This window comes from Vicia villosa, linkage group LG7, assembly GCF_029867415.1.
Source record: "Vicia villosa cultivar HV-30 ecotype Madison, WI linkage group LG7, Vvil1.0, whole genome shotgun sequence".
Classification (NCBI taxonomy): Eukaryota; Viridiplantae; Streptophyta; class Magnoliopsida; order Fabales; family Fabaceae; genus Vicia; species Vicia villosa.
Genome location: NC_081186.1, coordinates 54248039 through 54313418, shown reverse-complemented (window position 1 = coordinate 54313418; position 65380 = coordinate 54248039). Strand labels below are relative to the sequence as shown.

The 65380-nt window shown below is 36.5% G+C and overlaps 1 protein-coding gene across 1 annotated transcript; it reads left to right on the top strand.

Annotated features, from left to right (window-relative positions):
- Window positions 1-12107: 12107 nt before the first annotated feature.
- Window positions 12108-13403, top strand: LOC131619074 (uncharacterized). Its single transcript, XM_058890216.1, has one exon. It carries the CDS (start codon window positions 12108-12110, stop codon window positions 13401-13403), a length of 1296 nt encoding a protein of 431 aa, XP_058746199.1.
- The last annotated feature ends 51977 nt before the right edge of the window (window positions 13404-65380 follow it).

Sequence of the window (65380 nt, the reverse complement as noted above, 5' to 3'; positions counted from 1 at the left end):
GATACTTGCCTCGGATTCCATCTCTTCTGACTGAAATAAACAGCGAGGAGATGAGAAATCCGTCATGAGAACCTGTTATGAAATGTGTATGACTGGATGCCATGTGTATGCAATGTATGAAATGCAAATGTATATGAATGCAATGTATGAAATGTATATGCAATGCATGAAGTGAAATGTGTGTGCAATGTTTCAAGGATCTTAGAGTTTAGATTTGTTAAAGAAGAAACAAACGTTAGTTAATCAATTCATTTCTTTTTTTTTTTGCTTCTTTTTTTCTTTTTTCTTTGCCTCATTTGGGCTTACAAGACAGAAATAAAATAAATGATCCTTCAGGTCTCCCGTGGACGCTTTCTCGTTGCCCCCAGGAATGTGTTGATCTGCTGTTCTTCTTGAAGCTGTCCAGTGAGCTCCAATATCCTTCTCTCATAGTCCTGAAAGTATGATTTGAAGGTGTCTCTTTCCTCTTTGAGTTGAACCCAAGATTTTTGCAACTCTTCTAGGTCAGTTGGCATTTCCGGGTGTAGAATAACTTGAGGTTCATATCCTTCGATCTCTGGTTCAATAGTCACAGGTAGTACAGCGGGATATGGCATAAGGAGTTTCTGAGCATGAGTGCGGACCCATCTGAGGTAGGGTTCCATAGGGATAGAATTCCATTGCCCCAGAGTTTTGCTTTCTATTCTATAGACACTGCCCCATGCCTGTATGAACCTTCGTCGGTGTCTATGAGAATCATTCTCGTAATCAAACACAATGCCATGGATAATCATGTCATGAGGACCGTTGCTCCTTGCATATCCGAATTGGCGTAGAGCTAAAGAGGGATTGTAAGTGATGCCTCCTTTAATTCCAAGGAGTGGCACATTAGGGTATTCTCCACAATGATCAATGATAGTAATGTCTCTTTGAAAGAAGTTGTTCCACCGGATATCTGAATGAGACAAAGACATAATCCTGTGAGACCAATGCATTCTTTGTTCATTTCTCAATACTGATCGGGGAAGATGAAATGTAAACCACCTAGCCAGTAGTGGTATACAGCACATGAGAGTTCCTCGTTTCTTCATGGTACGAGTGTGTAGAGAATGTAGAATGTCTCCCAGCAATGTTGGTACCGGGTTACGGATTAGGAAAAGGTTGATGATGTGTACACTTATGAACTGGTCGGGATTTGGGAATAAAACCAACCCATAGATCAAAAGTGCCATAACTTCCTAAAAAGCTGGATAACTTTTGTTTTCTAGCAGTAGTCGAGCCTTTTCCAATAAGAATTTGGCAAGTAAACCCTTAACTCCACTCTTTGTTTCCCAATTGGACTCGATTTCTGATTTCCGCAGATGTAAAGCAGCAGCAATGACTCCAGGTTTTGGAATCCTTTCTAAACCAGTGAAAGGTAATTGATTTCGAACAGGCAATCCAATTAGTTCAGAGAATTCTTCCAAAGTGGGTACCAACTGGTAATCAGGAAAGGTAAAGCAATGATGTTCAGGGTCAAAGAACTGGAACAGGACCCGTATCATGTCTTCTTCAAATTTTGAGGTAACCAAATGGAGTAGGTGACCATGTCTTTCAGTGAATTGAACATTCCTGGGGAATTCTGACACCAAGTCTTTTAGCTCAGACGGTACCGTTGAGATGTTGATTCGGATGTAATCTTTGGTGGCGGGAGCCATTACCTGCAAAAACAAAGGTAAACTCTTTGATCCTTGAAGTGTTTGGTGCAAAAAATGATATGCTTATGATGCAAACATGTGGCACACAAAGACAAATCAAACAATAGCCTTAGGTTTAAAGGCTTGCATGGAGCTGATAGGTGATACCTTCCCCACTGAAGTTGAGTTGGTTAAAACCTGTCCTAGAATAGTATTCGGGTTCTACGATCCTTGGAAGTAACATCTCAATGCGGCGCTCGAGCGGCCGATCAAAATATTCCTCGAGGATAACTAACTTCGATCTATTTCAAAGCTAGCCACTTAAAAGGCCACAAGTCAAGTTCAACTAAAAGGGTTCTAAGACAAATTAGTGTTTAATGACACTTCGGAAGCCTAATATACTCCTTGATCGTTTTCAAGGGACATCAGTATGAACCAAAGTATCGCACTAATGATGACTACCAGATCAACCGTATCGGTACATGCCGTACAGTTTCCTTGGTCTATTGTCATATACTTAAGGTATCTCGAGATTCGGGTTAGAATCTTTCACACAAGCAAAATACCCAAGCAAGCCTTTGAAAAATAGAGCAATCAAATCAATCAATTGAAAACATCGAAGTGATCTATTCTCTTAAGGTAACCCCTTTTGAAAACATTTTGTTTTTGAAAGTATCTCCCCAGCAGAGTCGCCAGTTCTGTGGACCTCCGATTTTTTTTAATACCGGGCCATACCTCTGTTCTGTAGAGATACGTGAACTGACTCTTTTTTGTCGCTTAATGCTTTCGCATTTTTGAAAATATCACAGAGTCGCCACCGACCTTTTATTTTATCCAATTAAGGAAAGGTTTATAAAAGAAACAGAAAAAAGACCTTTAAGAAATTCTGGGTAAGGGGGTAGGTTATACAAAGGGAAGGTGTTAGCACCCTTTGTATCCATGGTTATCCATGGGCTCTTAAGTTTGCTTAGCTCACTTGTTTTTCGATCACTTTTCGATTGCTCTGAAATTGCTCATATGTGGTTTCAAATACCTTTGTAAATTGAATTTTGTAATGATCCGTGGGTGGATGTATACAAAATGCTTGTTTATCTTTCGAAAGATGTTTTTGAAAAGAACGTTAACTTTGTAATAACCCGTGTTTGGATGTATACAAAGTATTGTCTTTTGGAAGTTTTGTTTTGAAAAACAACAGTGTATGAGAATTTTGTTTGTTTTGATTTGAGCAAGCAAACTAGGAGGTCTACCCTGAGTTGTAAGGTCTTTATCCTATTTCCTTTAAAAATCTATCCTTTCATCGGATATAAAAGCAAGGTTCGATTTTGTACTCAAAACAGTAGAATTTGACTTTGATTTTGAAAGATTGTAAAAGGGATTACCTGAAGAGGTGCAAGTGTGATTGTGATTGGATTCAGATATTTATCTTTGAAGTTAGTGATCTAACGATTCAATTTTATCTTTGACATACACGCAGTTTATATGTGCTGGAAATTAAAATGCGGAAATGTAAAGTGCGGAAAGTAAATCTACGCTATTACATCGATTGTGCAGGAAATGTAAACTAGCCTATTTACATGAATTTGACATCCTATACACTTATCTAGGAATTTAAATTGCAAGAAAAATAAAAGGCATGTTTTTGGACTTTTTATGATTTATTTTAATTATAATTAATGCATGATTAATTAAATTAAAATGAAGAAAAAAGATGAAAATAGATTTAAACCTAGAAATTAAGTTTAAAATATGTACAAAATATTTGTCAATTAATTTTAAAACAAAACTAATTTTTTTGGAATTTTTGGAAATTGATTTGAAATTGATTTAAGTTAATTAAAACATAATTATGCAAATAATTATACAAATAATTAAAACTTAAAAAGAAAATTATTCAAAATATGTACAAAATTAGTTTATAATATATAAACAATATTTAATATAAAGAACAATTTTTTTTAGGATTTTTTGATTGGTTAGAATAATTAAAAAGCAAATATATAAATATATACTAATTAATTATGCAAAATATTGAAATTTTGAAGAAAAATAAGATATTTTTATTTCAGAAAATAATATATTATTTTAGAAGTCTAAAAATATTTTTTGTGTATTTTTTGGATTTTTAAAACTATTTTTAATTAATTTAACAAAGAAATTAAAATAAAAATAGAAAATAAAATAGAAATAAAGGATACTGATCCTGTGTGGTTGTTTGTGAGGGAGCATGGTGTGCATGCGTGATCTGGAGCGTTGGATGAGTTGATGGATGGATCAGAAGGCCCAGATGGTGAGGGACCATGACACGTGGAACACCTGCAAAACACTGAATTCCAAGTCAGTTTAAAAAACACGCGCGCGCCTCCCAGCGAATCAGAGGGCGCCACGCATCATCTTCAACCTTCAGATAGGTTTTTACACCGTTCATTTGCAGGTGGTGTAAAAAAACCTAATCTTTTACACCTGGTAATAATAGCGAATACAAGCAAACGTGAGTCTAAATTTGTCGCGATGGTATGGTTGAGTTCGTATTGTTCATGCGAACTCAATGGTGCTATTCAGAACCTGTAATTTTGCCTAATTTGGAAAACCCTAATTTTGGGATAAAGAACCCTAAAATGGTGGTTTCGTGTATACGCATCTAAAACTTAATTAAAGCTCCAGAAATGATCTACACCTCAAACCAAACTCAATAGTATGTCTACATCTTGTTAAATATGTGTGAATAGCCAGATACGAATTGATTTTAGTTTGAATAATTTTTGACCTGTGTAGCTCGATTCAGTGAGCTTCAAGGCTTGTAATTGATTGAGATAGTTTCAGTGATGTTCAAGGAAGGTATATGAATGCTTAGTTTGTATTGAAATGGACTGAAATTACAAATTCGAATTTGAGTTTTTCTTTGAATTTTTTGAAGTGATTACAAGTGTTATATGCTATGCTATGCTTCTGAATTCGTCTCCTCTTCTTTGCTGAACTAAGATAGCTTATTTATAAGCTATGTGTGCTTAGAAATGAAGCTAAGATGTGTCTTAGTTGCCTTTGTTGAAACTTTGCATTTTTTAATATAAAAAAGCTTGAATTCTTGACCAAGTCATCTTGCCTTCAATGCACCTGCCTTGCCCTTCAATTCTCTGCAGAAAGATGAAGATTCTTTGAGGTGAGTCATGCTTGATTTGTAAGCTAACCTTTATCCATGCATTTTCCTTTTAATTTTAATCTTAAAGTAAGATAAAATCATGCAAAAATGGATAAAAAAAGGTATGGGCTTAGTCTTGGTCGTGGGAGGCCCATAGTAACATGGAAATGATGTTTGAATGCTGAAAACTTGGCCCCATTTGGAAAAAATACATTTTTGAGCAATGTTGATTTCATGCATTTTACCAAAATTTAGCCAACTTCAACAAGGTGTAAATCCTTCAATTTTTGTCATATGAAGGAGATCTTGCACTTTTTGGAAACCTCAAAGAGTCCTCTAACCAATGTCTTTGGTCTCATGTCAAAATGATTTTTGAAGCTCCTTGTGTGTCCTTTTGAAAAAAGTGTCTTTTTGTTGACTTTGAAAATGACCTGTAATGTCTTTGGTCATATTTTTCAAATGGTGAATCCAATGATCATGGGATCAATGGCATTTGAAAGATAATTGAATTTCCTTCAAAACAAGCTTTGGTTTGAATTTTTTGGATGAAGGATGAGAGAGTTATGATCAGTCAAAGTTGAGTTGACTTTTCAGGCAAAAACCCTAATTTTGAATCTTAGGGTTTTGTTGATTTTTGATCTTTCCTTGATGAATTATGATCATCCAATGATCAAATGATGAATCCTTTGACAAAATATGGATTTTGACAAAAAAATTTCATTTTTGACTGTCTGTTGACTTTTTTGGTCAAACGGGTCGTCTGTTGACTGTTTGAGCTGCTGACGGTGCGTCTGAGTGAATTGAAGTTTGAAAATTTGTATGATGGTACTTTGAGATATATGGATGTATATGAAATCCATTTGAGCTCTCAAAAACTTGTTGCCCCTGTAAAAACAAGAAAAACCCTGATTAGGGACTGTTTGTGTAGGAGACAGTTAAGCGTACCTGATTTTTGTGCAGTGTTGAGTCTCTGCTAATCATGTGATATTCAGAAGACTTCTTTGAACAAAAATCTTGGAATTTTGAATTGTGAAAGATTGATTTGATTGATGGCACAAAACACTGAGAATTGTACTGCCAGCAGTTTGGCTGTCGACTGACTGTTCAGGTATTGACGTAGTAGTTAGAGTGAAAAATCAACAGTCAAAGTTAATTTTATTTTTTGTTGTTTTTGTTTTTGTTTTATGTGAAAAATGAAAGTTTATTTACATGACTTGTTAGAAAAACACAGACATAATAAATAACTAATATTTACGGTATGCGGGCAAAATTACCGATAATAACCCTGAAAATCAATTAATGCACAGAAATAGGAATATTTGACTGGCAGAAAACACACAAAATATTATCTTAGTAGCTAAGCAATATTATGACAAATAGTACAACATTTAATACTGACAGTACAAATATCACATACTATATTGAACAGTACGACGAATAAACGGTACATTTGAGAAATAAGAAATACGGCAAATTTTAAGAATGACGATTAATGACCCATGCTATGAACAATAACATGTAGATGATTGGGAGTGCAACTATTGCAGGTCCACACTCCTCAGGACTATGCAGGCAGAAGAAAGTCATGATCACCGTAGCAATGGTGATGACTGTAAGAAACAGTGTCTCTATCCACTTTACCATTCTTGTTAGGGAAGAAGAGAAAATAGATATGAGATAGGAATTTGAAAGATGAATTGGAATTTGATGTGAGATTTTATGGAAGAAAATGAGAGGTATTTATAGAATGGAAAGAAGGAAAGAGACGTTGGGGAATGATGTGATTCCGTACAAAAGGAAAATTTGAGTGGAAGTAAGATTTGAAAGAAAGTGTATGATAGTGTTGGAAAAAGGAGAGATTTGATTTTTGAAAAAGAGATTTGAAAAGATTTTTGCAAATATTGGAATATAGTACAAAAATTAGTGGGAAACAAAAGATAATAATAATCTATTTGTTACCAATACAGTCTGAGCTTCCTGATTCTGCGCCTGCAAAAAGGTTTAACTCTGTACCAATTGTGTCAGTACTATTTATCTGTAAATAAATAAATAGCATGTGTGAAGTAATAAACAGTATTTGGCGTTTGCGTAAGAATAAATTCAACTGCAGGCCAAATTACCGTATACGAAAAATTCTAAAAACTAAGTGTTTCATATGTTAGGACATTTGTTGAAATAAAAATCCATGATTATATGAGACCCTTAATTTTCAGATTGGAGTTTTCTTGAAAAATATGTGGGCAAATTTTGGGGTATAACACACATCCAAAAGGATGAAAGTATGAAATGTTGGGCTTTCTGTTCTTCCACAATTCATAAGGAGTCTTATTTAGAATAGGTCTTATAGAGATTCTATTCTGAATATAACATGCAGTGTTTATTGCTTTTGCCCAGAAGTGCTTAGCCATATTGGTTTCATTGGTCATGGTTCTGGCCATTTCTTGTAGAGTCCTATTCTTTCGCTCTACAACTCCATTTTGCTGTGGAGTTCTAGGGCAAGAGAAATCATGGGCAATACCATTTTCTTTGAAGAACTCCTCAAAGAATCTGTTCTCAAATTCACCACCATGATCACTTCTGACCTTTATGATTTTGCACTCCTTCTCAGATTGAATCTGAGTGCAGAATTCAAAGAACACTGAATGAGACTCATCCTTGTGTTTTAAGAACTTTACCCATGTCCAGCGGCTATAATCATCTACGATGACTAATCCATATTTCTTCCCTCTGACAGATGCTGTTTTGACTGGTCCAAACAGATCAATGTGCAGAAGTTCTAACGGCCTTGAGGAAGAGACAACATTCTTAGATTTGAATGCAGGTCTGGAGAACTTGCCCTTCTGACATGCTTCACAAAGAGCATCTGATTTGTATTTCAGATTTGGGAGTCCTCTGACCAGATTTAGTTTGTTAATCTGAGAAATCTTTCTCAAACTAGCATGTCCTAATCTTCTGTGCCAGACCCATTCCTCTTCAGAAACAGACATAAGGCAAGTCACCTTCTGCTTCTCAAGATCTGAAAGATCAATCTTATAAATGTTGTTCTTTCTCTTGCCTGTAAATAGGATTGAGCCATCCTTCTGACTTACAGCCTTGCAAGACTTTTGATTGAAGATTATGTCATAACCATTGTCACTTAATTGACTTATGGATAATAAGTTATGCGCTAATACTTCTATAAGAAGTACATTAGTTATGGAAGGAGAGTTACCAATACTTATGGTTCCAGAGCCAATAATCTTGCTCTTCTGATCTCCTCCAAACTTGACTTCTCCACCAGATTTAAGCACCAGGTCTTGGAACATAAACCTTCTTCCCGTCATGTGTCGCGAGCACCCAGAGTCCAGGTACCATGACATTTTGTGCTTTGTCTTCTTTGCTGCTAAGGATATCTACAACAGAAATTATCTTCTCCTTAGGTACCCACAATTTCTTGGGTCCTTTCTTGTTAGTTTTCCTCAAGTTCTAATTGAACTTGGGTTTAGCATTATAAGTAACAGGAGGAACAACATGATATTCTTTAGGTTTGGCAGCATGATATCTTTTAGGTTGTATCACATGCTTCTTGGTGTGTGTAGTGTGAAAACTCTGTGCATGTGAAGTGAGCCTAATATCATGTGAGTGGTCATATTTGAACTGATCATACAATGGCTTGTATGTGATTTTCAAATCATCAACAGGTTCAAATTTATGTGAGGTATCACCCTCATAGCCAAAACCAAACCTTTTGTTTCCAGAAACACCATATATCATAGAAGCAATATGACTTCTGCCAATACTTCTAGATAGGAACTTTCTGAAGCTCGAGTCATATTCTTTCAAAATATGATTGAGACTAGGAATGGATTTTTATGATTCAGAAGGAGATCCAATATCTTTGGATAATTTTAAAACTTTTTCCTTCAGTTCAGAATTTTCCACTTCCAGCTTCTTAGTTTCAAATTCAAATTGCTTTTTCAGCTTTTTGTATTTGATACTAAGATGAGCCTTGAGTTCCAAAAGTTCTGTTAAACTGGAAACTAACTCTTCTCTAGATAGTTCAGAAAATACCTCTTCAGAATCTGATTCTGATGTAGATTCTGATCCATCATCCACTGTGGCCATTAGTGCAAGGTTTGCTTGCTCTCCTTCAGAGTATGATTCTGATTCTGATTCAGAATCATCCCATGTTGCCATAAGACCTTTCTTCTTATGAAACTTCTTCTTGGGATTCTCCTTCTGAAGTTTTGGACATTTATTCTTGAAGTGTCCAGGTCCATTGCACTCATAGCAGATGACCTTCTTCTTGTCAGATCTTCTGCCTCCAGAAGATTCTCCTCTTTCAGGCTTCTTTGAACTTCTGAAGCTCTTGAACTTCCTTTGATTGCTCTTCCAGAGATGGTTTACCCTTCTGGAGATCATGGACAGTTCATCTTCTTCTTCTGATTCTGATTCTTCAGAATCTACTTCTTCAGCCTGAAAAGGGTTAGTGCATTTTTTATAATTAGATTTTAATGCAATAGACTTACCTTTCTTCTGAGGCTCATTTGCATCCAGCTCTATCTCATGGCTTCTCAAGGCACTAATTAGCTCTTCCAAAGAAACCTCATTCAGATTCTTTGCAATCTTGAATGCAGTCACCATTGGACCCCATCTTCTGGGCAAGCTTCTGATGATCTTCTTTACATGATCAGCCTTGGTGTAGCCTTTGTCCAGAACTCTTAATCAAGCAGTTAGCGTTTGAAATCTTGAAAACATCTTCTCAATATTTTCATCGTCCTCCATCTTGAAGGCTTCCTATTTCTGGATTAGAGCAAGAGCTTTGGTCTCCTTGACTTGAGCATTTCCTTCATGGGTCATTTTCAATGACTCATATATATCATAGGCAGTTTCCCTGTTAGATATCTTCTCATACTCAGCATGAGAGATAGCATTCATCAAAACAGTCCTACATTTATGATGATTTTTGAAAAGCTTCTTTTGATCATCATTCATTTCTTGTCTTGTAAGCCTTACGCCAGTAGCGTTCACTGGATGTTTGTAACCATCCATCAGAAGATCCCATAAGTCACCATCTAGACCAAGGAAGTAACTTTCAAGTTTATCTTTCCAGTATTCAAAGTTTTCACCATCAAATACTGGCGGTCTAGTATAACCATTGTTACGATTTCCATTGTATTGCTCAACTGAGCGAGATGTAGATGTAGGTGGTGGAGTCTCAACCATCTTGACTTAGTGTTTTTATCTTCCTATATCTTTTCTAAACACGGTTAAGTGCTTGCACCTTAGAACCGGCGCTCTGATGCCAATTGAAGGATAGAAAAACACTTAGAAAGGGGGGTTTGAATAAGTGTAGCTTTAAAACTTGTAAGATAAAAACAATTTGCACAATGATTTTTATCCTGGTTCGTTGTTAACTAAACTACTCCAGTCCACCCCCTTGGAGTGATTTACCTCACCTGAGGATTTAATCCACTAATCACACAAGATTACAATGGTTTTCCACTTAGACAACTTCTAAGTCTTCTAGAGTATACTGATCACAACCTGATCACTCTAGGAACAATCTGCTTAGATACCCTCTAAGACTTTCTAGAGTATACTGATCAACAACCTGATCACACTAGTTCTTTCAACTTAATGTAAACAAATTATTTTAAGAGTTACAATGCTTCTTATAAAGCTATTATCATAACTGTGATTTTCTCTTAAGTTTAAGCTTAATCTCACTAAAGTATTACAGCAACAATGTAGTGAGGTTGATGATGAAGTTTGAGAGCTTTTTGAATTTGACAGCGTTTCTGTATATTTTCGCAAGTGTACTTTTTCAGCTTCTCATCAGAACTTCATATTTATAGGCGTTTGAGAAGATGACCGTTGGGAGCATTTAATGCTTTGCGTATTCCGTACAACATTGCATTTAATGTTTCATTCTTTTGTCAACTACCTCGAGCCTTGCTTTCGCTGTGTCTACTGAAATTGCCTTTCATAGATTTCAACGTTCCTTTTGTCAGTCAGCGTAGCCTGCCAGCTAGTACTTGCTTCTGATCTGATGTTTGTGTGAACAACGTTTGAATATCATCAGAGTCAAACAGCTTGGTGCAGAGCATCTTCTTGTCTTCTGACCTTGAAGTGCTTCTGAGCGTGATACCATGAGAACTTCAGTGCTCCTGCTTCTGATCTCAAGTCCTTCTGATGCTTCCATAGACCCATGTTCTGATTCTGCTTGACCATCTTCTGATGTCTTGCCAGACCATGTTCTGATGTCGCATGCTGAACCTTCTAAGTCAGTGCTTCTTGCGCTGATTTTGTGCATACTCTTTATATAATTCCTGAAATGAAAATTGCATAGTATTAGAGTACCACATTATCTTATACAAAATTCATATACATTGTTATCATCAAAACTAAGAATATTGATCAGAACAAATCTTGTTCTAACATAGTCCACCTTATATAATCAGGTGTTGCTAGACTTTCTTTTAAACAAAATAAATAGGAGTGTTGACTTCAAACTCAATATTCAGTATAGCATATTTTTGTTACTAGTTGTTTGTGGGTCCAAACATATACTTATCTCTTTTGAAGAGTTGTTCAATTGCTATCTATCTTCTCTTCTGGTCAGCATGACTAGTGACCGACCAAGCCCTCTATATGTGTTCCTTGTAGCCTCCAAATATTAATGATTTGTAGCCAACTAACCATTATGATACACACTAAGAAGAGAATTATTGGTGGCTGGCTATATATCGGTATTGAACAGCATTATAGATATGAAGAGATTAGTATACAAGCTTGTGTAATATATTTGACTCTGTTTTTAATTTCTTCCAATTTTAGAGATTAGTATGTAGTTTTTTAAATTGCTTTCATGTACAAATTGTTTTAGTTACGTGCTGTATTCATTTCTGACGCAGAGAGCATTCCCTGGATTTAATCTTTCGTACTTTGAGAAATAGATAAACTTATGTTTGTTTTTAATGTAAAAAATGGATCGAAGTTGGATGTATGATAGATTTAACTCCGATAGGTATGGTTTGAAAGATGGATTTGTTAGTGGAGTAGAAGATTTTGTCACTAAAGCCATGAATCGACCACAATTTTTAAACGAGGGGGGGATAAGGTGTCCTTGTGTAAAATGCAGTTGCATTCTCTTGAGAACGCCTAATGAGGTCAAACATCACTTGTACAAATATGGTTTTTTGCCCAACTATTATACATGGATTGATCATGGAGAAGCGAATCAAAATGTGGACCTTGATGGTCATATTAGTAGCGGTGGGAATGCTGGTGGAGATAATACAGGTGATGAAGAATAATTTCATGCAATGAATGAAATGGTCTCTTATGTTTTCAGACCATTTGTTAATGCCCCAAATGTGAATGCTGATATGGAAAACAAAATAGTTAGTGAGGGTGAGGTACCAAATGAAAAAGCTCAACGATTTTATGATGAATTGATTTCTGCAAACCATCCGATTTATGAGGGAGCTTCTGAATCCAGACTATCTATTTCAGTTAAGATGTTGGCTGCCATGTCTAATTGGCATGTTCCTCAAAAGGCCATGAATTTTTTCTCCCAAATGCTAATCGATGTTTGTCCAACTAAAGGATGCTTACCTGAAAACTATTACAAAGTGAAGAAGTTGGTGTCTAAGTTAGGATTAGAGGTTGAGAAAATTGATTGTTGTGTGAATGGATGCTTATTATATTTTAAAGAAGATAGCACTTTAACTCAATGTAGAGTTTGTGGAGCTGCTAGGTATGTTCCTCGAAAGTGTGGAATGGGAAAATACAAAGATGTGGCAGTGAAGAGAATGTTCTATTTTCCAATCATTCCTAGGTTACAACGACTTTTTGCTTCAAAGGAATCTGCATCTCAAATGAGATGGCATCGTGAGAACCCCAGTGATCCAAATGTTTTACGTCACCCATCTGATGGAAAAGCATGGAAACACTTCGATGAAGTTTATCCCGATTATGCTAGTGACCCGAGAAATGTAAGATTGGGTTTATGTACAGACGGGTTTACCCCTTACATTCAAGCCTCTAGTACTCCATATTCATGTTGGCTGGTAATAGTCACACCCTACAATCTCCCACCCGAAATGTGCATGACCAAACCATACATGTTTTTGACTTGTCTTGTACCTGGACCGTACAATCCGAAAGCTAAAATAGATGTCTACTTGCAACCTTTGATTGATGATTTGCAGCGCTTGTGGAGAGATGGCATTGTGACATATGATATCTCTATGCAACAAAATTTTGTAATGAGAGCGCATTTAATGTGGACAATCAATGATTTTCCAGCATATGGTATGTTGTCTGGATGGGGGACACAAGGTAGATTAGCATGCCCTTATTGCATGGACAGTACAGATGCTTTCACCTTAGGATATGGTGGAAAAAGTTGTTGGTTTGATTGTCATCGTAGGTTTTTACCAATGGATCATCCGTTTAGGAAAAGTAAAAAGAGATTTATAAAAAACATGATTAAGAAAAAAAACCACCATACATGTTTACTGGCCATGATGTCTGGGAAGCAGTTCGTGATTTTCCAAAAGTTACAGATAGTGATTGGGCCACCAAATTTCCAGGGTATGGGAAACAACATAATTGGATCAAAATAAGTATATTTTAGGATCTTCCATATTGGAAGGACAACTTGTTAAGGCACAACCTTGATGTGATGCACATAGAGAAAAATGTTTTTGATAATGTGTTTTACACTGTCATGAATGATCCTGTAAAAACAAAGGAAAATGAGAAGGCAAGATTGGATTTACCTCTTAATTGTTTACGCGGGGATTTAGAGATGGTTACTCTACCTAATGGGAAGATGGCTAAGCCAAAGGCAAAATTTTCTTTGACATCCGAAGAGGCAAAATTAGTATGTAGATGGATTAAGGAACTAAAAATGCCTGATGGTTATGCCTAAAATCTTTCTAGGTGTGCTGATGTCACCAAGGGTAGGATGAAGGGGATGAAAAGCCATGACTGTCATGTATTCATGGAGTGTTTGCTTCCAATTGCTTTTCGTTCCTTACCTCCTGAGATATGGAAGCCACTAACTGAGTTAAGTCGTTTTTTCAAAGACTTGTGTTGTAATACGTTGAAGTTGGAAGACCTTGTCAGGTTGGAACAAAACATTACCATCATCATATGCAAGCTTGAAAGAATTTTTCCTCCAGGTTTCTTTGACTCAATGGAACATCTCCCGATTCACCTACCTAATGAAGCAATTCTTGGTGGTCCTGTACAATATCATTGGATGTATCCATTTGAAAGGTAAATGATGTTCAATTTCTGTAGATTATGTTAATGAAAAAACATCTTTTAATCTTTTCATGTGTAGATTGATGGGAGACTTCAAGCGTTCGGTGAAAAATAAAGCCAGGGTTGAAGGTTCAATATGCACTGCCTACTTGCACCGTGAAACTACTCATTTTTTCTCTCACTATTTCAAGACCTTTAGTTTGTTTCCAAGTACAAGTTTAAGGAATGATCCTCAACCTGATGATGAGAATTCCCAACCAATTACACTTTCAAGTTTTAGCAAATGTGGCCGTTCTAGTGGAAAATCTCGTGACTATTGGGTGATTGATAAGGAATGGAAGTCTGCTCATGTGCACGTCTTAATCAATTGTGACGAGGTTAAACCGTATCTCGAGTAAGTACATTTTTGTAAAACAATTGTGTTGATGTCAACCATTTTGCATATATATACTCATAAATTTTATGGCCGGTGTCAGACTGTTCATGCAATATCATTCTATCAATGAGGAAGATGCTTCTGGTCTTATACACGAGCAATTTCCTTCATGGCTAAAGGACTATGTTAGTATTTATCTCACGATTTATATTATGTGGTTGACAATAAACTATAACTAAGGTTAGGTGTATTTTTTAGGTGAATGATGAGAGGAATGGAACAACTAGTCCACACCTGAAGGCATTAGCTCTCGGTCCTAATCCGAAGGCAACATCATGGAACATATACTTTGTTAATGGGTACAAGTTTCACACTCAAGAATGGAGTCATGGTAAAAAGACTACTAATTATGGGGTATATGTTAAAGGTCTTACAAATGGAGGAGAAAACGATTTTTATGGCATCATCCAACGTATCCTTCAATTGGAATACAACGGCTTTAGCAACAAGATTGCCCTATTTTATTGTGATTGGTTTGATCCAACAAAGAATAGTGGCACAAAAGTTATTACTGAGTACAATATTGTTGACATTAAGATGAATAAGCGATATCGTCAGTATGACCCATTCATTCTTGCACAAGAAGCAAAACAAGTGTATTATGTCCCTTATCCAGAAACGTGTAGAAATATGCGTGGATGGTGTGCAGCAATCACCACAAAACCAAGGGGTTATGTTGAGATAGACAACACCGGGGATGAAATTCCTTATCAATCTGGTGAAATGTTACCGATTGTGCCTATTACAGAAGTTGAACAAATACGTGGTTTAGCTGATGGGGGGTTAATTGATGGCGACGTCGAGATAACAATGACAACTGAACCAATGACTCAAGATTGAGAGAACATTTTATCTTGTGTTTCTTTATTGACTTGTATTCTATGTTACTAGTACTTTATCTTATGATTTTATCAATTTCAATATCTATGTTGACTTGTAATCTATGTTACTAGTATTTTATAACTTATTTTATATTTGATGCTTTTGTTCATCACTCCCACCATTCTTCAGTGTTGCACTGTGTTCATCACTTCTGATTGATAAACTTGTATATATATGCTAGATTCCTTTTACTTGTTTCATACTAGATATCTCTTAATTTAGGATTTGTGTTTTCATATTAAATTATAGTCACTCTATTTCTGGGTCATATAAATTATAATAATGATCTGATGTACTGAGTGTATACTATTGATGTGATATGTGAAAATGTTATATATAAATTTTTATTGTTGGCAGCTTTATTGTTAGCTTCTATTCAAATGACTGGACAAAACGGAAAGAGAAAAGCACCATCAAGCACAAATAAGTAAGATGGCTTAACCTTCACTAGTTCGTTTCTTTGCAATTTAATATTTTTTGATGCATTTTTGCTAATGTTATTGATAATGTCAATTGTGTAAAAAAGTTTTGTTGATAGGTTATGTCGTCAACGACAAATTCCACCTGGGAGTATTGCTATAAAGAATTCTCGCATGGTGCATGGGAAACCTGGTTCAAAGAACCCACCGCCACCACATACTCAGAAAAAACATCCACCACCGATTCAGACAACTAAAACACCACTTCCTACTCAGCCTTCACCATCGATTCAGACAAAACCAACACCACCACTTACTCAGCCTCCACCACCGATTCAGACAAAACCAACACCACCACCTACTCAGCCTCCACCACCGATTCATACAAATCCAACACCACCATTTTTGCACCCTCCATCAAAGACTAGGAAAAATCCAACACCGCCACCTTCGCAGCCTGCATCAACGACTCATACAAACCCAACACCACCACTAGTTCAGACAAACCCAACACCGCCACCTATTGATCAACCTCAACCATCAATCCCGACTTCCGAGGAATTCAGATTCATTCCTACCCCAGGATAAACTCATCATGTTTTGCAAAGTCCTCCCCATCACACCTCGGAAGAGGACGTTCAAGAAGAGGGGGACCAAGCACTTTCTAACGAGGAACAACAAGAACAAGATGATGGGCAGCGACCGAAGATCTATGTTAGTAGAGTATAACTATGATTATGAGTTCTGTTTAATTAGTATAAAGTATAACTATGATTATGAGTTCTGTTTAATTACTTTGATTCAATGTTTAGAATTTTGATTTAATAGAATCTGAATATGCATTTAACCTACAGTTTCTTAAATGTTACAATAACTATGATTATGAGTTCTGTTTAATTACTTTGATTCAATGTTTAGAATTTTGATTTTGTTTTTGTATCAGTGCTTAATTTTTCATCTCAATCTTAGTGTATTTAGAAGCCATAAAAACCTAGAAAGTGTATTCTTAACAGAGGTAAAAGTAATAACCCATATTGTAATTCCCATAGGCTTACTACCAGTAACATTGAAATTGGCATACTCAAAATACCAATAGGTTTCTCCACACAATTTTTCCAGTAACAGTAGTCCCTTTCAAGGTGAAATGATTTTAATAAATTGGATAGAATAGAAGAGGTGTTTAAATTGTTAAAACTAATAATGAATGATATACAAGATTTTTTCTGTGAAAATAGAATAGAAGGTGGCTGTTAAAACTAATAATTAATATAGCCTTTTTTCATAATGCTAACTGTCAGTTTAATATAGCCTCTTTTCAGAACATTTACATTGCTGTTGTTGGTGCTTTGTGAGGTGAAGAAATGTCTAAAATTGACGTGAATGGATTGCTTTGCGTGTTACATATGTGTTTTAATTAACAAACATTTTTCCTTTGCCTCATAGGTTAAGTCCAGGCAACCTTGTTGCCGAAATGTGCAGAAAAGTTATAGTAAAGCTTTAACGGGGTACTTTTTATAATTATAGTGAGCTTAAACGTGATGAAAGACAAGCCGAGAGAAAGGAATGGTTCAACACGTTTAAAGTAAGACATGTAATTTCTTTTTTAGTATTTTGATTATAATGTATATTGTGGAGTTTCATTTATTATTTGTATATTTTGTCAGTCGCTTGTAAGCTGGGACCGTTGCGATGATGCTAAAATGGAAGGCTTGTTTCATCAAAGGTGTGTTGCACGACTGCGTGATATATTGCAAAAGGCTAAAGATCAGGCGCGCAAGCCGCCTTGGATGGGTGTAGATACATGGGAGTTTCTTCTTGCAAAGTGGGAGACAAAAAAGTTCAAGGATGTCTCCAAACAAAATAAGATTAATCGATCATCAAGTAGAGGTGAGGCAGTCCATACGTCTGGTCGTATAGCTCACCATGATGTTGCACTTGAATTGGTATGTATTATATTTGTTATTGAAATCCTTTAATATAATTATATTCAATATACATTGTGACCATATATATTATCTTTAATTATAGGCTAAAAAACTCAAGCGACCCGCACATCCGGATGAGCTCTTCATTGCCACCCACAAAAAGAAGAATGGGGAGTGGGTTGACGAGCGTGTAGCGAAAACACATGTAAATTGTTAGTTTCATTTTCGTTTTGAAGTTGCTGAATTTGTGACTAGGAAGAAAATACATTATGAAGTTGCATGAGACCTATTAGTTTCATTTTCATTTTGAAGTTGCTAAATTTGTGACTAGGAAGAAAATACATTATGAAAAACTATTATTATATTAAGTCAACAAAAATTAAATGAACTATACGTTAGTTACTTTTGTTTATTAAGTCATCCAATGGAAGTAATAATAGATGCAATGCCATAATCTGCATTTTTGGAAAAACATCAACAGCAGCTCTAAAATTTGTTTCAAGTAGGCAGAGAATAACACCCAGCCACACTGTCAAACAAATACTGTCAACGTCTTTCACTTGGTGAGTACACTGTCACACTGTCAAACAAGTAAGCAGCATAGGATCTTAAGCACATTTTTGAGAGTGTTGGTGAGTACTCAGACTACTTCTTCTTGGTGAGCAACGTCTTTCACTTGCTTTGGGCGACTGATAGAAATTGGAGAGAAATTAGATATGGGAAAAATGGAAATTAGAGAAAGAAAATTGAAATTGAATTGAAGAGAAAGTGGTTGTTACTATTTCTCGACCCAGGGTTGAGTGCTTTGGATGATTGGCGCCATCTTGATTCTTCTCTTCAACAAAGTCACACACTCTCTCTTCTACTATGCTAGTTGCTGGTTTTGTATAGTATAGGGCACCACACACACCGTTTTCCCGATTTGTTTGCCCTACAACGCAGCGTTTGACATCGATAGCGATGAGTTTTTTTTGTTATCATCTTAATGGGCTGGACTGATATGATTAATTTCAATGAAATTGGGGATTACATGTGAAAATATCTTTGTGTAAAAGGATAAAAGGTAACTCTGAATTAAGGTGGTGAACCAAGATTAACTATGTTTTAATTTATCTTTATTTATCTCCTTATCATTGATCATTTATGATCAACTTGAGTTTCATTTGAAATAAATTCTGAGAAGTTTAAATCGATCAATACTCTTTATTGTGTTTTTCTCACATTCACCAATTAATCAATCAAATTATTTCATGCATTTTATATTTCAACATTCACACATGCCGTATTTAGTTATCTTTGGAGTAGTGAAAGTTCTTTAGTGCAATCACTTGAAGACGGGAGAATAGTAGTTAAAAGCTGCCTTTAATTAGCCACTTATTGAGTCGACTGTTTTTAAATTTTAATTATCTTTGATCAAAATGACACATTATCTTTGATCAAAGTGTTATAATTATGGAACATTATCTTTGACACATTCATCTTATGTTGTACAGGAAACCTACGCGAGTAGTGTTACACAAGCCACACAAAGTGGTGATGATGTCGATGGATCAACAAGAATACAAATGTGGAAAGAAACTACCGGAGGTAAAACACGGGGGCGGTGTTATGGAGCTGCACAATTGGCGCGCAACGTAAGATATGGAGTGAGCTTCTTGACACAAGTGTCAATTACAAACCCCAATAGAGAGGCAGATAACCAAGCCATTGAGGTTGCCAGAGCTGAAGCTGCTGCAGCACGTGAAGAAGCTGCACGAGCTAATGCGCGGACAGATGAATTGGCAAAACAATTTGAAGATCTTAGGAAAATGTTTGATATGTTCCAGTCTCGTCAGGCGGGTCGACCTTCTACTTCGAGTGAACATTCTCATTATGATTATTTGGTACTTTTACTATTCCTTTTACTTTCATTTCTTTCATAGTTTATACTGGTTTGAATACTTTTTTTAGTAAGCATATTCAGAAGCTAACTGGTATGACCACAACTAACTCTTTCGCAAGTTTTTGCATCCTACATTATACACATTGAAACATTCACTACAAACAAAAGCTCAAAGAATACAAAACTAAATATCCATCATTCTTCTGTCCCTTAAACATTCTTATGTCCCTTAAACAGCACCATATTCCTCTGGTTGAGAAGCAAACAACAGGAACCACATTTTCCTTTGTTTACCTTGTAATTGTAGGATGGTCCTTATAGGGCTTAGATATTTGAATGAAATCCTCTCTTTGTGCCTGACAGAAGTAATAACCTTTAAAGAGTTCCTGAAATGAGTCACGCATCGTTAAGATTATCCAAACACATGGAAATTAGTTGAAAAAACAGTGCTGGGAGCATCCAGGGTTTTATTATGCACACCTGAATGAGAACAATGTTTGCACCTAGTTTATGAGTATCTCGAACAAGTCTGCATATAAGAGAACCATAAGCATGACAAAACATTCTTATACATTTTATTTTCTCTACCATATTGATTAAACTTTAGATGATCACATATTTTGAAACATTCTTATACATTTCTAATACTGCATTGATTCTTGCAACACTTTATTGAATATTGTACTCCTTCATTTTGTTGAATTAATGTCAAGTTCTGACTCTATATAATAAAGTTTATTTTGTTAAAATTCAAGTATGGGAAGATTAATACTGTTAGATTTTCCTCTCACTCTATTAATTATACATTGTTTTTTTTAATGTTGCAGGAGGAAGAGGAGGATGAGGAAGATGTTGCTGCTGATGGTCATGATCAGGATCAATAGAGTTGATTTATGTCTAGATTGTGTTATGATTTTCTTATGTCTAGTTTGACTTATAAGTAAACTTATTTTGGTACACCTTGGCATGTATAAGTAAACTCGTATGAGTATAAGATTGTGTTATAAGTAATGTTGAATAGGCTGTTTGTTTTGGTACACCTATTTATGAACATGATGTATTGTTCTGATGTTGAATCGTATGAGTATATGATTTTTATGTTGATATGGATTTTAGATTACAATTTATTACTTTTATTTCAAAACGATTAAATTATATTATTGTATCATATTTTATAATTTATAGGTGCAATCAAAATTAGTTTGACATATTTTATAATATTCAGGTGTAACCAAAACTGATTAGACAAAAAAAACATATTTTTGCAAAAATTGGGTCAAAAAAAAATAAAAAAATAAAAGCGTCGGCTTCAGCCGACGCTACTATTAAAACGTAGAACCTCAAATTGGCAATTATGCTATCATAAAGAAACACGTGGCATCATGTTGCGACGCCACGGAGCCGACGCTATAGACAACATGTAATGTTGGTCAAAGGGAACACCCAACCATATGGCGCCACGTGGCATATATTAGCGATGGTTAGGGCCGACGCTAAAGTTATGGGTATAAGCATATGGACAACGAGTAGTGACCACTTAGCGTTACTTATAGCCGACGCTACCGTAGCGACGACCTTACGCTACTGTTAGCTTTGAGGTGTTTAGCGACGGTCCCGACCCCACCGCTAAGCCGACGCTCACATCTATTAACGTCGGTTTTAAGGATGTTAGCGACGGCTTGTGACCGACGCTAAGGTGTTGTTTTCTTGTAGTGTTAGTTGTTATGTGGTTCTCAGGTTTGGTGGTCGAAAGTGGTCTCCCTAAAGGTAAATATTTTTATTTGGCGGTTATTTTGTAATAGATTACCGAAAAAGGATAATTTGATGTGGCGTAATATTTTAGCGGAGGAGAATCAAACCTATTCTAATGGTTGTATGGAGACTGAGAATATGGATCATATTTTTGTCCGTTGTCCGTATTTTAATATTGTTTGGCCGATCCTAGCAGGGTGGCTTGATTTTGTGTCGGTCTTTCAAGCACCATCATGACTATTTTGTGGCTTTGGCAGGGGAGGATAAGGAGTATCGTATTGTCTTGCATGTCATTTGGATAGCAGCTATGTAGGGAATTTGGAAAGCGTGTAATCAACGGATCTTTCAGAATTCGCGTTTGTCGGTGATGACAATTGTTGAAAAGGTTAAGCTTCAATCGTACTGGTGGTTGAAATCTTATTTTATGGGTTTTACGGTTGATTATCATCTTTGGATGCTTAATCCTATCCAATGTATTTCGAATTATATAAGTTAGTCTCTATTTAGGTGTTGTGTTGTTGAGGCTTGTCTGTTATTTTATTCGGTGTTAATTTCAGATTGGAGTTTTACCGTGTTGTAGTCTTCAAAGTACTTCTTGTACTTGAAGGATCTTTTGTTTGTTAATAATAAATTTTTTAATTTCTTTAAAATAATAATAATAATTATTAATACTATTATTATACATTGAAGTTTTAGTACTTTTGTACAAATTGCCATGAATTTAAACCATTTCTTACCCGTAATTTTTCTTTTTGAAATTTTTTCTTACATTGGCTTCTTGTTTTTCTCATTTATTTATTTCAAAGGTTGATATAAATTCAAATTTTGTATTAAAAATAAAAATGTGTAATTTTTAGAATATTTTTATTCAAAATAAAGTGTTTTATTATCTTAATGATTTGGATTATAATGTATGTCTATTTATCTATTTTCATTGCAACATTATAGGAAATAGACTTTGTTTTTGCTAGAAAATATATGATTAATTTTTTTTTTTGGAAAATTTAACTATAATTATTAGGTTTTGAAAACAGGCATAATATTTGAAAATAACCCACTTGAGATGTATTAGCATATTAAGATTTGAATGTAAATCACTTGAGATGTATTAGCACTTTGTCATAGTAATTCTATTTTATAGATCAAGTTTGTTAGACCAACTTAATGATTGTTATTTAGATAGTGATTAGTTTGTTAATCATTGATCCATAAAATTGAAAACAAATTGATTTTGTATTTAAATTAGAATTAGAATACTTGCTTTGTAGTTATTCGTGTTTAAGCTATTTAAATTTAGGAGAAAATTTACATACATCCTTATGTGTGGTTTATATATTTTTTTTAAAAAAAATATGACAATGTATTTAAATATCGTTTAAGGAGTGAAAATAGGAGAAACTTGTCTATGTGTAGGAATAAATTATACACTAATCATATTTTTATTTGAAAAAAATATAAACCACACTTACAAAATTGTATCTAAATTTTCTCCTTAAATTTGTAGCATCTTTCATAAGAACATTATATATGAGTTTGAATCTTCTAATTACTTTCTCCACTTTACGAAAATTAAGAGAATTGATAAATATTAAGACGATGTTTTATACGAAAACTCAAGTTTGACATTTCATATGAATGTAAGAATTTCATTTTGTATAAACCATCTTCTTAGTATGTAACACTTCTCTTTTATAAATTCATATTAAGAGAAGAACTTGTCTATAACTTTTCTTGTTTAATTTTGTTTTAGGGATTCACATTCAATATGTATTATTGCGATTTTCAAACATGTTTGATTGCAAATATTAGTAAATTATTTTGTTTCGTATACATTTGAATGCTTATAAGATGTATAATCCATTAAGCTTAGTAATATTATTGTCATTGTGCTTGGCATTGTTTTATTTATTTTTATTTTAATTTATTTGAAATAATAATAATTATTATTATTATATTTACTATTATTATTATTATTATTATTATTATTATTATTATTATTATTAATATACGTTGAAGTTAAAGTACTTATGTAGAAATTGTTATGAATTTTAAATACTCATATTTGTTTTATTAATAATAATTTCTCCCTATATAAGCCAATTATTAATATTCATAACAAATATGTAGCAAAAATAAGTACATAAGATAGCAAATATGTAAAAATAAGATAACAATTGTTATATATATATATATATATATATATATATATATATATATATATATATATATTTGTGGTGTAACTCTTCAAGTGTAATTCGATCTCTCCTTATATATAGGAGGGATCAAATTACACCTGCAGAGTTACACCCTGAGTTACACTCGCTCAATAACTTTGTGTCGGATAAATATTTTTTAAAATCAACCGTTGGATTGAAACATACTATCATATAGATCATACCTATAAAGTTTGAGATTAATCTATAACGATTTGCTATACCATTTAGATATCCAAAGATTAACCTTAAAATGAACTCTCATATAACCTTAATTTTGATGTAATTCAATGACATAGTAAATCATTATAGAATAATTTCAAACTTTATAGATATGATCTATATGATAATGTGTTTCAATCTAACGGTTAACTTTAAAAAATATTTATTCGAAATAAAGTTATGAGCGAGTGTAACTTGTGGTGTAACTCTTCAAGTGTAATTCGATCTCTCCTTATATATATATATATATATATATATATATATATATATATATATATATATATATAAATGTTTTCTAAAATCAACCGTTGGATTGAAATTTACTGATGCGGGGTGATCAGAATGAGTGGGCCAGCAGCAACGTCAGAATCTTCAGCGGTGGTTGAGAGAAAAAAGGGGCGTTGTACCCGCAAGGCACTGCGATGCCAAAGTAAGGAAGAGAGCAAAGGTACAACAAAAAGTATGCAAGTTTTGTGAGGGAAAAAGGAATACCTTTCCCCCTAGGTCTAGGGGGTTATTTATACTTGGTTATGGACCGGAAATCCTATAATAATGGGCTTGGGCGTAAATCCAGGGACCAGAATATAGGAGGTCGTTTGAATAGGCCTCGGACTATCCGAGCAGAGGAACTAGTCGTTGGCAAGGACGGTGGCTCAACGTGCTCGGCTAATCCAACGTACTTGTATCCGGAGGTAGCTCGATCCTTTGTACCCCTTATGGATTGGGCCTAATGCTTATTGGGCCTCTATAGTCGATTGGGCCAAATAGGATTATTTAGTCATCCCAGAAAAGGAGCCCCCCCAAGTCGTTGCTCTCATGTGTGGAAGTAATGACTTAGAGTATTCGAGCGTTAACATCCGGGGAGACGGGGTAAAGGAACCGGGCGAGCGAGCAATGAAGAAGTGGTGTATCGGGATGCCGAGGAGACGAACAGGTGATATGATGTGAACAGTTAGCATGCACGCGTGCTCGTGTAGGGTCTCGTGTAGCATTAAATGTGTGATGATGGCTACTCTAGTAATTAGCATCTTAGGGTTGATGATGACCCTTACTTAACCTACGCGTGTACGTCTGTAATACAGTGAACTGACTTTATTTGAAATGTTGCGGATAGCAAGAGTCGCCACCGACTTTTATTTTATCCAATTTAATAGAAAGGCTTAAAGAACAGAAAAAACCTTTTTGAAAGAGATTGAGTTCGGGGGGTAAGTTATACAAAGGGAAGGTGTAAGGCACCCTTTGCATCCATGGTTATCCATGGGTTCTTAATTGCTTAGCTCACTTTTGAATTGTTTGAAATGTTTGAAGTATGGAAAAAGAATTTTGTTTTAGGACTTTAGCTTGTAAATAAGCGTAGCCTTTTGAAAATATTTGAAAATGAAATGGAAAAAGAGATTTTGAATTTAGAGCAAGCAATTAGTAGCAACTACTCTAAGTTTTGAAATTTGTTCTTTTAGTCTTTCGGACGAAAGGATCTATCCATACCATGAGAGGGCAGGAAGTCTTTCAATTGGATATTGAAGGGTCATCGAGTTATCGTTCGCCACAAGACTGTCCCTACCATAAAGAGGGCAGGTAGTCTAAGGGAAGGATATAATAGTCATTAATTTTTAGGCAACAGGCGAGGATACCTTAGCAATAGGGACATATCATCATTTATATGGCAACCTCGAGGGAGTTTCAATAACTTTAAGGCAACATTTGCTTTAGGTATCCTCGAAATCGAGGGACTTGACTATTTAACAATTTTGAAGGCAACAAGGCAACAGTAATAAGGCAACAAGGAAACCAAAGGGATTACCCTAAAGGTGTGTGGGTGCACAATCACGTGGTTAACTTCGATGATATTTATCTTGTAATTAGGTGATTCTAGATTAATTTCAGGTTCGCACTCCCTAAATTACTAACCACGCGGTTTAAAATAAGCAAAAAGTAAAGGCAGAAATTAAAAGTCCTACGCTATTACAATAAACACCTGCGGGGAAAGGGGAATAAAAGCAGAAAATAAGAGATATGAATAGTTAATTTAATTATCTTTATCTTTAGCATGGATCTTCCTCGAACCTTCGATTGACTCTGAACATCTGAGAATTAAACAAAAAAATAATAGGGGTTAGTGTATTACAGATCCATTAACTATGGAGGCAAACCCTATTTTAATTCAAAGGCAAGATAAAAATAAAATGATGTTAAATAAAAACTTAGCTTTTTTGGTATGGCGAGGCGCGTGGCTGAAAGATCTTGGATTAACCCTGAAAATTGGGCACAATGAAGAAAAATGTTAGTGCATGAGTGATCTCAACAATTATAACGTGGCAGATCAAAAAATAAAAATAATAGTAATTTAGGCAAACAAAAAGGGCATGGCAAAAGGCAAGCCCTGAATGAGTCAAAAGTTAAACAGGGTTAATAGGCAACACCTACCAGTAAACCTAAGGCTACCAGGGTTTATAAATGGATCGAAGTTAACAAAATTTAAAAGTATATACAAAAATAATAGTTTTTATTGTTTTAAAAAAAACAATTCTGAAAAAATTGTGGAAAAATCGAGTTTATGATTAAATAATAAATGAGTATAAAATTATCATATAAAACTAATTTGTTAAATAAAAATAAATAAAAAAAGAAATTATAATAGAAGAAGAGAAAAAAGAAAATAAAAAAACCTTCATGTAATTAAAAAAATAAAAATAAAAACTTAGCTCAGATTGGGTGTGATGAGCCTCTGGTGGTCCATGATGGTCCTTCAATCCTGGTATGTTAGATCTGGATGCTGGAAGATCTAAGGGTGATGAATGAAGATGCACCATAGTCTTTGCATTGGATCTATTGAAGCAGAAATTTGGAAAAATAAAGTGTGTTGTGTGGGGATCGAACCCATGTACTGATGGTGACACACCCCTTTCCTCTACCAAAGGCGCTGCAAATTCTTCTTGTCAAGTTATCAATTCAAATTATAAAAATACACAAATAAAATAATAAAGAAACAAGTCAAAGTGGGGCCTTCCATTACGCGCACGGCCAATCAGAAGTGGGAAGAGAGTTTGTGGTTGTTTGACTGACCAATAGCGTCACATGAATCAGCCACGCGTGCAGCCAACAATTCCCATGTCACTATTCATCATCCCCTTCCTCCAGCCTTGCGGATTCACCTGCGAATCTATCCACGCATTTACCTGCGGATTTCCCTTCAATTCTGCAAAACGTTAGAGACTCAACAAAAAGGTGTTAGCCAAACCAAATAAATGCCCAGATCGTATGAACTCAGGCCTCTGATCACGAATATGGGCTCGCTTTAGTCCAAAAGCCACTACATCCATGAAAACGAACACACACCCCACTTGTGCCCTAACAATGGTGAGTGGTGATATAGGACTCCAAGATTCCGTTTAATGGCTCAAATCTTCTTTAACACATGCTATAAGCTTAAATCCATCATCATAACATGTTAAAACACGATGTATAGAGAACGACGAAAATCAAAAACCATGCATGAATATGTCAAACATGGAACGTGAAATATATGCATTCTTACATGCTATTAACTATGTAGCCTTACCCTATATTACCTTGGGAAAGAAATTGGATGGTTACTTGGCCTTGAAAATGCTTGAATCAAGAATACGAAAATTTGCACTTTCTTTGATATTTTGGCAACTTTGAAACCCTTGTGTTCTCTTCAAATTTTCGTCCCCTTTTGTGGCCGCATATATTGTGTATATATAAGGGTTTGAATTAGGTCAAAAGTTTGGAGAGAATCAACAAGATTGGATCAAGAAAATATTTGATTTGGAAGAGAAAATATTTTGATTGAAAACTTGCTATTTTGAGTTCAATTGTGTATCAATCAACTTCAATTATTTTCCTTGGCCCTCAAGATTATTCTTTGATGAATCTCTTGATTGCAATCACAAGCCATGCATTTATTTGGTATTTATTTGATTTATTTTGATTTTAAATAGATAATAATCAAAACAAATAAAATAAAATAAATCCAAAATTATGTAGAACGAAATTCCTTGGTCCCCATGGTGTTTCTTGGGCTTTCACATGATCCAAAATAAAGTCTCATGATTTAATTCATTATTTTTAGTTTTTTACTTGATTTATTTGCCATTTAAATGAATAAAATTCAAATAAATAGAAATAAAATGCCAAAAATATAAATATGACTTTATAGGCCCTTTTATGGATCATATGTGTGATTAGAACCCAAAACTTAGGTCCATTAGTCCAAATCTCCAAAATTCTCCACTTTGCCCTTTGTGCCTTTTCTTAGAATCGCCCAACTTGTACACTTCATATCTCCTTCAATTTTGGTCATGTGGAGGTGTCCTCACACTTTCTAGAAATCTCAAAGAGTCCTCTAAAAGATCCTTTTGGTTTTATCTCAGTTGAGTCTACCATGTTCAAGTTATGAGCTTTGACCCAAAAGGTGTTTTTATTGACTTTTTGGAGGACCTGTAATGTATTGGCCCATATCTCCCAAATGGTGCATTTTTAGCCTTGGCATGTGAGAGCAAAGTTGTAGAGAATTTAATTTCCTTCAAGTTGAGCTTTGGATGGAAAATTTATGATGTTCCATGTGAAAGTTATGGCTGGTCAAAGTTCAGTTGACTTTAGGTCCAAAAAACCCTAATTTAGAAAGTTTGAGTTTTGATGATTTTAGAGCTTTCCTTGATGAATCATGATCAATCCTTGATCACATGATGAATGATACTTCAAAATAAGGATGTTTACCAAAAATCAGGAATTTTGACTGTACTTTGACCACAGTTGACTTTTAGGTCAAACTAGTTGATTGTTGACTATTTGAGCTTTTGTCTAGGCAATCTTGTGAATCAGAGTTTGAATCTTGGCATGAAGACCCTTTTGAGCATATGAGAGGCCATGGAGTCCACTTGAGGTATCTGAAGTTGATTTCTCTTTGAGAAGATCAAAACCCTAGTTCAAAGGCATTCGTTTAGGAGGTAGGTAGCTTTGAGCAATTGGAGATCTTTGAGCATTTGAAAGTCAGATGGACTGAAATATGATTAAATATAATGGGAAAATTTTGGGGTATGACAACGTCACATGCATGGTTTCTTTTTTAGATGTTCTATAAATGCTAAACATGTGAGTTATTTGAAATCTTTTCTTCTATCCGTTCATTCTCCTGGTATTGACGATGTTCTTCATCGTCGCTGTTCCCAACAATTTCGCTGTTTCCTTCCTATTATCTACAACTTCTTGGGATTTCAAGTAAGTATACTCGTTTTCGTCCCTGTTTCTATGAATTAGTGTAGTTTGGGGATAAACATGCATGTAAATAGGTCAGTCGAACCATGCCTTTACTGAAGCTTTTAGTATAATGTTGGTGGTTCGCGGCGATGATTCAATTTTCTACATTATTGCCGGCGAGGATCAGGCCTTGTATCCTTGTTTAAGGATGGTGGTTACGGCCTCTTTTCTGGGATTTTTAGTTTAGAGCCTTCTTATTTGGATTACTGCGTGTGTTCCTGTCATATGTCACGGCTTTCCCGGTTGATTTTGATCAGAATCTGGACTTTTATTAGCGGTGTTACAGTTATCTTCCACCAGAATCGGGGTTTTCATATTAGGGTTCTGTGTGTCTCATAAACCTAATTATGGGAACTGGTTGGGCCGTTCACTCTTTCGAGTAAGGGTCTGGTCGGGGATATTGTCCCCTGACCAATTGCGCCCTTTCACTTAATCAGCGGTGGAAGTATGGATTTGATTTTATCATCGAATTCACTGGTTTCCTCTGCTTTTCAGGTTGGTATGGCTCAAACTCACGGTGATGATGTTCTTGACTCTACTTCAGCTTCTTCTTCGGTTACACCTCCCATCGAGCAAGGGTTTCTTGTAGAAGATTGGGCGGCCGACGAGGTGCTTGAGACCGAATCCCTTTTTTCTTCGGATCTCTCGGATGTCCATACTGTGGTCGGGGGCCACGTGGGTGAGACTCAGGCAGATAACGACTGGATTGTGTCTGTTCCTGATGAGGATGAGAGGGTTTGTGACAAGTATGAGCCCGACCGTATCCCTATGTATGTGGTTGTCTTCTGAGAGATGGGCCTCCGTCTACCCTTTACAGACTTTCAGATTTCAGTTTTCAATCACCTGGAGCTTGCGCCGAGCCAGCTTCATCCGAACTCGATGGCTTTCTTGAGGGCTTTCGAGCTAACTTGTGACTATCTCCAAATTGATAAGACGGTCTCACTCTTGTTCTATTACTTCCATGTCCAGCGCCAGGTTACTCGGTCTAGTCGGTTCGGTTGGGTTTCTCTGAAGCAAGCTAAGAAGCTTTTCAAACCGTTTTCTGACTCCTTGAAACACTTTAAATCACGATATTATCTTCTCCGCCCTCAGAAAAAGGCGGCCATAGATGAAGGATAGAAAAACACTTAGAAAGGGGGGGTTTGAATAAGTGTGACTTTAAAAACTCTTAAGATAAAAATAATGAACACAATATTTTTATCCTGGTTCGTTGTTAACGAAACTACTCCAGTCCACCCCCTTAGAGTGATTTACCTCAACTGAGGATTTAATCCACTAATCAATCTTGATTACAATGGTTGTCCACTTAGAAACACTCTAAGTCTTCTAGAGTATACTGATCACACCTTGATCACTCTAGGAAATCAACACTTAGAAACTTCTAAGTCTTCTAGAGTCTACTGATCACAACTTGATCACTCTAGGAACCTTTTACAAATCAATGTAAAATAAAATGTTTACAAGAGTATTCAAATGCTTCTTAGAAAGCTATAATCACAACTGTGATATTTCTCTTAAGTTCTAAGCTTAAATCTCAGTAAGATATTACAAGTGAAGTGAGGTTGAAGATGAAGTTTGAGAGCTTTTCAAATTGACAGTGTTTCTGTATTTTGCGCAAGAGTTATGTATTCAGCTTCTCATCAGAACTTCTATTTATAGGCGTTTGAGAAGATGACCGTTGGGAGCATTTAATGCGTTGCGTGTTCCGTACAGCTCTGCATTTAATGTTTCACTCTTTTGTCAACTACCTCGAGCCTTGGTTTTACTGCTTCTACTGACTTTGCCTTTTGTAGCTTCTAACGTTCCTTTTGCCAGTCAGAGTAGCCTGTCATCTTGTACTTGCTTCTGGTCTGATATTTGTGGATACAACGTTTGAATAATCAGAGTTAAACAGCTTGGTGCAGAGCATCTTCTTGTCTTCTGACTTTGAAGTGCTTTAGCGTGATACCATAAGAACTTCAGTGCTTCTGCTTCTGATCTCATGTTCTTCTGATGCTTCATAGGCCATGTTCTGATTCTGCTTGACCATCTTTTGATGTCTTGCGAGAGCATGTTCTGATGTTGCATACTTGAACCTTCTGAGTCAGTGCTTCTGGCGCTGAATTGTGCGTACTCCTTATATAATTCCTGAATTGGAAAATGTAAAGGATTAGAGTACCACATTATCTTATACAAAATTTATATACATTGTTATCATCAAAACAAGAATATTGATCAGAACAAATCTTGTTCTAACAATAGATTCAGTCTTTCTACAAGTTCCATCATTGGACATGCGGGTGATAAGTGCCAAAATATACTTATTTTGTGAATGTAAATAGTGGCACTTATCGATACTTTTGTTAATACCGTTTGAATAATTCCCCGTTTGTGTATAAATACGTATACTTTGTGAATATTTGTATTTTCATATACTTTTATACCATTGGATAGTTTTTCCTTTGTTTTTATAGGTATTCATGCTTATTGGAGCCTTGAGGAATAAAGTCTCAAAGGCAATGCTTCGATTTTGCAGTTTTGGTGCAAGCCCGCTTAGCCACCGTCAAGCGGACTTCCATAGACTCAAAATAAGGATGACCAAAATCATCATTTTGGTTTCCATTCATTCATTATTGGATAGAGAATTTAATAAGCTTTCCAACGCTTCGAACCGGGCGCAATTCGGAGTTACGGTTCTCGAGTTATAGCGAAAACAAAATCTGATTTTTAGCACACTCCACTAAGCGGACTCTGTGCTGCTAAGCGGACCTGCGAATTTTCAGACTTGTTAAAAAGGGGAAAAATCACATTTTTAGGTTATGGGCTGGGTATTTTTGAGTCCAACACCATCAACTTCATTCTTAGAGTAGGATTGACTTAGAAAACAACACCGGGTCATGCACTTGGAAGATTGGAGGTGGATTTCTCATCAACTAGAGCTGACAACCCAAGAGATATTTGGTTTATCTCTTCTATTCTCTGTGTATTTCTTTGTGTTGGGTTTGTTTGTATAGTTACTCGAATCTTATGTATATTTACCGATTATAATGTTATGTTTAACTTGCTTTACAAATCTGTATTGATGTTGTTCTGGATTTTTGCTCTATGCTGGGGATTTGGGTTGCTTTAGAGATAAACTTCTTGAATCCTTATCTAGGATGATAATCTGTTGGTTCTGAACTCTAGAGATAGATTTAGAGCTAGCATTCATTGTGGGTATCTGTACTTAATGCTTTCGTGTTTGAGCGGCGCGCGAGAGATCGCCGACGCGAGAATACAGATGTTCTTGCGACTTCGCGTTAGAGATAACCTTAGTTGTGAGATGATCTCGTTTATGCTCTAGAGATTGACACTTATGTGAGAGATACGTGATAACATAGATGAGTATCGTAGGTTGAGTATAATGGGTTGGTAATTGTATGTTTGTGAAGAGTGAATATATTTACATTCCTGATAAGTTCTTTCTCTTTTAAGAATGTGTTTATTCTTTTACTTTCTATATCTTTGTTTACTTTTTGCTCATTCAATCCAAAGTTCGAAACCGTAGAAACTGTTGAATGGCATCTCTCCATCTCTGAGGACGATAATTCCCGAATCAATATTTCCAAATCTCTTTTGTTGCTTACTGCTATGCCTGCTTTAGTAGCAGGCAAGCCGATTTTGAACGAGATTTGGGATCCGAGGACGAGGTTGAGGGGTAGGTTTAGGTTTCATTGGTCGAGGGACCACTTTAAATATAGTACGAATCAATTTATCACCCGACGGGTGGATTTGATGGCTGATGACTGGGCCAATTATCAGAAGCTGGTCGGCATTGTGTCTAGTTTCTCCCTAGTTCAGAAAGTAGATAAGGTTGGGAAACCTATATTTACTGAAGATAGGGAATTTGACGTAGATGCACGATATATCAGCTGTCAAGAATTGGTGGATTGTGGGACTACGGAGGAAGCCATGACTCTCCTGGGTACTTTATTGTTTTTCATCTTTTCGTAATGTGTTCATATCCTCGTTTTATTATCTTGCTGACATGTGATATCATGTTTTGTAGGGGCTATGGCGACCAGACAAGATCAGATCTTCAAGGCCGCTGCTGCAAAAGTCAAATCAAAGAAAGGGGAAAAAGCCGACTGGTCAATGTCGTGCTCTAGGCACGGGGTCTGGAGGTTCTTCTTCCTCCCCTGCGGGTGCTCAGTCGCCTTCCCCTGTTGTTAATCAATAGAATGATTTGCTTCCTCTTCCTGTTCAATGCTCTTCTCCGGCCTCCGTGGATGATCCCGATGCTCTGGTCTCTCGGAAGCGGTCCTGACCAGCCCCGACGGAGAATGTGGGCCTGACCATAGATGATTCCCCCGACCTGTATCTTCTCCCCACCTATTTTATTCAGAGGAACTTTTTCCAAGGAGGGCCCTCCCTTACCTTGCATAGGGTAGAATCTCTCCACTTAGATGGGATGGTAGTGACTAATAAGAAGAAGTCCTTGGCTCAGGATGCTACTGCCGTTATGAGGGTCCTAGAGACGGCAATGATGTACTCAGATGTTCCCCCTAACTCATGTGAAATGCTCTTCAAGATAGCTGAAGACTACAAGCAGAAGGTACTGACTTTGGAGGAGGACCACAAGATGGTGTTGTCCGAAAGAGATGAGGATCTCAAACTGAAGGATTCTCAGCTAGAGGCCAAGGCAAAAGAACTTAGTGATGAGTATTCTGCTTGGGTTAGCCTTGGTTTCGAGTATGCCCTCCTGGTGAAGACTCTCAGAAATGCTCTTCAAGCGCCTGCAGTTTGGGAATCTGTCCTTAGTCGCTCTATGACTTCTATCGAGGATGAAACTGACGAGGAGAGTGCCCTTGTTACCCGGGCGGACTTGATTGGGCATCTTCGAGTGCTCGAGGATGATTTCCTTGCCACTTCCCAGGATACCTACCAGTCCACCATTACTCAATTGAAGCTTATGAATCCAGGCATTGAATTGGTGGTCGAGGGCGGGGAAAATCTGAGAACGAAGCCATTGGTTGACTCGACTCATTATTTTAGTGAAAGTCGCCACCACGCTTTATTGTTTCCAAAGGAAATGGGAAAAGAAAGAAATAAAACCCAAATTTGTTTAAAAAAAAACAAAAAGAGAGATCTTAGGTACGGGTGTTGATTATACAAGGGGAATATTTTAAGCATCCCTCATATCTGTGGTACTCCATAGGAACCTTTTTGAAAATATGTGTGGTGTGTGCAAAAGAAAGGTTTGCTTAATTTTTAAAACAAGCTCGGCAAGACATTATATCTTGTGCCTACATACCTCCTCGGTGCAATGGAGAAGTTAGAGCTAATGTAGTTCCGCTTAAATGGGAAAAGGTTTTTAAAAGGAATAAACACTTTATCATCGTCGAAGAGAATACCCAGCCATTGATCTTGATCATGAGAACAAATGGATTCTTTGCATCACAAATGAAAGAAGGGCTCCAACTCGGATGAAAATCAATGAGTATGCCACTGGCTCTCTCACGTGGAAAAGACTCCATCATATCAATCAATCTCAAAATCGTGGGGTATCGCAACCCACTACAACAATTAATCGTGTCTAAACTTTGAAGGAAAATACCACCAAGGGAAAAAGATATTTTTAAAGAAAGATATATAAAAAGGTTGCAAACATAAGAAGATTTTGTAAAAAGGGAGAAGATTTTAAAAATCTTAGAAGGGGAGGAGATGAAGGGACTATCCTAGAGCATAAAATAAAATCTAAGGAAAGAACGATCTAACAAAAAAGAAGTCAACACTTGACATTAAGAGTCAAGGTAGATTTCTCATCCTTTGGACTACCAACACTAAACCAACGCATTACCACTTGGGGATCCAGATGAACTTATTATTTTTAGCACCACTTTGCATTAAGCACATTAAAATTCTGACGAAAATTGGGCAGAGTAACGGCTGTTTTTGGGTAAAATCCTTATCACGACGCCTTGGAATTAACCATCAAGGGATTTCGAGGAAATACATGCACACACAAACAGACAACAATCCAATGCCAGACAGAATAATAAACAGAATAATAGCAGCATAACGGCAGCATAACAGGGTCCATAGGTACTAAGTCCAACAAGTCCAGGTCTCCAAAATGCTCGGGATAGTAACCAATAGTCCATAGGGCCTTAAGTGTTTTTTAGATTTTAAGTTGTTTATTAATGTTTTAGCACAAAAATAGAGTATGGTCCAAATGGACAAAAAGAAAATAACGGAAATAAAACGTCCAAATGGACAAAGAGAAAATAGGGGAAACATAAACTAAGCGTCCAAATGGACAAAGAGAAAATAGCGGAAACATAAACAAAGCGTCCAAATGGACAAAGAGAAAATAGCGGAAACATAAACAAAGCGTCCAAATGGACAAAGAGAAAATAGTGGAAACATAAACATGATGAATGATAAAATAAAGCATAAAGCGAGAAATATAAAGGACAATATAATAAAGGGCGGAAATTAAAGTTAATTGTTAGTTGTTAAAGATGACCATCTTGAAACTTGTCAAGTATATCATCAAAGTGTTAGTCATGAAGATCGATGGTGAGTGAAGGATGTTCTCGTATTTAAATTCAATGGAAGTTTATCAGAAGCTTGATAAAATCGTAGCGACTACATGACAAACTTCCATAAGTCTTAAATCAACCGCATACAATTCTCTGCCATATTGGATCTTTTTATTCGGGACACGAAATGTTGCGCTATATTAAGCAGATCACCAAGTGATTTATGTAGAAATCACCCTACAACGAGGCCGGTCAACAATTTATGTGCTAATGCATGCGAGAGAAGTGATATATAGATCACTCTCCGAAAGCAATACCGCATGAAAAGAAAATAGGTAGCGATCTCGTCTTTATCAAGAATCCATAAGAATTCTCAAGATATTAAAGACTTTCATCGATCAAAATAAAAAGAAATAAAAGATGGAACTACATTCAAAAGTTCCTTCCATCTTCAAGTTCAATAACTTAATATTGCGGATTCGGATTTGCATCCTATCGACGCCCTAAGTCCATTGACATTGGAGAGGAATTAGACCTCTAAACTTGTGATTCAAAGAAAAAAACAAAAGAAGGAAGTAGAAGAAGAGTTAGAACCAAAACAAACTCAAAAAAGGCAAAAAACACATTCTTCTTAACAAGCAAACGATTGCTATAAGAGTGCAATCGATTTCTCCTTCTTCAATTTTCAAAATCTACGCAGTTTTTCAACTGTGCAATTGATTGCACACAGAGAGAAATTGATTGCACTATGCATTTTTTCAAAAAAAAACAACAATCAAAAGGAGTAAAACGTGTTTAAGCATAAAACCAAACACCTTGCAATCTTGTATCAACCTGAGCACAAAAATACATCAAATAAGCAAGAAGATAGCATCAATGTAGCACCAAAGGTGCATCACACACACAAAACAACTGATCACATCTTTGATTATGGAATGGATCAAGAGAATTACCACTTCTTTCACAAACTTTGAGTCTACTTGAAGAACACAACCACAAATGTTTTGATCTTCCATAATTGATGATGAACAAATAAAGAAAAGAGTGAAATAATGAAGGTTTAGTTCAAAATTATTACGATTCAAGGTGAATCTTACTAATTCTATGGAAATGAACTTTGAGTGAGAGGTTTGGAAAGGATGAGGAGAGAAAAGGTAAGAGTTTCTTTGGCTTTCAAAGCTTGTTGAATGAAGAGGTGAATGCGTCTATTTATATGATTTAGGCTTGGGATTAGTGGTAGTTTTGAGTTAGGCTTGGTAAATGAAATTAGGTTAGGTAAATGAAATTAGGTTTGGTAAATGAAATTAGGTTTGGTAAATGAATTTGGAGCCAAAATTATGATCCAATGGTGTGTATGTTATCAAATGAAGGTACATGATAAGACTTATCAAAATGATGTAGGGAATTGCTTGGGCAATCTAGAAGCTTCACCCCACACTCCTCAAAATCTGAAAATTGCCTTCATTTTTCCAATTTCGCATTGGTGCAATCGATTTACACCTTATGCAAATCGATTTGCACTGCTGAAAAAGGCAAAATCTGGGGCAAAAGCAGTTATGCAAATCGATTGTTGTCTTGTGCACTGATGATAGAAACAAATATGGTGCAGAAACAGTTGGTGCAATCGATTGCACTCTTATGGAAATCGATTGCACAGGAGACAGAATGCCAATCTGGTGCAAAACAAGTGAGTGCAGTCGATTTCACTCTTATGCAAATCGATTGCTTGCTGAAGAATGCTGAAAAATGCCTTTTTGATGGATATTTTGACTTGGTACCTACAAAACACAAACATACAAAAGCACAAGGCAATATTTTTGGTATTTTGGTTAGTAAAACATATACAAACTAAAAAACATTGGTGCTCGATGGTTCCCTTGCAGATGAATTGAGCATAACACCACAAATGGAGTTTTAAGATGAAACTCTTGATTGATGATTGTGTCATACCCCAAAATTTGCCTTCCATATTCCATTTACAATAATTCAAAGTTCAAGATTCAATTCCAAAGCCTTGCTCAAACAATCCCAAGATCCACAGTCAACTGATTCAAACCTGAAGGTCAACAACAATCAAAGCATGATTCAAACCTATGATCATTGGTCAAACATCAGGTATAGAGGTGCATAACCATCATTTGATCAAAGATTGATCATGATTCCATTAATAGAAACTCAGAGATGAACAAATACAAAAAGTTCAAATTAGGGTTTCTTAGGAGAAAGTCAACCCAACTTTGACTGGGCATAACTTTCACATGGAACATCAAAAATTCCCCACTCAAAGCCTATTTTGAAGGAAATTGGATTCTCTACAACTTTGTCTCTCACAAGCCAAGGCTAGAAATGATTCATTTGAGAGATACAGTGCAAAAGATTACAGGTCATTTTCAGGCATCCTCCAAAAGCAGTTTTTTGTCAAAGAGGATATGATTAAGATAAAAGCTCCAAATGCAAAATATATTCCAAAGTGGCTTGTAGTGGACTCCTTGAGGTTTCCAAAAAGTATTAGAACTCCCTCATAGCTTAAAAATTGAGTGAGATATGCTTGATCAAAGTTGAGCAATTTTTGGAGGCAAAATGTGAAGTAAGGAGGTTCAAATTGGAAAATTTTACAAATGGGCCTATGGTATTATGATGCAATCTTGGTCCACAAGTCACTAGCATGCCCAAAACCATATGCCACGAAATTTGACTTATTATTTGATTTAATATGATTTTTATCTCATTTTTAATGATTTAATTAAGTGAAAAATCAAATATTTTGTTAAATAAGTACATATAGATTGATTCCAATCAATATTAATGACAAATATAATATAATTTTCGTGCATATTGATTGAAGAAAGATCAACACAAATTTTGGCCAAAAAAAGAAAGTTTCTATTCAAGAAATAAAATCAAATTCTCAAATATGGCAAGATTGGATGCAAAGGCTTTGGGCTCTCTTTGTTGACCTAATTTTGTTCCTCTATAAGTATACAACACAGAGCAATGGATTAGGGGTGGAAGATCTGGATCGGAGGCACAAGCTCAAGAACTCAAAAATTCACTCAAAACCAAGATTCGGATTTGAAGAATTGGAGACTATCAAGAGCTTTAAAGCATTGCTATACATTCCTTGGGACTCTTTGAATCTATAGGGACCATCACACGAATTCAGCACCCCCGGATTAACCTCCATTCAACCAAGGTATGTCGTTCTGAATTTTGGATCGAGGGCGATAATATATGCATTTTCATGTTAATTTGTTCGCATATTATGATTGGCATGATTGTTGTGAACGTGTCTGGATCTTTAATTGAACTTCTGGGCACTCTTGGTATGGTTTACCATTGTTAACCAAGTTAGGGTTTATGGGTTTTGATTTGGGGTTTTTTGGTAGAGGTAAAATCAGGGCAAATTAGAGGCACCTTTGGGTTCGTATGCTTCAGACGAGGGGTTCTGATGGGTCGCGAAACATTTATGAGAGGGGATGTGCTGTTCGCTATTTTTTCAGGTTGCTGGGCTACGAACAAAAACCTAGCAAATTCGTAGCTAAACTAACAGAGTTTTACAGGTTAGTTTGGGGACGATGATGATGTGTCCCGGCGTTATTGGTTTGTTTAAAATTTCGACCGCGCGCGTTTCCTTCTATTTCTTGATTTTTTATATATTTTGTTGAATGTGTTTCATTAACGCGCATTGAGTCCAGTTGGGTTGGCAAGAGCTGTGTTATAATGAGGGGGAGGTCATGGGTTCGAGCCTCCCCTCAAACATATATTTTTTCTAAAATTCTCTGTGTGATCCTATGCGCCCCCATCTAAGCCATATACCATGAACCCTCAAGATCTTACCCTTGGTTCTCCACTCAGCCAAATCCAATGTCCAGAACTTGTTCCCCATACCATGTACCATACCAACTGCCACACTGAATCATAACCTTAAAAACATAGATTAGTTTTAATTAATTATATGTTTTAATTAATTCTTTTAGTATATTTATTTATATGATAATAATTATTTTTTTAAAAATAATTTAACATATAATATTTATGTTAAGAATTCTAATTTGTTGTTCGTTCCGATTAAATTAATTAATCGCTATGGTCAATAATGAATTTTAATCAAAATGTTATTTAATTAAAATATGATTAATTTCTATTTGATTAAATGGTTTCGACTATCTTATTAGTCGCGATGATTAATCTTTCTATTTTCTTATTCTAATTCATTATCATTTTTAATCGAACCAATCGATTATGAGGGATAATGATACAAACTAATTACTAAGAAATCTATTATGAAAATATCCTAATTCGTTATTAGTAATAATCAAATTAATTGATTAAAATTGGTAACGGTACAATGTCAAATCTGTTAACTATGGCGATCGAATCTATTGATCGTTGCGGTTAATAGTGCAAAATTAAATCAGGGTTGTACGCCCAAATCTAAAACACTAAACCACGACACTACGGATTTTTATCCTAAGCAACTCAAAATGCCTTTCAAATCACAAATTACGATAGGCCATTCAAAAAGCCTTCAAACAGCAAATTCTAATTCCAAGGCGTACAACCCTGTCCCCGAACTACGTAGACTCTGATCCTCCATAAGGAGGTACGTAGGCACTTGGCAACAAGGCGAGTCCCCCTCTTCCAAACTCTAATCATGTTCATATAATTAGCCTTTCAACTCTATTAACTGTCTGTCATCTTTCTTTATCTTTTTCCATAAACCTTTATCTTTGAGATGTTAGCCTTTAGGAAAGGGTTGAGGGTGCCTAACACCTTCCCTCGACCTGAATATAGTATCTTACCCCGATCTCTAAACTGCGTAGGGTTTCCTATTCGCCCTTCAGAATAGGTGGCGGCTCTCTAAGTTATAAATTTTTAGGGCAGGTTGCTACAGCTGGCGACTCTGCTGGGGACACACTTAATGGTGAATTACTATACTCCTATAGGTTTTGGCAGGGTTTAGGTTTGTGGCAAGCTATTTAGGTTTTTGGCAAACTTTTTAGGGTTTGGCAAATCCGCCACTTTTAGGGTTTGTTTATTTTTATAAATATTTAAATTTTTATTTTTATTTATTTATTTATAATTTCAGTTGTTTACATTAGTGTAAATAAATACCTGTCTATTTAAATATTTGCTGTTACTGTATTTTTTATTACAAGCGGCTGGACTTTGAGGTTAGTTTTTTAATATTCAAATTTAAATTCATTTATTTATTTATCTACATCTTTATCTATTTACAGTAATTTTATTTATTTATTTTTACTGTAATTTAAATAAATATTTGCTTATTTATTTTTATTGTTGTTGATATAATTGTTGTTGGTTATACTGTTGGGTATATTACATTGTTGTTAAAAACCTAAGTGTGGGAGTTAACTTTGAGATCAATAGGGGACATGAATCGCCTACGAGTCTCATTGATAACTCCACTCGGAGTGGGTTGAGTATTCGGAAATGTCCAAAACGAGGCTTGACTTTGTTGAGGGCAGGACTGGATACTTGGCTGATCTCTCCGAGAACCTATCCCAAAAATTCGAACCTCATGGATAAAATGAGTTGTTCTAAAATCCGAAGAGACAAAAAAGTCTCGGAGGCTACGAACGAACCCATGAGACCTTCTAGAACCCCCCTATAAAAAGGTTGGCTCCCGAGAGCCGCTACGTCGAACCTATGAACTTATGTGATTATGTGCTATATGTATATATATATATGTGTTGATCATTTTTTTTTTATTATTTCTTTTTCCATTCATCATACATCAGGGGCATTCTTGCATCATATTTTATTCAAAAAAAAAAGAAAGAAAAAAGATATCATACATATCATGCATGGCATACACATCATTTTCATGACATTAAGAGAAGATTCCTTTTCTATCTCCAGAACAAGGGACCATTGGGAAGGATAACCTAACATCCCGACCATATTATCCAACAAGATTTCAGCAGAAGAGATCAATGGATTAGCAAAAGCAACAGGGTGGCCAACGCACTTGGAGGTCCAAGCCAAAATGATCATTCACTCTGTTGTACATGCCATTGTCTCAAGCTTTGCAACGTCTGCTCAGCCAGAACCTGGTAACTCTGCTTCCTCCATACTCAGCTCCAGCTAACCCCGCTCCTGGGTACAAGCATCATGCTAGGTGCGCTTATCATTCAGATAGTCCTGGTCATGATACAGAGGATTGTGGGCCGTTGAAGCACAAGATCCAAGATTTGATTGAAGAAGGGCTCATTGAGTTCGAAGATCCTCACAAGTCTAAAACCATAGGTGGCTAGAATGAGGATTTCTTAGACCATTAGTTTTGATTTCATTTGCAATTTCTTTCTGTTTGTTTAAACATTAGTCTTACGACATATGCTATGTACTTTTCAAAAAATCATTAATGCATTGCTTACGTTTGTCTTGATTTATTCCTAGTGTTCTCACTATATTTAAAACGGTGTTTTTACTTGGTTTTCTTCTTTGTGATATTCAACTCTCGTTAAAGTCGTGCACCTTTAGCGGGAGAATGACGAAAACGATGCCACGATTTCATACATTACGCTTTCGAACAGACCGTGTTGACGATGTACAGGCATTGTTTCGATTCCCAAATAATGGAGATATAAGGATGTTAATCCCTTGTCAACCCTTTTGAGCCTAAAGAAGTAGGAGTTTTCCTTCATATAAAATAAAACCCTTAATACATAACCGGGGATAGGGTAGCTGCTCAGTTAACTTAATTATTCCAAGTTGTTCCTTTGAACATAATCACCGATGGTTCTCCGTCATCATTAAGTCCGGCAGTCAATGTCCGCAAAGAAAAAGAAAGCAATGCAAGGGCCTGCTAAGTCAAAACCTATTAAGGAGACTTAGGCAAAATTGGGGCATCCCGCTGACTGTAGTTTTAAAATGAACAGTTCAGGCAAAAGTTAAGGATAACAAAGTCGAAAAGAGGTCACCACATATCCTCGACAAAAGGAAGATATTACAAAAAAGGAGAATGACTGCCTTTGCAGATAAACCTTTGGTTTTTGAACCATCATGTCAATGTCATAATTCCCTAATTCTTTTGGAGACTAAATGCATAGCTAACTGAGCATAGGACTGGAGAACATCACGAAGATTGGGATGGGTACAAATAAACTTTGAGCCTCTATCTTTTGTTTCTTTAAACCGTGAACCAGGCCACGTTACAACCCTTAAAAGTCCTAACTGAAGCATGGTTAGTTCGAAAGCATACTGTTACCAAAAGGTATCCCGACTCCTTAAGGTCCACTATAACTCTTGAGTTGATATCACTTTCTTACTAAAAAAACTTTGTTTTACTCAAAAATGTTTTTAAACTTTCAAGACAGACATATGCATTCGCATCTTATGAATTTCATTATAAAGTATACTTGTCTATGTGTATTCAGATGTTTAAACATCAGGGAGAAGTTGCATGGGGCATGGCTAATGGTTAAAAATCCTACTGACTGACGAAGTAGTTTTAAAATCTTGTCAAAAGAAGAAACATCTCTTACGCATGACTGGGATGGCTAATGTGTACACATGGCATAACTCGTCATTACACCATTTACATGGGGCAAATCTAATCAAGATCCATAGAATCTCTCTCAGACGCTGAATAGCCCATGGGGCAAGCCCATTACCCGGGGGCACGTTGCAAAGGTCACTCAGTATCAGATGGTGTCAATGCCACTCTCACATCCTTTCAGGAACCTTTTTAGGATATTTCTCAATGTGTCCATATAGTCTTCTCTAAGACATGTTCAAATACTTTTTACCCTTTCCAGGAGCCTTTTTCAGACAGTCTTTTACAGACCCATCTTCCTATCCTTTCTATTTTCAAACCCTTTCAGACAGTCTTCTCTAAGACATATTCATTTCCAAGAACCTTTTCTAGGTAGTCTTCTGTAAGACATCTCTTAACTTTTTTCAGTTAGTCTTTTAAGACATATTCAAACTTCTCTTATGCTTTCAAGAACCTTGTCAAACTTTGTTTAAAGTACAGAGTCTTTTCTAAGACAGTTCACCATCCTTTCTAGGGTGATCTTCTTCAAGATGTTTTTTCCTAAGTTTTGTGTAAAACCCCACATTCCTTAAAACAGTCTTTATCCTCTATAGGAATATTTTTGACCCTCTGCACAAACACTTCCCTTTGAGCTTTGTTTGAAGCGCAATCTTGTTTAAGACAATTTCCCATTCTTTCCAAGGACCTCTTCAGGTAGTCTTATAGAAGACATCATCTCATTCTGAGTACTCAGCAAGTCACTGTCCGTCAGGATGCGACCTAAACGCATGACTCATTCTGAAAAGCATCTGCTTCACATTCAAATAAACACTTAGCATCAAGGAGACCTCAAAATTGGTCTAATCAAAGACGATCATTCCTGATAAAGACTCTTGAATGGGGAAACCACATCCAGAGGGTTTTCCTAAAATAGGGGCATACAATCAAGGATCCTATTAACTAGGGGCATATCTTTCAAGAATTCAAACACTGGGGCAATGCATATCAGGCAAGACATGGTGAAACTCGAGTTCTCTCTAAAGGTCCCTCCTTCAGATAAAGGGGCATGTCTCACAATTTCGGATATTCGGGAAGTCACACTAGTATCACCCAAGGAGCATTGTTGCGTAATTGATCTTCCCACGTGCACACTATTTACATCCCGCAGTGTGGGATCAGCATACATGCATAATTCTCATTTATTTTGAGAATCTCATTACATGACACATGCATCATGACATTGCATAAAACTAACGCTGCCTTTTCAGGTCACTTCATAATCAAAAGGATGTTATCATCCAATTACAGTGCAAATACGATCGTATCAACGATTCAATCTTAACAGATACAATTCTAATACCTCATTCCAAGTCTTTCTTCAAAGACAAACCAGAAGCAATCAAAGAATTTCTTACCTCTCCAGGTAGTCTTGTCCAAGACAATTATCCTAACCTTTCCAAGCAGTCTTGTGTAAGACATATCCTGACCTTTTCTAGGTAGTTTTGTTTAAAACATTCCACGACCTTTATAGGAACCTTTCTAGGTAGTTTTGTTTAAAATATTTCATAGCCTTTATAGGAATCTTTCTAGGTAGTTTTGTTTAAAACGTCTCACGACCTTTATAGGAACCTTTCGAGGTAGTTTTGTTTAAAACATATCGTGTCTTTTATAGGAACCTTTATAGGTAGTTTTGTTTAAAACATACCATATCCTTTATAGGAACCTTTATAGGTAGTTTTGTTTAAAACGTATCATGCCCTTTATAGGAATCTTTCTAGGTAGTTTTGTTTAAAACATATCGTTCCCTTTATAGGAATCTTTCTAGGTAGTTTTGTTTAAAACATATCGTTCCCTTTATAGAAATCTTTCTAGATAGTTTTGTTTAAAACATATCGTTCCCTTCATAGGAACCTCTCTAGGTAAGTCTTGTTTAAGATATCCCGTATCCTATCTAAGAGCCTTTCCAGGTGAGTCCTGTTTAAGACGTACCATAATCTGTCTAGGTAGTCCTGCTTAAGACGTTTCATATCTTTTTAGGAGCCTTTCTAGGTGAGTCTTATTTAAGACATATCATGCCTTTCTAGGTAGCCTTCTCAAAACGTTTATCCAATCTTTTCTAAGACACACTTAGTTCTTTTAAAGAACTCCTCAGTTAGTCTTCTCCAAGACATTCTTCCCAAGCATTGTTCAAAGCCTAAGCTTCTTCGCATCAACCTTCGATATACCCTATTCAGGAACCTCTTCAAGTAGTCTTATGTAAGACATTACTTCCTCTCTCCTCAGATACAATCCAATGATCCAGGTCTAAAAAGCATATGCTTTAGACAAATGCCCCACCAGGCAAACAGGTGGAATCTATAAATCCATCTCCCACAGAACTCCTTCCCTACGTAAGCAAATTTCAGGGCATTTCAGTGTCCGATCATCTTCTACCTCTTCAGTTTCAAGAAGATTGAACAGGGTCAGCTGTCATACCCCAAAATTTGCCTTCCATATTCCATTTACAATAATTCAAAGTTCAAGATTCAATTCCAAAGCCTTGCTCAAACAATCCCAAGATCCACAGTCAACTGATTCAAACCTGAAGGTCAACTACAATCAAAGCATGATTCGAACCTATGATCATTGGTTAAACATCAGGTATAGAGGTGCATAACCATCATTTGATCAAAGATTGATCATGATTCCATTAATAGAAACTCTGAGATGAACAAATACAAAAAAGTTCAAATTAGGGTTTCTTAGGAGAAAGTCAACCCAACTTTGACTGGGCATAACTTTCACATGGAACATCAAAAATTCCCCACTCAAATCCTATTTTGAAGGAAATTGGATTCTCTACAACTTTGTCTCTCACAAGCCAAGGCTAGAAATGATTCATTTGAGAGATACAGTGCAAAAGATTACAGGTCATTTTCAGGCATCCTCCAAAAGCAGTTTTTTGTCAAAGAGGATATGATCAAGATAAAAGCTCCAAATGCAAAATATATTCCAAAGTGGCTTGTAGAGGACTCCTTGAGGTTTCCAAAAAGTATTAGAACTCCCTCATAGCTTAAAAATTGAGTGAGATATGCTTGATCAAAGTTGAGCAATTTTTGGAGGCAAAATGTGAAGTAAGGAGGTTCAAATTGGAAAATTTTACAAATGGGCCTATGGTATTATGATGCAATCTTGGTCCACAAGTCACTAGCATGCCCAAAACCATATGCCACGAAATTTGACTTATTATTTGATTTAATATGATTTTTATCTCATTTTTAATGATTTAATTAAGTGAAAAATCAAATATTTTGTTAAATAAGTACATATAGATTGATTCCAATCAATATTAATGACAAATATAATATAATTTTCGTGCATATTGATTGAAGAAAGATCAACACAAATTTTGGCCAAAAAAAGAAAGTTTCTATTCAAGAAATAAAATCAAATTCTCAAATATGGCAAGATTGGATGCAAAGGCTTTGGGCTCTCTTTGTTGACCTAATTTTGTTCCTCTATAAGTATACAACACAGAGCAATGGATTAGGGGTGGAAGATCTGGATCGGAGGCACAAGCTCAAGAACTCAAAAATTCACTCAAAACCAAGATTCGGATTTGAAGAATTGGAGACTATCAAGAGCTTTAAAGCATTGCTATACATTCCTTGGGACTCTTTGAATCTATAGGGACCATCAAACGAATTCAGCACCCCCGGATTAACCTCCATTCAACCAAGGTATGTCGTTCTGAATTTTGGATCGAGGGCGATAATATATGCATTTTCATGTTAATTTGTTCGCATATTATGATTGGCATGATTGTTGTGAACGTGTCTGGATCTTTAATTGAACTTCTGGGCACTCTTGGTATGGTTTACCATTGTTAACCAAGTTAGGGTTTATGGGTTTTGATTTGGGGTTTTTTGGTAGAGGTAAAATCAGGGCAAATTAGAGGCACCTTTGGGTTCGTATGCTTCAGACGAGGGGTTCTGATGGGTCGCGAAACATTTATGAGAGGGGATGTGCTGTTCGCTATTTTTTCAGGTTGCTGGGCTACGAACAAAAACCTAGCAAATTCGTAGCTAAACTAACAGAGTTTTACAGGTTAGTTTGGGGACGATGATGATGTGTCCCGGCGTTATTGGTTTGTTTAAAATTTCGCGCGCGCGTTTCCTTCTATTTCTTGATTTTTTATATATTTTGTTGAATGTGTTTCATTAACGCGCATTGAGTCCAGTTGGGTTGGCAAGAGCTGTGTTATAATGAGGGGGAGGTCATGGGTTCGAGCCTCCCCTCAAACATATATTTTTTCTAAAATTCTCTGTGTGATCCTATGCGCCCCCATCTAAGCCATATACCATGAACCCTCAAGATCTTACCCTTGGTTCTCCACTCAGCCAAATCCAATGTCCAGAACTTGTTCCCCATACCATGTACCATACCAACTGCCACACTGAATCATAACCTTAAAAACATAGATTAGTTTTAATTAATTATATGTTTTAATTAATTCTTTTAATATATTTATTTATATGATAATAATTATTTTTTTAAAAATAATTTAACATATAATATTTATGTTAAGAATTCTAATTTGTTGTTCGTTCCGATTAAATTAATTAATCGCTATGGTCAATAATGAATTTTAATCAAAATGTTATTTAATTAAAATATGATTAATTTCTATTTGATTAAATGGTTTCGACTATCTTATTAGTCGCGATGATTAATCTTTCTATTTTCTTATTCTAATTCATTATCATTTTTAATCGAACCAATCGATTATGAGGGATAATGATACAAACTAATTACTAAGAAATCTATTATGAAAATATCCTAATTCGTTATTAGTAATAATCAAATTAATTGATTAAAATTGGTAACATTACAATGTCAAATCTGTTAACTATGGCGATCGAATCTATTGATCGTTGCGGTTAATAGTGCAAAATTAAATCAGGGTTGTACGCCCAAATCTAAAACACTTAAAACACTAAACCACGACACTACGGATTTTTATCCTAAGCAACTCAAAATGCCTTTCAAATCACAAACTACGATAGGCCATTCAAAAAGCCTTCAAACAACAAATTCTAATTCCAAGGCGTACAACCCTGTCCCCGAACTACGTAGACTCTGATCCTCCATAAGGAGGTACGTAGGCACTTGGCAACAAGGCGAGTCCCCCTCTTCCAAACTCTAATCGTGTTCATATAATTAGCCTTTCAACTCTATTAACTGTCTGTCATCTTTCTTTATCTTTTGCCATAAACCTTTATCTTTGAGATGTTAGCCTTTAGGAAAGGGTTGAGGGTGCCTAACACCTTCCCTCGACCTGAATATAGTATCTTACCCCGATCTCTAAACTGCGTAGGGTTTCATATTTGCCCTTCAGAATAGGTGGCGGCTCTCTAAGTTATAAATTTTTAGGGCAGGTTGCTACAGATTGATATGCGAACGATGTATGATCATAGGGTAAAAAATTGGGGTATGACAACCGGGCCTCTTCATCAGGTGGTTGATGTTAAAATTATACTTCCTCCAAACCTTGAAGATATGAGCGGAACAAATGAGTTACCTCTCCAGGAGAGTCCAGCCGTGCAGTTGGAGGAAGCTGTTAGAAAATGTTTTCTTTTATAAAGTTTGTTTAGTGTTCTGGCCTGCGTGCCATTTATTTTGAGACTTTTGGTGAGGGGGTATGCTCCCTCTTTTTGGAATTGTAACAGATAATTATTGGCCTGGCCTTCATGATCTAGTGTCGGACACAATCTCTGGGCCGTAGGCCTTTTAACTCGCCTTAAGTTTTTGTTTTCATATTCGTGTTTGATTTGTGTATGTTGTTGCTTGTACCTTTTGTAGGATAGAGGGGATTTGCTCGAATGTATATATGTGTTCGTCAAGTGAGGGGAACTTGATCGAGTTTCCGGGTTTGTGTGCCTGGCTGGGGTGAATCTCGGGTTCTATTAATTTGGAGTTTGGGTTTCACGGCGTGAACAGTCCATTTGCGAGCAGGGTGTTCTACCATTTTTGGTACAGTTACGACGGGGGATTCTTGACTTAAGTGTCCCCTGAAGGATCAAGTGGCCGCTCGTTTAAAAGAGCTGAATCTTGTCTTTTCGTTTCAACATGAGGTGTTAGGCTATACCTGGGCCGCACCTGTGACCGTGAGCCTTGCCTAACAGGAGGCTGTTTGGTCTTAGATGTAATATTGTTTTAGCTTTTCAGCATTCCAAGGTCAAGCAAGTTCTTCCCCTATAGGTTTTCTAAGTAGTAAGCCCCATTCTCCGTGTTTGCTCGGACTCAGTATGGGCCTTCCCAGTTTGCTGCCAATTTGCCCTCGCGAGAATCTTTGTGATTTGTTTTGAGTACCAAACTGTCTATTTTCAAATCTTGTTTGATGACTTTTCAGTCGTATCGTATATCGATTTTTTGTTTAAATGAGACCTCTCAGAGGGCAGTGCCTGTTCGGATTTCTTCGAACAGATCTAGCTCTTCCCTAAGGGCTTAATTATTCATCTCTTCGTTGAGCGGAGTTTCTGTTCGTCTCACAGGCTCATGAATTTCAATGAGAATTATTGCTTCTGTCACGTATGCCAGTCGGAATGAAGTTTCCCTGATGGTCGAGTGAGGAGTGGTTCGGTATGCCTAGAGTACACTGTGCAATTCCTCATCCCATCTCTTTTTGATCTCGTCGAGCCTTCATTTGAGGCCTCTTAAGATGACTCTATTTACGGCCTCTGCTTGCCTGTTCGTCTGGAGATGCTCGACGGATGTGAAATGCTGAACTGTTCCTAGTCTTATGACAAATTCTTGGAAGTTCTTGGATTTCCCGTAATATGCGTGGGACCCTTGTTTCCTCAACGCATTTAAGCAGGGGGAGGGATGGTCCTCGCCTATACAGCTTATCTTCGTAGAGGACGTACGAGCATGCGCTTCTTTGAATTGTAGCGGCCTCTTTTGGGTCGCTAGGTAGTTTGTCGTTTGTAAGGTATTTATATATCGGGGTCATCCAGCAGTTGCTGTCTCTGATCGCATGGATTCCGCGCACATCGTCGGGTTTCTCAGTGCTTGGTCGGGGTAAGATCTCTTGGATGACGGATTTATTTCCTCCTTTTTCTGGGTGCTTGCTAGTTTAGATTGGACGTCTGCCCGCGTGTTATGTTCACGAGGCACGTGTCTTACCTTAGCTGATTTAAACCTGACGATCTTTCTTCGTACCAACGCTAGATACTCAGCTAATTTGTCATTTTTGACTTGGTACCCCCCGTTTACTTGAGATGTGATGAGTTGGGAATCAGTGAAGATTTCTATTTCCTCTTCCCCAACGTCTTCGGATAGTGTCAATCCGGCGAGAAGGGCCTCGTATTCTGCCTGGTTGTTGGATGTTTGGAATGACAGGACAAGAGAGACTTCGATCAATATGTCCTCCTCATTCTCTAGAATTATGCCAGTTTCGCTTCCTGTGGAGTTGGACGCTGCATCTATGTAAATGGTCCATTTCCAGGCGTTGTGGGGAATGGGTTCAGCGAAAGTCATTTCGGCCACGAAGTCTGCTAAAGCTTGAGATTTTAGTGCTTTTCTCTCTTCGTACTTGATGTAGAATTCGGATAGTTCGAGCGACCATCAAAGCATTCTTCCCGCCATATCGGGGCGCTCGAGCAACTGTTTAATTGGTTGTTCGATTCGCACTATAATGGTGTGCGCCAGGAAGTACTGTCTTAGTGTTTGGGCGGTGTTGATCAAAGCCAAAGCCACTTTCTCTATTTGTTGGTATTTAATTTCAGGGCCTTGAAGTGCCTTACTTGTGAAGTATATGGATATTTGCCCCTCAGATGTTTCTCTAATGAGAGTGGCGCTTACGGCCTCGGATGCCACAGCCAAATATAAGTAAAGTGTTTCCCTTTTATTTGGTCTGGACAGAACCGCTGGTTGAGACAGTGTTTTTTTAGATGACCGGGGGCTTGGTCGCATTCGTGTGTCCACTCGAACATGGCCTCTTTTCGTAAGAGGTTGAAGAGACGAAGAGCATGTTGTGTCGATTTGGCCACGAAACGAGATAACGACATCAACATTCCGTTCAGAGATTGTAGTGATTTTTTCGAGTTTGGAGAAGGGAATTCCAAGAATGCCCGACATTTCTTCGGGTCAGCTTCAATCCCTCGTTCGGTTAGATAAAAACCAAGGAATTCGCCCGCTCGGACTCCGAAGCTGCTTTTCTCCGGGTTAAACCTCATTTTGCATTTTCTAGCTTGTTCGAATACCCTTTTAAGATGGAGGGTTTGGTCGGTCTCCTCCTGGGATTTGACGATCATATCGTCCATGTATACCTCGAGCATATCTTCTATTTCTCCTCGGAAAAATTTATTCATCATTCATTGATAAGTTGCGCTGGCGTTCTTCAGACCGGCGGAGTTATCTACTAATTTATCTATGTTTGGTAGTGGATATGCGTCTTTAGGGCAAGACCTATTAAGATCGGTGTAGTCAGTGAATATGCGCCATTTTCCATAACTCTTTTTAACTAATACAACGTTGGATAGCCAAGTGGTATACTTGGCCTCCGATATGAAGTTTGCCTCTAAGAGGTCTTTTACAGCAAGTTCAGCCGCGACTGTTTTTTCTGGAGATTGTTTCCTTCGTCGCTGGGAAACGGCTTTGCATGTAGGGTCGATGGTCAAGTGATGGCAGGCAACCTCAGGGTCGAGACCGGGCATTTCTGCCGCGCTCCAAGCAAACAATTGGGCATTCTCTTGGAGGCATGCTCTGAGTTATTTTCTGGATAGCTCGGGGAGATTTGCCCTATCTTGACTCCTCTTCTAAGGTTATCACCAAAGGTGACTAGCTCGAACTCTCCATCCGGAATGGGTCGCATTGGGTCTTCCTCAAACCATGAGGGTGGCTTCTTTGCTAATGCTCGGTCCCTGCCGTCTTTGCAAAAGCCAATGTCCAAGTCAACCGCTTTAATGTGCGACCGTGGTTTTGATGGTTCCGAGCTCGAGGTCGATTCTGGCTTTGTGTCGGATTTGGGTGCTACCTTGATGGAGCTGAGGCCCTTTGAAGATGTCTCGAAACACCTCCTGGCTGCCTCGACGTCTCCGTGAAAAGTAGCTACTTGCCCCTTGGTGGTGTAATATTTCAGCTTGAGATGTACCATCGAAGAAATGCGACCAGCTCGGGGAAGGCAGGTCGCCCGAGGATGCACACTGATAAATGGAAGGGCAGTCGACTACCAGAACTGAACTGTAATTAATCTGGCCGCTCCAAACGACACTATCAGTTCGACGAAACCCCATGGTTTGGTTACGGCGCCGTTGAGTCCCTGTAAGTCTTAGCCCACGTAAGGAGTGAGGTGGCTTTCGTCGAGTTGCAATGTGTGAAACAATTGTGAATACATGATGTCAGTCGAGCTACCTTGATCGACCATGATGCGTCAAACTTCAAAGTTGGCCATCCTGGCCCAAATGAGCAGGGTCGGTCCTGACATTTTAGAGACCCAGGGCAAATAATAAAAATAACCTCTAAAAAATATAATTAAAAAAAATATATCATCTATTTAAATTGTAAATAATATCAAACATCAAAATTAGTCATTTATTTGTGTAACTAACATAAAAATGTATTATTCTTATTAATATTCGGTAGCATGATTCTCTCAAATAATTTTGAAGCCCCATTCGATATATACATATATATATTTATATATATATATATATATATATATATATATATATATATATATATATATATATATATATATATATTATATATATATATATATATATATATATATATTCTATATATTCTGAAATTATGAGACTTTGAATATTTTGAGACAATGCGGTAAATATTTCAAAACTTTATTAGAGTTGATATAATAGCATTGAACTAATTTGAGTAATTATAAGACCTTAAAAATATACTCTAGTAGACTCGATTAACTTTTGTTCAAAAATATTTTAAATCTATTAATTTAATTTATATATATTTAGTCATAATAATTTAATTAAAAATAATACTAATATTATTAAAAAAAATTATATGACAATAAAATAACACAAAATAAAATTATAGGTTTATATAAAAAATAATAATAAGTTAAATAATGTGTTATATCTTTATCATAAAAATATAATATAATTATATTGTGTTATATTTTATCATAAAAATAGATTTATATTTTATAAATAGAGAAACACTATTGATTTAGAATTTGTTTGCTTGTAGTTGTACTTTTCGTTGCCGTCTTTCCAGAACTGGCCGAGATGAGCTCCTCGAACTTACGTTTCACCGATTCTATCGTTATCTTACTGGATCCTCCACCTGAAATGACCATGATAGACGGGAATGCCTCCCAGGGACTATGGATTCTCAAGGACGTGGAGAAGTTGTCCCAATCAGGGAGATAAAAATCTTTAGGTAGAGTGACGCTCATAGCGACCTCTAGGGATGTGGCATCATCCGGGGAAGCCTTTTCCTCGGCAACCAATTTTTCTTCTTGGGGCTTCTCCTACTTCTTAGCGTAGTATTTTAGGTGACCCTCCCGGATGAGGATCTCGATAGCATTCTTCAGATGAATGCAGTCTTCTATATTATGCCCATGACTTTTATGAAACCGGCAGAACTTCGACTGGTCCATGTTGGGACGAGTAGGGAGTAGTTTTCGGAAGCGCAATTTGGCCGTTTGAAATTCCGAATTGGCACATTCGGTGAGAATATGTTCGCGAGAAGCAGTTAATGGTGTGTACTCTTGGAATTTTCCTGGTGGCCCTTTGTAATCTCGGGGGTCCCGAGTTTTGTCCTCCTTTTTTTGGTCGGGTCCCCGACGAGAATTCTCTTCCTATTTGGAGCTTTTGGAAGTCTCTTCGTGCCTGGATTGCCGAACAGCATGGGCAGCCTCCTTCTCTTTGTATTGGATATATGTTTGAGCCTTGTGATAGAATGCGTCCAGGGTGGCGGGTGTCTCAATGCCTATAGCTTTGGCAAAGTCGGAACGAGGCCCGAGTCCCTTCTCCAACAAATACTTCTTCATATCGGGCATAGTCGTTACTTGGACGGCTTCTTTATTGAATCTATCATTATAAGCCCTGAGCGGCTCGTCCTTTCCCTGAATTATGGCTTCCAGAGATGCCTAAGATTTGGGGTGCTTTCGTGAAGCGGTAAAGTGTCTGGAAAATAATCGGCCAAGACCCTTCCAAGAAGTTATGGATTCGTCTGCTAGGCTTTTATACCATGTCATGGCTCCTTTGTGTAACGTTGTTGGAAATAGTCTACACTTGATTGCTCTAGAAACCCCTCGGTAGTCGAGGAGAGTATAAATTTTCTCGATATGCTCGTCTGGATCCATGGTTCCATCATATGTGCCCAGAGGGGGAGGTTTTTCCAGACCGATCAGCAAGGGCACCTCCAATATTGCTCTGGACAGGGGGCAATGACGCCCATCTTCCTCGTCGTTGTTACCAAATGACAGGAAAGGGATATAGCTGCATCTCCTACGCAGAGAACAGTCTTCATTTCTAGGAGATGGGGAGCGTCTGCGAGAGCGATAATCTTCTTTGTTCTTCTTGGCAAGGGATGAGTGAGATTTGGGATGGGAAGGAGAGCGTTGGAATTTCTTTGACGCCAAGACTTCCTGTTCGGCATGAGAATGCTTTCGAGGTGAGGTCTTGGGACGACGCTCGTGCTCTAGTGCTCCGATCCGGCTGTTTTTCTCGCGAATTAAGGCGTTAGTCTGACTTAGTGCAGCGAACAAGGCCTTTATGGTTGGATTAGTGTCATGAGGGATTACTACTTGTGGAATGTCCCTGGGAGCGGATTCTTGATGTTCTTTTCCACTTGTGCTTCCGTAAAGGAAAACGCGATTATCCCGTCCATTTTCTGAGGATGGAGAGGCAGACATGTCATCCTGAGGATCAGTTTGTTGATCATCGGGGGGTGGCTTGATGTGATCAATGTCCGTCTTATCGTGTTGGCTGAGGATATGATCTTGGACAGAAGAGTTGTCGTTGTTACCGGCCATTTTGAGAAAAGGGAGATAGCTTTGGTTTCTTTGTTCTTGAAAGATAGCGATCAAGAAGGTTTAAGAAAAGAAAACGGGGAAGCCGTGTTCCCACAGACGGCACCACTAATGCGGGGTGATTAGAATGAGTGGGCCAGCAGCAACGTCAGAATCTTCAGCGGTGGTTGAGAGAAAAAAGGGGTGTTGTACCTGCAAGACACTCTGATGCCAAAGTAAGGAAGAGAGCAAAGGTACAACGAAAAGTTTGTAAGTTTTATGAGGGAAAAAGGAATACCTTGCCCCTAGATCAGGGGGGTTATTTATACTTGGTTGTGGACCGGAAATTCTATAATAATGGGCTTGGGCATAAATCCAGGGCCCATAATATAGGAGGTCGTTTGAATAGGTCTTGGTCTATCCGAGCAGAGGAACTAGCCGTTGGCGAAGATTGTGGCTCAACGTGCTCGGCTAATCAAGCGTACTTGTATCCGGAGGTAGCTCGATCCTTTGTACCCCTTATGGATTGGGCCTAATGCTTATTGGGCCTTTATAGTGGATTGAGCCAAATAGGATTATTTGGTTAGCCCGGAACACATACTATCATATAGATCATATCTATAAAATTTGAGAGTAATCTATATATAACAACATAATTTTGTGTTTAATCATTCATGCATTATTGTAAATTAAGTTTATAATTGTCCAAAGAAGTTTATCATTTGCTACATAAATATATGAATTGCTTCTTACATTTTCATCTTATGTCTAAGGACAATATACATGAAATTGTATTTTTAAATAAATTTAAAATATTATATTGTGTAGTTATAAGAAAGTGCATGCATGTAACTATGCTAGTGCCATAACATTATACTTTTTTTAATTAATATTTTATATATAAAGGGATACAAAACTAATGTAAATTGATTTTTTTAATTTTATTCTTATCAATATCTACAAATTAAAAATAAAAACAAAAAATAAATATATTATAACAATTTCTTTTCAAATAAAATAACAATATTTATATATAAATAATAATTTGTTTTTTTATATATAAATTAAAATAAATAACACACAAAGAATACCGTAAAAATATACGCATAGTACTTATTATTTCTCTAAAAAAACAAAGATTACGGTATGTAAGATTTTGCAACACAATACAGTTTGGTTCGGTTTTGTTTAGTTCAGTTTGTAAAATACAAATCGCAAACTGAACTGAACCACACGATTCTATTAGAAAATGATTCAAACACACCTGAATCAAATGGATTTTTGCGGTTTTCGATTTGGTTCAGCTCGATTAGCGATTTTTTATTGGGGCGATTCAGTTTTGAGCACCCCCTACTCTCAATTTTACTAAAATTAAGAGAATTGATAAATATTAAGGTTTTGGTACATCTCTTTTATAAGTCCATATTAAGATTTTGCATATGCATATTTGAGTTTTGCATATGTGAAAAAGTAAAAAAAACACAAGGATGTATCCGGGTTCTCCTCACAGTCTAAGAGTACTCTAGTCCTCTTCCAACACAAAAGAGATTTCACTATTATTAGATATTTGTACAAGCCTAAACGAGAGACTTCTCCTACAATCTTCTAACAACGAAACCATCAAGAACAATATTCTTGGATCAATCAAGTTGAAATGAGAACAATCCTTTCACTTTCAATCTTTTGCTTCCAACAATCTTGAATAGCAAGGTACAACCAAACAAGTAGAACAAGAAAATAACTATTTCCTTTCTACTCTCTTATTTCCAACAATCATGAAAACAAGGAATACAACCAAATCTGGAATTTATTTTTAATAGATAAGTTTGTAGTAATTATCACTCTAAGCGATATATCAATGTAATTGATCTTCCCTTCCAATGATAATAATTCACAAGAACTAAGGTGTTAGATTGCTCAAGTATTTTTTTGATTTGGATGATGTGAAAATATATAGAAAATATCTTGAATAAAAAGTTGAAAACTAGAAAAGTGAATAATGAAAATTCTAAGAGTTTTTTTTATTGGAAGAGGTGATTTTGAATTTAAAATTTCATGTATTTATAAGTGCGTAACACCTCCATGAAACATCGTAAAGTCGTGGAAAAATAACATGAACAAATGTCAAATTAAAATGAAAAGGTGTTTAAAAAGTTATTTTTTTTCAAATTCGTACATGACTTGTTAAGTCGGTTAAAACGGTTACTTGACTTAACAAGTTCGCAGCAATTTTCAAATTTCAAATTTAAAAATACTATTTCAGAATATTGTAAATTGTGGTTTTTTTGTGGTGTTACGGCAGTTCAAAATGCCACAATTTACCAAAAACTGAGTGTTTGAAAAAATTGAAAAATAAAAAAAGTGTCTAAATATTTGAACCAACCTTATGCAACACAACATCTATTGATTTATCTATGTCAATAGATTATATTTGAAAGTGATTTAATATGGTTCAAACATTAAAAGTAATATATTTGAAAGTGATTTAACATGGTGCAAACAAAGAAATAAAATTTTCAATGCATGATAAAAAATAAGCTTTTATGCATTTGATTCAAAGATTTTTATGCATTATAATTTTGAGAACTTGAGCATCTAAGACTTCAGTGAAGGTAAATATTATCATTATACCTTCTTGAAATGCAATAGCTTGAATCCGAAGTCTTGAATCATGATGCTTTAACTTTGAAATGTAATTGCTTGAATTTGAATATGATGCTTTATCTTTGAAGTTCATCTTTGCCTTCTTGTCACTTAGATATTTGTCTTCATCAAAATATATTCATCATAGAGAAGCTTGAATTCACAATCATCACATGCATTTAGGGTTTCCTAAGTTGGGTTATGTTATATGACTCTTGGTTCACAGTTTTGTTTGTGTCAACATTAGGTTTTGAAACTATATGGACGTATTTAGGAGTAGAAAGATTGAAAGGTCTAGTAGACTTATAAGTCTTTTATTCATCCTTGTTGGGATGAACAACTCTGAGAGGAACGACTGTCGCGGGCGAAAAACCGTTTTGTTCCTCTTTTTTTTGGGATGAGACACCTGATGCCTTCTTTGGGCTCGAGTGCTCATAAAAAATGATTTTTCTTTTGTACCGACCAAACTTTTTATTATTTCCAAAGGAGGAAAAGGAAAAAAGCTGCAATAACCTAAAAGTGGGGGGAGAGATCTTGGGTAAGAGGGTTGGTTATACGAAGGGAAGGTATTAGCACCCAACGTATCTATAGTACTCTATAGGTTTCTTTGCTTTGTTTTTTCATTCCATGTTATTGAGAGGTTCTTGTGAAATAGGTGGGACCTAAGGTGTTTATTTGATTATGCTCGCAAAGATCATCGCGATCCTCTGCATACATATCCCTTAAAGGGAATCAGAGCATCTGTAGCTCGGGGTCTACGGGTGCTAAGGTTTGAATGGTTTTTTTTGTTTTATTTTGCTCGCCAAGGATCGACCTTGTGCCTACGTATTCTCAAAGGGATGTTGAGAAAGTCAGAGCAATCGTAGTTCCCACTTATGCTAGTGGAAGCAAAGGAAAATAGACAAATGTCGTCTAAATGCTAGATGTATCTAATCTATATCATCACATACATCTGTTTGTTTTGTTTGAAAATCTTTTCATTATAAGCCCGGGGCCATGCCACTTAGGGTGCTTAGAATGATAAAGATGTTTTTTGTTTAACCAGCCTTGTGGCAAAAGTTTCAATGAAGTCAGCCTTGTGACAAAAACTTTGATTAATCAGCCAGCCTTTTGGCAAAAGTTTCAATGAAGTCAGCCTCGTGACAAAAACTTTGATTAATCATCCAGTACGGTGGTAAAACAGTTTGATTGATTAGCCAGCCTTGTGGCAAAAAAGTTTGATTGATTGATTGATTGATTGTTTGTGATGATATATAAGAGATACTCCTAGCATAGAGATGAAAAATGTCTAATCTCCTAGGGTATTTGTGTTTGGATATTGGGGATGCTTATAAGAAGCCCGTGGGTCCTTGTACGAAGCCCAAGAGGAGGCTATCCGAGGGTCCTTGTATTGTAAGCCCAAGAGGAGGCTATGGGAGGGACAATCCAGGGTCCTTGCATTGTAAGCCCAAGAGGAGGCTATGGGAGGGTCACTCGTTTGTACAAAGCCCAAGGGGAGGCATGGTATAGTTGGTTTGAGCTCTTAGAGCGATTTCACCGGGAAACCATACCCTATGTCCTAACCTAAACTAGGGAGATTCTTTGCACGAAGCCCAATAGGAGGCTATGGGGAACCTAGTGTTGTACTAAGTTGAACAAGTATATAACACAATCACAAGTATGAACAAGTACGAACAAACATGAACAAGTACATGAACAAGTATGAACAGTTATATGAACAGTTATATATGACAAAGTGTGTGTATATAATGGAGTTTATGAAGGAAATATACCTGTAAGCATGATCCATTTGTATACACAGGGATCGGGACTCACACTCGGGGAGAGGTCCACTTGAATTTATTCAAAGCTATGTAAACAGGTATTTACAAAAGGGCTTGGGACTTATACCTACATGGAGGCCCATGGTATTTTTGGGAAGATTTAAAGAAACCTTCATTTTTGGTTTGTTATTCAAAGTTTAAAAAAACAGATTGAGATATGTACAAAAGGCGTACAATGAAATACCTAATTTCATGTACTGGAGTGGGTATGTACAAAAGGGCTTGGGGCTTATACCTACATGGAGGCCCATGGTATATTTACAAAACATGGTTGATCGTTTTATTTACAGACGCGTTGTTTGAAAAATCGTTTGAAAGTTTTTTTTGAAAGAAGTTTATTGTTTAAAGAAAAAAAAACTGTATAAAAGGAAAAAGGAGTGGGTCTTATACTCTCTAATATTCGAGAGGCCCCACATCGTTTTGAAAATCAATTGATCAATTAAAAGATTTAATCAATAGTTTCAAAAGAAGAAATGGTTTATCGTTTTTGAAAAGAGACGTGATCGCTCGTTTTAAAACGATTTGAATTTTGAAAGGAGTCAAATTAATCAAGATGAACAAAAAATTATCCTTAATTAACACTTAGATGATTAGGGTTTGCTCAAAAAATATTTACAAATGATTAAGTTTTAAAATCAAATGAAAAAAACAATATTTAAAGTATTTAAAAATACTTAAAAATGTATCATTTTAAACCTAATTAAAAATATATCAAATGAATCTTTTTTTGTGATTTTTTTTTAATATTGTCAAAATATGTATATTAAATAAAGAGTGTAAAAAAAATGAAGTGAAAATAATGAATTTTGATTGGTTAAATGAATGGTTAAAGTTTGTTAAAAAATGAAAGAAAATAGGTTGCAAAAAATTGGTTTTGTCTCCAATAGGGCTTGAACTCACGCCCTCTCTCTCACCAGCCAAAACACTTGCCAACTGAGCCACGCTTGTGGCTTGTAATACATACGCTTCCAGTTTAATATATTTTAAAACAACAATTTGAATTTTCTGAACCAAAAAACGCGCCAAGAACACAACCCTAACTGATTTTCAAAATTCTTCAAAACTGTGTTGTTTTGATCGATCAAAGGGTCTATCTCACTCGGTTTTGGACGAGGAACATGATGATGACCTTTAATTTCATTTATTTTTGCTCTAAGATGATTAATTCTCTGATGAACACGAAGAACCCTAATTCTGAGATTGATCATGAAATCGTGTATGTGCAAGATAAATAGCAATTGATTGAGGGTTAATGATCCTCATGTGTGCAGAAATGAGATGGTATGTTCATATTTCATTCATGATGCATGATTCATAGAGTTTGAAGTTCAAGTAGCTTACCTTCAAAAACGGCAAAAGTGAGAATCGAATTCTGCAAATGAGAAGTTCCAGTTGTTGTTTCTTGGTCTGGACAGCATCAATGGACCTTATGGAACATGTTTGAATGCTTGGAACAATTTGAATTCATTTGTGCAAGTTCATGGAACCCGATCTGCAGAGCTATGGTGTGAGGATCAAATTTGATGATTTTGATGTTTCAGATCATGGATGATGATTGGGATAGTTCATATTTGGTACATGGATGGTGTTTGGATGATTAACTTGGTCAGAAATGAGCTTAAATGAAAATTGGCATGATAAGTCTCATGTTATGCATATTTGGAAAGTGAGGTAGTGATTTTGAGTTTTAGGTGTTTTTGGGGTGTATGGATGGTTCAAACACATCATATATGATGTTTATGGTTTGTGGGAAGCATCACTTTGGTTAGAACTTGCAAGGGATGGAACTTGCATTTCCTCCTCTTTGAAACTTTATGAAACTTGTAATTCAAGAAAGAAAGAGAAAGCCTATAATTTGTGAGACTTTGGTGTGTATTTGAATGAGGTAATGACCTCTATTTATAGGCCAAACATTCTGAACTCAGAGCTTTGCAACTTGCTTCTTCTTTGGTGATTTGGCACTTAAAGGATAGAAAGGAATCTTACCATTAAATGCACATGGTTAAAGTTACTAAACCATGGTTAAAATTGGCTATGCTTCTTATCTCTTTCCCATCTGTCTCAAATCAGAAAATATCTTCCAATTATTGCCTCTATGTATCATTACTTGGACCATTTGGCAATTTGGTTCATAACTTTGCAAAAATGGCTTGAAATTTCAAGTGAAATGGTCACTAATGTCAAAATTCAAAACCATAGCTACACTCCATATTTTTTCATGCTCTTGGACATTTTGGAAAGCTCATATTACACACTTCAAAACCCTAGTTGAAAGTTTCTTCAAGACCTTTAAGGAAATGGGTGAAAAAGATCCATGAACTTTGAGAAAAATGAAGTTTTAAGTGAAATTTTCAAAAAGTACCAACTTTGAAGCACCATATCTCTTAAATGGTTGATCTTATGGAAAAAAATTATATGTGACAAAGTTGTTCATTGGATCAAAATCTACAACTTTCATGTTGGAAGTTTTTTTTAGTTTGTAGGTGAAATTTTGAGAAATTCCCTTTCAAAGTTTGGAAAAAACCATTGAAAAACACTTAGAAATTTTTGTAAGTATGAAAGTCAAACTTTTGACTTTTTGATTCTTGATTGATTTTCTTGATTTTTCTTGATCAAATGACTTCTCATATCATATATTGATGATTTAAAACTTCAAAAGTCATGGTTGACCAAAATTCCCCAAAAGTCAATGGTGATCTTGTACAGTTGACTTTTCAGTCGAATCGCGTTTCTGGAGATTTCAAATGAAACAGGCTATCCTCACCAAATGAGTGGTATGAATGGATCATATTGAAGCATTAGAGGATATTGAGCCATGGTTTGAGTTGTGGCACCATGTCCTGATTAAAAAGTCAGTTATTCAGTGAATTAGGTCAAAACCCTAATTGTCGACCTGATGAAATTGATGACTGTGGACCTTGAATTGAGATGCAATTTCCATGGGATATTGTCATAGGGATTATTTGAGGATGATTGAAACCTTTGATTTACTTCCTGGGGGTTTTTAGGGTTTCCCAAATGTGATCCCTGATTTTGGTCCCTGATAGTTCAAAACTCTGATCTGAGGATTTGTCTGATCAATCTTTGTGTAGGAGATGTTATGAGCCAATGGATTAGGTCAAAATGATGTACTTGGGGTCTTGAGGTCATGTCCCAAGTCATTGGGTCACATCCTGAGCAAAAGTCAGGAGTATGCTATCTTCAGTCAAAACCCTAATTCAGTCGATTCAAAGCTGTTGAGCTTGTTGAAATGAATCTCTGAGGACCAAATGTTGATTATTGATGAAGATGATTCATTTGAGATGAAGGGAGAACAAAACCCTAATTGATTGTTTCTTGCACTGATGAGTGATCTCTTGATTAAATCCTGCTGAGTCACAAGTAACAAACACAAGCTATGCAATTTGTTAGAGATGCAAATGATGCATATGCAAATGATATGAGGTGGTATCTTAGGTCAAAAATTGGGGTATGACAGATGCCCCTATTTAAGTTTCTTCAACCTGAGACATGAAGATTGAAAATCTTCGTTTTGATAGGGTGGAAGAGACTTAAATATCAGAAGACGCGAATTTTGGACCTAAGATACCAAAATTGCGAATGATGCAAGGATATCTTTACCGAGGGGATATCAAGAACTGACTCCGCTGGGGAAAAGAGATCGGGAAGGATGCCTCAATCCATTTTAGGAAGAGAATCCGTTTTTTTTTCTTTTCGGGAAAGCAAGTGTATGCTTCACCGGGGAATGATAGCTTTGTAAGGAAAGCTTACCTATCGACATTATCGACTATCAACAGAGGGATAGACTTGTTTAATAATGCGAAGGTGAAAGGTATGAAACTGTATTATCGACTATCAGCATGGTGATAGACTTGACAAGGTAAAAGAGTTTCGAAGGTTCGGTTAATATTACCGACTATCAGCCTTGTGATAGACATGTTAAATAATATAACCAGAACAAAAAGTTACCGACTACCAGCCTCGTGATAGTGGTTTTGAAGACATGATCAATTATCAGCCGAGTGATAAAATGATTCTGGAGACTTTGCTAGGGAAATTACTGGTTATTCAGCCTTGTGAACAGTAATAAGGCCCTGATCGTCAAATGATCTTCATGATTGATTTCCTTGAGAGGAAATGTCTTTTGAAAGAGACATAAGCTGCTCAGATGATGAGGCTATTGCTTATTGTCTGTTTTTTCACGACTCTATTTGAGGAATCGGAATTTGAATCTTTGGTAAAGACAAAGTTCTAACCAAGAATGAATTGGAAAGAAACAGTCAAACAAGACTTTGTACCCATGAGGAATGAACTCGATGGGGATTTTCTCCTTTGTTTTGAGAGGAAAAACTAAAGAAACCTTCTTCCACGAGGAATGATCTCAGTGGGGAACTGGAGAAAGAAAATGTTATTTCTGCTTATGGGTGACAATCTATTTGGAGAGATGACACGCCCATACTTGTTTCTTTTTTCTTTTCTTTCTTCTTTTTTTTTTCTTTTTCTTCTCTTCTTTTTTTTTCTTGGGACAGATATATCCTGAACAAGTAATTTCGAAGAAAACACTGAAAAATGCAAGAATGCATAAATGATGCAAATATGTATGAATGATGAATGTCATGAATATGCATACTGACAATACTGACAGACAAAGAAGTACATACTGGAGAGGGACCGACGTCGCAATACAACCAGATACTTGGCAAATGTTCTTCAACACGGTGTAGATAACACAGGTGATGAATGGTGTTGCGTGCTTTAAACTTCTCTGGGGAAGATAAACATCTTTTCTCATTGAGATGGAAGAACCTTTTCACTGGAGATGGAAAATCTTCGACACTGGGGATAAAAGAGCTTCTTCAATGGGGGTAGAAGAGCTTCTTCACTGGGGATAGAAGAGCTTTTCCTATCATAATCTTTGATTCATCCTGTGGAGATAGCTGTTGATGTTCCTTCTGTTGTTCACAACTCAAAGGAAAGTTTCGCTTTTATTTTGAAAAAGAAAAGTAAATTCATTTAAAACTTATTTTTTCTTTTTTGTTTCAAAAGTGAATAACACAATTAAAGCGTCATTTTGTAAGCTGAAAGAAATTAAAGATTGCAAACAAATGGGCACAAGGCTCAAATTTATTTAATAGGATGGAAATCAGCTAAAGGCGTGATTCCATAGAGTATTTACAAAAGTTGGAAATGGTAATTATGCGGAAAAGGCTACATTGAAAGCAATAACCACTATTCCCCAACAACTTTGAGTTCCAACTGTGCTTGTTGCTTCAGATTGGCAATGATTTGATTGAAGATCCTTTGATGAGAAAGACTCCTCAGGTGACGAAGTATGGACTGATGCAGTTACTTTGTCATTAATCCCTAATTTTTGCCTAGATTGCCCTTTCAGGTTTTCAATCTACCAGGATGAATTTTTTCTGTTTATTGTCTCTAATTTTTGCCTGGACCGCCCTTTCGGGTTTTCAGTCCACCGAAACGCTCATTTTTGCCTAAGTTGCCCTTTGCGGGTTTTCAACTTACCGAGCTGTTCTTTTGTATTTTTTAGACAAAGTATTTCTTGACTGCATCAGCATTCACAGGATATGGGAGTTCATCACCATCCATGGTTGCAAGAGTCATGGCGCCGCCAGAAAATGTTCTTTTGACAACATACGGGCCTTCGTAATTAGGAGACCATTTGCCCCTAGAATCTGGTTGAAAAGACAAGATCTTTTTAAGCACGAGGTCGCCTTCTTGAAATTCACGAGGTCGAACCTTTTTGTTGAAGGCGTGTTTCATCCTTGCTTGGTATAACTGTCCATGGCATAGAGCAGTCATACGTTTTTCTTCGATTAAGTTCAACTGATCGTATCTGCTTTGACACCATTCAGCCTCTG

What these genes read in the sequence shown, in the direction of transcription:
- LOC131619074 (XM_058890216.1), top strand. Translation starts at nt 12,108, where the DNA reads ATGGTCTCTTATGTTTTCAGACCATTTGTTAATGCCCCAAATGTGAAT.